Here is a 72089-nt window from a genome sequence, read left to right as displayed (position 1 = left end):
AGAATAAATCCTGATGATGGTGGTGATGAGGATCTCTTCCCTTTGTCTTCAGTACTTATACATCTTACAAAATATAGGATCACACGGTATAATGTTCATCACAGGCTTACACATAAATTTAAATCATAAACTGAATAAGAAATTTACAATAGAGAATGTTCACATGCATATCCATTACGAGTGATTATCTGATTAAACATTCATCACATGTGACATCTGTAAACACCGTCAGTATTTTATCTTTTATCCTAGAACCTATAACAAATTGTAGTTCCCTTTTTATGACTTTTGGTTAATGGTTTTATATCCTCTTGGACTGTGCTCTGTGTAGTTGAATGCCTGTTTACTATCAGAAGCAATTAACATGTGACAAAAAACACTGGCAGAATGCTCATTGCAGTTTTGACTATCAGGAAGAATTTAATATCGGTGTTATTAAAACAGCTTAGTAATTATTAAAAATTTAGGAATTCTTATAGGACAATCATTAAGGATTAAGAAACTATCTATTTGTCTATATAGCATCACTACAAGACAGTACATCTTCACTGTTCTGCAGAGAAACCTAGTGATTGTAATAAATTTAATAATAACAAGAAAAGCATATTACCAGGAATCTTTCCTAAAATAATTTTCTCCTAGGCCTTCCCTATGGAGCAAATCTATAATGTTTTTGTGTGTTTGTTTTTGTCATTATTCTTTCTTTTTTAAACCATGGAATATGATTTTAGGAAGATCACCTGAGTATTATTAGCTTGCCCTAGGTCATGTCCTGACAGAAAATAACAGAAATTTAAACAATGTGTGTTTAGCTAGGGGAAATCCTTTTTACAAATATTAGGGAAAAAAATCACAAAATAAAGCACACATACTGGCCATGTCAAGTAATTATTACATTATTTTATATGCTTTCTTTTTTAATTATTTTATTGGATATTCTCTGTATTTACATTTCAAATGTTATCCCCATCCCCCTTCCATCCTCCCTCCCCCTCAACTTCTTTCCATGAAGGTGCTCCCTCTTGCCTTGGCATTCATTTCCCTATACTGGGAAAATGTACTTTCACTGGACCAAATCCCACTGATGCCAAACAATGCTATTCTCTGCTACATATGCAACCTGAGCCATGGCTCTCCCCATGTTTCCTAAAATTCATACCTTTTATGTTTAAGGAAAACAGACTCTCTCACTACTTGAACAAAAGTAAATCTGCAGCCAATTATCTGATTAATGTTTAAATACATGGGACTTTAAATCAGCTTTTGTGGTTTTATACCAATAGATCAGCATTTCACTCAAACCCATCAGAAAAAATGCTTTTGGGGAATTGATACAGAGACAAATAATTTGACATTGTACAGAGTAAGAATACCCACTGAATAAGGTGCTGTCATCAAACACTTCCACTCAAGGCTCAAGGATGGGAATATATATATAGAAAAGAAGGAAATATTGGAAGAGCCAGAGGTGGTACATGAATCCAAGGAGACAGTGTCTTCTAAACACAGTAAGACTAATGCACACGTAAATGCATATAAACTGTGGCATCACACACAGATCTTCATAAGGCAGAAAAGGTTCTAGTCCTGAAAGGGAGAGGTGGACATAGGGTCACATTCTTAATCAAAAGCTATTTGTAATTGATACCATGGCCAAGGAAAAGAATCAGTTTATTTAAATGGAGTATCACTGCTCATATCAAATGCATTTCAGAATAGGTTCCATGTAAAGATGTGTAGTTGGCCAAAAACAACATCAAGACACCCCCATGGTGCATGTGTGTGTGTGTGTGTGTGTGTGTGTGTGTGTGTGTGTGTGTGTGTGCGTGCATGTATGCATGTGTGTGCATGTTTGTGTGCACATATGTGTGCTTGTCTGTGTGTACATTTGTGAGAATAGTTTTTGGAAAATAAGGAGGTGGAAAAGGAGAACTGGAGTGAATTAAAGACAATAGCATATGTAACATGGCATATGAATTATTTTGAATAAAATAGTAGTAAAGGGAAAAGTAAAATTAAAGAAGTCTGAATCCTTTGAATTTCAAACCAAGAGAACCAAGGCGCAATTTATTCATTCAGAGTCTCAAGGATGTGTGTTATTGGTTGGGCTCTCATGTACCTTTTAAAGTTAATTCATAGGTAAATGGAAGCCTGATGTGTATAATGGTTTAGCCATGATCTGAGCTTTACCTTAAGCCACTAAATGATAACTCTATTAGTCAGGGTTCTCTAGAGTCACAGAACTTTATGGGTAGTCTCTATCTAGTAAGAGAATTTGTAGGTGATTTACACTCAGTAGTCTAACTCCCCAACAATGTTCGGCAGCAGATGTGAGTAGAAGTCTAATGATCCAGCTGATACTCAGTCCTACAAAGCAAAGGAGGCAGTGAGAACCTTCCTCGTTCTAATGTCCTTATGTTGGTCTCCAACAGAAGGTGTGTCCCCGATTAAGAGTTCACCACCACACCTGGATCTGGAACTTGCTTTATGCCAGATGACCTTGAGCTCAGAGATCTCCTTGCCTTAGTGTCCTGGGATTCATAGCCTCCATGCCTCAAGATCAGGATCAAAGGAGAGGCTCCCAATTCTGAATTGAGGTTCATTCCAGACATAGTCAAGTTGCCAACCAGGAATAAGCATTGCAGTAGCTGACTCCCAATAAGAAAACAACAGATCAAAGAAACTACAGTACCCAATCTTTGGTGAACTAATCATCATCACTAATGCTGCATGCCCAATTTTCAGAAAATCACATGACTGAATAAAGACATTTTAAAGTATATTTAAGTAAGTACATGGTCTCCTGAGACTCTCTTCAAATAAGTAAATTAGAATTTAGAGGCCTAATTCTGTGAAATCTAATAGTAAGAATCATGAAAATGAAGAGATCAACAGGCAGTGGTCTTTCTATGCCAGAAGCAGCATTCTACAGTGCCCAGATCAAAGAACATATAAAGAGTGATATATAAAGTATTTGTTTCTGTTAATCACTCTCATGAAAAACAAATTTTATCTAAACAAATAAATCACATAAATCAGCAATGTCTATTCATGTTGTAATAAAGAAATTAAAATCATATACTCAACAGGTATAAATGTAAACTAGTGTCTAGCTACTTCATAAATATTTGTAGTGTGTCCTTTCAAATTGAATCAAATTTTGTTAGTGTCTGAACATAAATTTTCTGGTTATATAGCAGAGAATCAGCCATCTTGGCATACAGATATCTTCATGCACTTGTTAATATTGTCATTAGTAAAATAGTAAAATTAAGTGTAGTATAAGCCAATTACATATGTGTTTATCAAAAGATGAATGATGAAAACAAATATAATATATGTGTGTGTGTGTGTGTGTGTGTGTGTGTGTGTGTGTGTGTGTGTGTGTGTAATGGTGCTTGGATCATAAGTAAAGAAGTACAAAATTATGCTATGTACCAGAAAAATTAATAGTATAGCAGAATTTTAATCCATCAATATAACTGCTTTGGCAATGGATTATATCTAAACACCTTCTAAGTCAATAAGATCTGTCTGGAGTGCATAAACCTTCTGGATTATAGTACAATCTATTTGGAATATACTCATGCCCTTATTACACACCTTTAATCCTTTACAATGAAAGTAATGTTAGTTTGTAGAAGGAAGTATCCATGATTGAGAATGACACCTATTTGAGAAACTGAAAACGTAATGAATCAGAGAAACATTCGATAGAATTAGTGAAAGGTAGGATATACCCAACCCCCACTGAACAACATTCCCAATAGAGGGGCTTAAGAGAGCAACACCATACACATGAAGGGGGCGGTTACAGAAATAGGCTTCAGGTGAAGACAGAACAATGCAGAGAATGATAAGTACCAGGGGATTAGAACAAATTGCCAGAGTTAGGTTGAGGTCTAGCAGAGCAGTTCAGTCAGAAGCCAAGGAGAAGCCAATTTGAATGATGTGGATTGGAGAGGGGTTTCAGGCAGAACAGCTGAATTGAATCAAGCTGCCCAAGCTCCTAAAGAACCAGGAAATGTGAGTTTACTCATAAGTAACCCTCTCTGACAATTATATCTGGTGAAAACATTTTACTTTTGCAAGATAAAACTACACACTTATTTGCTTTGCTGTGCATTCACACTTCTTTAATATTTAATAACTACGTCATGGAAAAGCAAAATGAATCTCTGTTGGTGTCTCCTTTTAAATCAAATAATTAGACTTTTATGTACACTGTACAGAGTCACATGGCACTGTATCCATGGGTTATGGTCTCTTATTTTGTTTATTTGGATAACTAAATTTTAATAGATATAATCATCTGGGCTTATGGTACTAATTTTTCATGATCCTCTTCTTTGAGCACCTTTTTTTTTTCTTTCTGGATGATGTAAACTATTTGTTTTTACTTACTTATGTTGAGTTTGTGTACAACCACAGACATGTGTGTGCATGTGCATGTCGGTATGTGTCTTGTGGAATAAATCCAGTCATATACAGTCTAGTTTTGCTTAGATTTTCTACAGCAAATATTATTTAAAGGGCCATAGCCTGAGAGCTAATTGGGCGCATGGCCAAATGTGTTCACTACTTCAAAGAATGCAGGTATTTACATGTTCAGCTAATTTCTCTGTATAATCTGGAAAAAAGAATAAACAATAAAGAGTCTAAGTATTTTCTTAGGATAATCACAATGAACCCAGATGTCCTTCAATAGATGAATAAATACTGAAAGTGTGGTTCTTTAACACAGTGGTGTATGACTCAGGTATTAGAAACAATGACTTCATGTAGTTCCTAGGCAAATAGAGGGAACAAGAAAATATCATCCTGAATAAGATAACTCAGAAACAAAAGAACACACATGGTATGCACTCACTGATAATCGGATACTAGCCCCCAATAGTTATGAATACCCAAGAAACAATTCACAGATCTTATGAAGCTCAAAAGGAAGGAAAGCCACAATATTGATGCCTCAGTTATTCTTAGAAGGGCAACTAAACAGTCATAGGAGGAAATACAAGGTCAAATAGAAGTGCAGGTATTGAAGAAAAGATCAATCAGAGACAGCCTCACCCTGGGATCCATCATATATGCAGCCATCAAACTCAATGACTATTTCTGATGCCAAGAAGTGCTAATTGGCAGGAACCAGATTTGAAAGCCTCCTCAGAGGCTCTGCCATAGTCATACATATACAGCTGAGGATGCTTGCAGCTAAACAACACAAGTACCACAAAGAAGAAACCAGAGAAAGAACCAAAAGAGCTGAAAGTGTTTGCAACCCCATGGGAACAACAACATTATCAACTAACCAAGCCCTCCAGAACTCGTAGGGATGAAAACACCAACCAGTGAGTTCATATGAAGAGACTTTTGTCTCCAGTTGCATATGTAGCAGAGGATAGCATTGTCTGGCATCAATAGGAGAAGAGGCCTTTGGTCCAGTGAATGTGTGTTTTCCCAAGTGCCAAAGCACTGAGGTCTAAGGGATGATTGGGAGAGAGAGTACCTTTATGGAAGCAAATGGAGGGGCATATTGGAGTGGGGGAAAAGTGTGTGACATTTGAAATGTAAATACAGAGAATATCCAATAAAATAACTTTTGAAAAGTTTTTACTACCTTTTTTTTCAGATTCAATACTTATCAAGTTGTGTCTTAAGTAATTTTTTTCCTTATTCCATTATACATTAGCCATTTACAACTATGAATTATTTCAGAACTTTTATATACTATTCTCTGTGCAAACCATTATTGCCATAGATTTGGATCTTTACTCTCTGGAAAGTGAAGCCTAATGCAGACTGCTAGATACTTATGAAACTTTGACACAATATACACAGTTGGCAGAGAAAAATGAAAAAGACAGAGTATGAATAGCTTGAATCATAAGAGGTTTTAAGATATGATTCCTTGCTAGCAAAGCTATGTTCCTGGATTAAAATTCCTCTATACTTACACAGCTGTCCAGCCTAAAATTTACCCCAAATAATATATATCAACTTCATAAATTCATTATAGACTGTGGTAAATTGCTTTTTTTTGGTTAAGTATTTTTTGATAATAAACAGAGTATAGATCTAATTATAATATGGATATAATTTAAGTTGTTTTATATGTAACTACTTTGGATCATAAATATGAGGTCTGAGAATATGTTCTTGAACTACATCTAAATCAGTTGATCCAAACCTCATAGACAGGAAAAGCAGAGTAGGGTATCTACTGTGAGGAAACATGTATGTTCTACCTGGTGAGCATATAATACACCTGTCTGATAGTATGTGGATAATCATTTTCTACTGCAGAAGCTAAAAGTGCTTCCTACTCATCAAGTTGTCGCTGGGATGCTACTGTTGCCTGGTATACACAAATATTTATTGAGCACATTTGCTAAACATCATTTTAAAAATCCACAATAAAAATATTATCAGTTATTTGTGACCACTTAATTACAATAACTACTTTTGCCTGTTTTCAGATTAGACAAATTGAAACTTGATCAAATTTTATAAGGTTATTCATACCTTTCTTAGTGACATTTTATTAGTAAATGAAAATTTCCCAGTAATTAAGAAGGTCTTTTTAAAAAAAAAAAAAATGTGTATTTGCTGTTAGGGTACAAGATTATAATAAACACACCAATGCTTTCTAATATAAAAACCTAAGTCGGTGTAAATTATCTGATTTAAGAATTAATGATCACTAACATGCTTAGCATGGTTCAGCAAAACTAGGCATTGAATTTTGAAGAATTTTAAAGAGAAAGTCTTAAATTTTTGATTGGTTGAAATTGCCTATGGGCAAACACTATTAAAGCATATCCCCTGGCTCCCATTTTCTGTCAGTTGTTAAACATTTATCAATGTAACTTTTAATAAATCTTTTAAAATAAACATACAAATTTAAAGAATATGTACCCAATGTTTTCAAAGCAGTTTTATCTCCATCACAACCTTGAAATATGTATTTATATTTCCACCTGTTTTCTCTCATTATCAAAGTAGAAAGTTTGTTTATAGATTTATTAGAATGTTATTTAAATTTTAAATTAGAATAAAATATACAAATGGACTAGATCACTTAATGAGATGTTTTCATTTGAGCTGACAAGATGAGTTAATTAATAAAGTTTTTGCTTCCCAAGCACATGAATGTACATTCAGGTATCTAGTATCACATAAATGACTGTATGCTGTGAAAGGAGCATGTTTTCTAGTAAAATAATGGAGTTGTGAAGGTCCCCAATGCTACCAGAAAATCAACCTATATTAATTAATGTTCTTCAGATTTATGGAAAAACAGTTTAAAAATCTTAAAGGTAGAAACCAATTATGTTTGAGAAAATACACACAACCTTAGTTGCTTCTTCATGCACATGCACACATCCAAACATACACACACACTCACACACGCACATACATATCAACACCAACCATATACATGTGATATATATCACAATCATAAATACAAAATGTTTTTAAATAATGTTTTTATTAATTTTGGAAAATTTCTAGAGTAAAATTCTGTCCTATGCATTCTCCTTCTTAAACTTTCTATATGGTTCTCATGCCCTATTCACCCAAATTGATGCCACCAAAGCTCTGTTCAGATAGTTTTTATTGGCTTCTAACTGATAAATGTGGAGCTTTGCCTAGAATTTAATCTACCACATATCATGTCATTAAAGTAAACTGACTTCCTCTCTTGGTCAGAAATAAAATGCCAATAGATCCTCAGATAGCAAAGAGATTTGTTGTATGACTGTTGGGAGCCAGATGCCATTTTCATCCTCAGTTTTCTCCTCCAGAGTGCCCAAGTGCCAATACAAACCCAGCCAGAAGAACAAATTTTAGCCCTGAATGGGGTCTGCATGGTCACACTCCAGCTGGGAGTGAGTTCCTGGAAGAGGGGTTGTGGGGAGAATGCCTTCTCCAAGGATTGTAATAAAACAGTTCTCTTAAATGATATTGTACATATACCTTTATTTGGGGTGGGCTTGTATGCATATACTTTACTTGGAGAGGAAAAGAGCTATATTGAGACCATTGAGCATGGGAAGAAGTTTTCAGAAAGAATGAAATTATTGGCTGGAGTTTAGAATATTGTGAATGCCTCCTTTGTATGGAGAGACATTCCTGGAATCCCAGGTACTCAGTGGGTGAGCACTTATCAGGAAAGAAGAAGTTGCATCTGTAGGTTTGCAGAGGATTCTGTGACATCCCTAAAGTAGTCAGACTTCCTGACCAGGCAAAGCAAAAGACAAAAACTTAAGTTTTACAAAAACAAAGAGCAAACAAAAGAGATTTAATTTCCTCCATAAAATGGAGGAACCTTTTGTGCAACAAGCATATCTTGGCAGGCAGGTTATTTTGTAATCTGAAGGGTACACAGAGGGTGAAATTGATCACCACTTTCTGCCTCTGGGTACCACAAAGCTGTTGTTTTGTCAGCCACAATGATAAAAAAGAAACACCTTGGAGAAGAGTTTAATTTGCTTACAGTGCTGTATCATAGTCCATCATAAAAGGAAGTCAAAACAGAAATTCTAGGCAGAAACCTAAAGGTAACAACCACTATAGTGGCCATGAAGAAGCACTGCATATTCACTTGCTTCTAACTTTCTCATCCTACTTTCTTATACCATGCAGGATTACCAGTCCAGAAGTAGCACCATCACAGTGAGCTGTGCCTTTCCACGTTACTCATCAACCAAGAAAATGCACTTTAGGCTTGTCCACAGACAAATATAGTGGGAATATTTTCTCAACTGGAGTTTTATCTTCCCAAATGATTCCATCCTATATTTAAGTGATATATAAACTAGATGGCACAGCTATCCTGAATTTACATTTTCCTTATGAGAAATTATGATTTCAACTCGTATGGACTTGTATTGGAATTTTTATGTTGATATATTTTCCTCTGTGGCTTTCTTTGGATAGGATGGCCATTTTCTCAAACTCAATCTGACCAGTTTATGATCTAGAGAGGTCTTTCCATCCTTTGATGCTTGTTCTAATGTTTTCTTCAGTGTCTAAAATGTTTTGTTTTACATGTCTTTTCTTTCCTTAGATATATTTTGTGATTTGATGATACTAAGAATGGATCTGCTTCCTTGATTTCTTTCTAAGTGTTGCTGTCACTTGTGTCATTTAAAGGCTACTTTTGTATATTCATCTTATATCCTGCTGCTTTTCAGAATGTATTTACCAGTTTCTGGGCAGAGTGTTTAGAATCTTTTACACACTAAATAAAATCAATTACAAATTAAATCTATGTTCAACTCCAGGAGATTTCAAGGTAGGGGATGGGGGATTTGGCTAATAGACCATGTGGGGTTAGGAGTACTGGTTCTCTGGATACCTGACAGTTCCAGAGTGACTTCACATTTCTCTGAACCCCAATGGTCTGTGGGATGGATGACAGGCAGGTAGGCTGGTAAACTGGCTGCATTATTCCCCCAAAGACTGAAAGCAAGCAATGACCCCAGTAATACCCTAACACTATGTTCACTCACTGTTATACTCAGAATATAAGACAGTACTCCACTCCACGGTGGCTCCTATTTCCCACATCTTCTGAAGTAAGCTTGATTTCTTGTAGGATCACATGTTCATCAACATCCCCCTCTTTGGTACCTGATCATAAATAACATTTGCTTTCATTTTGCAGTTTGCTCAGATGTTAGTTACCTTAGGCTACACAGTTCCCCACACAGTGGTTGTCCGATAGCATGAGCATCATGTGAAATGCAAATCCCATATCTTGTGCCAGAAGGACTTGTTCAACAGATCTGGCAACCAGATTCCCAGGAGAGGCAGATCCATGTCCATTTTTGGCACCAATAGTTTTGACTGTGGAATTTAAAGGCAGGAACTATTTGTAGACTAAATGGGTCACTCCAGACCATGTATCAGCAGAGGTCATGGAAAACTGGGAAAGTGCTATCAGGGAAAAAAGGGGGGGGGTGGATTAATTAGTACTTTAAAAAACAATTCTTAAAATCTTTACATGCACATTCTAAACTTTATTCTGTTTATTTGAAACCTCTCCCCAAAATATTTGTATCCCACCACACCACAGATTCACTTTTTAAAGCTTTGTGTAAGGTCTGGCTTTCTCTGAAAGTGTATTATTACTTAACAAAGTGCTTTATGAGGCTGTATGAAAATACATACGGTAGACGAAAGAACACTAATATTATTTTTACACTGATTCCATTGAGAGTAAAAAAGAAATTTCAAGCTGTTTTGTTTCATCTTCTCTTTAAAATTCATAAATAGAGGTTTTGTTGTTGTTGTTGTCTTTTTTTTTTTTTTTTTTTTTGTTCTGTTTTGGTGAAATGAGACAATAGTAGAAGGAATGGGGTTTGACATTCTCGAAATGCTGATGTGAGAGTTGTGAACCTAAGAGAAGCTGTAAACTTAAAAGTCCCCAGATCAGCCTCCACATGGAGAGTCAGCATACCACAGGTGCTCACCGCATGAGCAGGTGAGGAGAATAAAGAGGCTGCCAGGCGGTGATGAATGTGTGTCCATGATGTATTCCACCCAAGGTGCCCTTCTACATCTGCCATCTATCTTCCTGTGTAATTTTTGCCTTATGCCTCTCAAGAACCCAAAGAAACCCACAGAACTAAAGGTAAGATTAGATTGTCCATAAGCTACATAGGGCCATGTCAGTAATTGTAGCTAAGGGCACATTTAGGAGATTCATATACTTAAGAAATAGATAAGCAGGTTTTTATTCATCATTACTAAATTGAAGATATAGTTGACTATAGTTATTTAATTAATATTGTTGAGACTGATATTTTTTTAATCTAAAATTTTTCAAACTTTGTGATTTACACCTGTAACCCAAGCTCTCAAGAGTCTGAGGCAGGTAGATTTTCATGAGTGCAACTCCACCCAAACATCAGAAAAGTATAAGCAATGGAAAATCGAGAAATTAATAAGTTCACACAAAACAATATTACCATAGATAAAATATGGAATGTATTAACTTATGTTGGAAATTGTGGTGAACTATGAAGTCTTATTTTCTAGAATAAAAGGAAAATCAAACCTGTCTTTCTTTATTACCTATTTCTTAAGGCCATTTAAAAATAAAAATTATATGTGGACCTCTGCTAGTATTTTAAACAGGTTAGATGAAACAAGAAATTTGACATAATAAATTATATATAAAAAGTGCAAATCACATGAGAAAAATGTTTTTTGTTGGAGAAATGAGATTCATAACATCAAGAAACAATAAAAAAATTTCACATGAGATTATAAAAAATCATAAAAATTGTGACACTTCTAGAAGAAATTGCTTGGGTTCAAAACTTTTACAGCAACAGATTTTATCCAAATACATCAGTATTCCAGTCCTATCCTGGAGATATCATATGGGTGGGTCTTACTCTCTAAGTTGGAATCCACAGTTCATCTTCTAGGTCTGAATTCCAGCATGAGCCTTCCCACCTCCTGAAAATGAGGTTCACCTGCTCCTTCCCATCACGTGGGAGATTTTGACCCTTTCTGTTTTCTGCTGGTGTCAAAGTATCAATGCAGCATTTCAATCAACAGAAGACCCCTCTACATATTCTCCCAGCCTTAAGTCTCGTTCTACCTGAACCTTCATCTGACAGCCACTCTCTGAAACCCACTGTTTTTGAGAGCCAACTTCAATCCAATGGGAAGAAATGGCACCCCCTGGTAAGCGCTGGCATCTAAGGACTTTAAATGCAGACTCATCCTTCTCTGGCTATTTCCTCTTCACCTGAGCCTTCATCAAATCAATGTATGTCCACATCTTTCTGTCTCCACCATTTACTTTCTTTGCAAATCAAGTCCGCTTTTGTGTGCAAACATGCAAAACATTCTATTTACATTCCCCTGAAATAAGTAAGCGGTTTGTTGGTCTCATGTCTGAGGGGTTTCCCCTCAAAGCACTGGGAACCTATTAGCCTGACTCCTGTGAAAAGTGACTTCTCAGGGAACCTACTGTTAGCCTGACCTCTGTGAAAAGTGACTCCCCATCCTGTACTAACATTAACTGCCAGGAACTCCTGAGGGACATGGGAGTCCTTTCCTATTCGATGTGAAATTTTAACTGTCTTGGATAAGTGCAGGTAACCATGTTTTCTATGAGTTAATGTGTGAAACAGCTGCACCATGCCTGAGAAGACTATCTTGAAGCTCCCCTTTCCATCCTCTGGCTCTTACATTCTTTCTGCCTTGTTGTTTGAGATGCTCTCTCAGCCATGAGATGGGGAGGGGCTGGTATAAATATTTCAGATGCAGCTGCCACTCATAACTCCTTACTCTTTGAACTGTGATCGCCTCTGCACTATTCAATAATCACTGCAGCAAGAAGCTTCTCTTTTCAAAGGGATAGTGACAAAAATATGAATGAAGTCTTAGAAAACTAAAGACTGATAGCACAGCAACCTAGCAAAACAACATCAATAAACTCTTCTATTAAGACAATGATTTCATTAGCTATGATTTTTTTACCATGTTTATAGTACCAGTATGAACTCCTTCCTATATAGAGTAGGCCTCATTGCCAATCAAAATAGCACTCATATAGGCCTGTACAGTCTATTAATCACTATTATGTCAATGGGGCCATCTTGCTTGAAGATTTATTATTTTACTATGCAGGATCTTGTGCTGGGTAAGATTGCTGACTTATTTTTTCCTAACTAACCTGAATAGCTATTTCCAGCAGAGGGAATGATTCTTTGTGAGTCAAGGTTGAATTTTCAATATTCTCTATCCAAAGTCAATGATGTCTTCAGAAATAGGTTCTGTCTATCTAGTTATGGTAGACAACCAAGAGTGCTAGCAATAGACCATGTATATTTGAGTATCTCTGAGGCCTCCTTGATTAATACCTCACAAGGACGTAACCTATACTTACAGACTAATGGAGGTTAATCATACATCCTCATATAACCTTGGTTTTGACTATTCTCCCATACTTCCTTTCCCTCTCTCTACTTGGCTCATTCCCTGCTTAAATTGTTAGCTTGCATTTTTCTTCATCATTTTGTTCTTACACAGCACATGGATTCACTCTAACTCATTATAGTTTTTATTTGGATAGCAGTCAGTTCCTAAATAGTTTCTTCATGCATATATCATTTGGGTTATTTCCCTACTTTCTTCTTTCCCAATCCCCATCACTACACTACCTGCTTGAACTGTCTGTCATCAGCATTTTTCATTTCTCTTCTACTACTCTTCCTCATTTATATTCCCCTTTATGGTTTGTTTCTGATTTGCTAGCACATACACATACTTCAAAATTAGGACATAAAACAAAAGGATTGGGAGCTACATATAAGAGAAAACATTCAGCATTTGCCTTTCTGGGCTTGTATATTCTCACTTGGTACAATTTCTTTCCAGTCCCACCCATCATGTAAATAGATGGGTCTTTTATAATTTCCCACTTTTTAGTAGTTGAGCAATATCCCATTGCACATATGTACAGCATATTTCAATCTATTTGCTGGTTGATAAGCACTTAGTTCGGTTCAGTTTCTTAGCTATTTTTAATAGAATAGCAATGAACATGGGTACACAGATGTCTCTGCAGCAGGATTTAAAATCCCGTCTGTAGATGCCTTTGTCATTTTGTAAATCAATTTATATGTTTCTGTAAAACCTCCTGACTGATTCCAGGTTAAACTGGAATACTAGTTTAAACACAACAAGATGTGTTTATGGGTAGTCCTGTTACTGCATTTGTACTAAAATTGTTGCTATTTGTATTCTTGATAATCGTTCTGACTACAGTGAAATAGAATCGTTATATAGTTTTATTTTGCATTTCCTTGGTAACAAAGAATATGAGGACTTCACTGCCCATTTCATACCTTCATGTAAATGAAATTATAGGTATTAGTGAGGAGACTTGGATATAAATACAGGGTAATAAGATAGGTCTATGGGTCAGAATAATCACCAGAACTTTAAGATCTACTTCTAACTGTAATTTTGGTCTGTCATGAGATTATGAAAAAACTGTAGGGCTGTAGCCAAGAAAACAAAAATGTACTCAAAGGTTGTATATATTTAGGCCTTTAACATAGGTTATTGCCATTTCAACACTATTATTTGAAATAGCTTTGTAAAAAGGTATATTGTTTCTAGGAAGTGAACTTTCATTATGCCAATTGTTCTGGATGAGTATTCAACCAGACTTGAGTGGTGGAATCTTTTACTTCTCCATGACTCGGTTTCCTGTCTTATTATCTTCTTGCAATGCCATCAATAAAATTATTGTTAGCAAATGGTCATATATCTTCTATAACTAGCTATGACTCATATCAACTATTATTTGAAATATTTTGTTCTAATGTATTTTTTTGTCTTTATGAATCTCTGCCATGTTTTATATTTCTCATAGAGAGAAACAATGTCATCAAATTACTGGCTCCACCATAGCACTCAACATTGTAGCTTTTCCAAAATCTGTTTATATAATTTGAGTAATACTGTAGAGTCACAAAGGATACCTCGTTATTTATTTCAGAATAGTTTCGTCATTTGGGGTTCTTGATCAGATTTATTTTCTCTGACAATTAAAAAAATTAAAGCAGAAAATACCTCACATAGTAGGCAATAACAGATAACAGACAATTATAGAAATGAAGATGCATACATAGCAAGTCGAACACATGATCATAAGCTCGCATGAATAGACACACACACAAACACACACAAATACATACACACAGAGAGAGAGAGAGAGAGAGAGAGAGAGAGAGAGAGGGAGGGAGGGAGAGGGAGAGGGAGAGGGAGGGAGGGAGGGAGAGAGAGAGAGAGAGAGAGAGAGAGAGAGAGAGAGAGAGGGAGGGAGGGAGAGGGAGAGGGAGAGGGAGAGGGAGAGGGAGAGGGAGAGGGAGAGGGAGGGAGGGAGGGAGGGAGGAGAGAGAGAGAGAGAGAGAGAGAGAGAGAGAGAGAGAGAGAGAGAGAGAGAGAGAGAGAGAATAGAAGTCCCTGAGGAGCAGAGATGGAAATCTTTAACTTTTTTTCCATGAAGGACTTTGGTGGGACTTTTTTCTGGCATTTTGGTCTGATTCATTTAGACAAAGAAAAGAGAAATTTTATGTCAAGTAAATATATCTTAATATATGAATGGTTCATTCAAATGAAGGGTCCTATATGCAGGATAGAATCCCCATAAGGCATTTCTTTCAGAGATAGGGAAATGAAGAATCAGGGAGTTTGTCATCTTTACTACCTATCTAGTCTCTTTCCCTACCAACTATCTGTCAGAAGCCTGTTCAGATCTAACTCTCTCATAGCTATTGTCTATTAATTGATAGCTACATTTCTGTAAAGCCTGCTTAATATTTTGTAGCTCTTAAAAAGTAATCTTAAAAATAGTTTTAAGATGATAAGATATTGCCCTAAAGACAAATAGATATATTAACCTAGGAGCATTATTTCTATATTTCCTTGCTGATTAAATTGTAGAAGGCACTAAATTATTAATATACATTACTTAGCATCCCCTATACCCCAACAAAGGATCAAACCAGACCAATTGTCACAGATCTGACCCTACCTATGAGAGACAAATAAGAAAAACAAAACAAACAAAAAATCCAGAATGCTTACTGAAATGTCTTTAGGGAATATTGAACAGATAAAGGGAGGAGTTGTCAGGTTTGTAATAAAGCACACTAAGAACAGCAGTACTTTCCTGTAACCCTAGTGTTTGAGAAATGAAGCATTAGTGTTATAAATTTAAGGCAGCCTAGACTTCACAGCTAGAACGTACTTCAAACAATAAGGCAGAGTTTTCTGTCACAGCCTTTCCAAAATTAAATAAGTCCAAAGGATTTTGTAAAATTGGTTCTTCATGATACAGGAGAGTGTTTTACTCTATGCTAACCATATGTCTGCTTAAGCTATTTTGTTCAGATATAGGTATGTTTCACATGAAGATTAAGATACTAAGAAAAGATTAGGAAAGTATAGAAACATCTGTGCTTACCTCTTTAGATTTCACATGATTGATTTCCAAGAAATGAGAGTTTTCATAGGAATGTCCTGTTGGGAAAAAGGAGCTTAAGCCACTGGGCATCCAGAAAAATTTGTGTCCTGGAAAAAGATATATAACCTGGCAGGTGACCTTGCAAGAGAGACTTGGACTTTGACAATGGTGAGAGGAGACCATCATACCTTCCTGGATTGTTAGATGTGTTTTCTATTTAAATGCCACTTTGATGATTAGAACCCTGAAAAAAAACTAGGTGGGTGTTCACTGGATTTCTTTGCCCTTCATCCCGTTGTAGCCATGTTGAATACATTCTCATTTATTTTCTGTTTCAATATATACAAAAATCGATATATATATATATATATATATATATATATATATATATATATATATATATATATATATATATATATAATCAGTTTCAATATATAGATAGATAGGTAGAAATATATAGATAGGTAGATACACATACGTAATATAGATAGATATTTAAAAACAGAATTGGACCATTTCTTATCTCTTAACCTCAAAATTTTACTTTTTAAATTTATTTCCTGTATAGAGTGAAATGGTGTCTGTATTTCTAAACAAATTTTGTACAGAACGGAAAACAGCATGGATAAGTTGATACAGTGGCACCAAGATAATGAAATAAAGCACTTCCAAATGGGACCTATTGTTTGCACAATATATGTAGAGTTATTTAATTCCTAACTCAAAACACTGTTATAGGGAACTAGGAGACTCAGACAACTGCAGAGACACTGGCTGGGCCCAATTATAAGTGATTAGTTCTTAATGAAATATCGAATGTCTGTAATTAAGCAAGGTTATTTGCAAATGTTTTTATTAACTACTCCAAACAGAATAACAACAAAAACAACAAAACCTTTTCCTTTTTATACCCCTGTTCTTCATTCTCTAGAGTCTGTAAATAGAAAATGTTCCCACTGCTTTTTCCAGAAAAGAAGCAAAGAAAAAGAACCATATAGGTCAAATATTTGATAACATAATATATCATATTAAACTGCTTGCTTTCTTTTTTTTAAACAACTTTATTTTGCAAAACAAAGATAAATGTAAAGATTTTAAACATTTTTTGCTTAAAATTATACATTTTTGTCAGTACTGTTTTTTCAGACATTAAAATAAATTTTACATAAAACCATGTGAATATGTTTTTTAGTCAGTACTTGATTTTTTTCAAGGGCTTGACAGTATGCATTGAAAACGTACTAGTTGCAATAAGCGTAAAGTACATGCAAAACAAAACGCAACATGGAAATAGTCAAAGTCTTCTTGTTTTGTGAATATATGTATATTTTTTGTTTTCTTTATTTCTTGGACTTCATACAGTCTGTGAGTTGTTTCTGGGGGAGTGCAAGCCTCTGGGGTTAGCATCCCACTATCAGTGACTGCATATTATGTCTGTTCTTTTGTGACTGGGTTATCTCACTCAGGATGATGACTGCTTGCTTTCTTATGTAGTACACTAGAGAAACTCTAAGCCAGTATAGACACTTTTCATGATCTCAGTCTTGTACAAAACAACTCCGGCTAAGGCAGGTGAAGGAAAATTACTTTCTCAAGTTTTCTTTTCTGCAGCTTTTGTGTCTTCTGCACATTCTGCATTTGTGTGTTGACAAAACTGGAACATTCGTGGCATCCGATTATGAGACTGTCAGAGCGTGTGCTGCAGATGCAGCATTACTGCATCGTAGGTTTATAAGGCTGAGATTGGCCACACCTAAACTGAGCAAAATGTCAGAGCTTCAATTTTGTGTAAACTTTATATTCTGTAATAGTTATGAAACAATATGCCTCTCTCCAGTGATGCAGATTAAAATGGAAGATGAACTAATTTGCTTTCCAGAATATTAATAATTCTTTTATTACCTCATATGGCCATCTCTGTACCTTAAAATCTGTGAAGCATCCTGTGATCACAAAGCTCTGAGTCACAGTATCCACATAAATAGGTTCTTTGCCATGGTTCAGTGTTTTATACTCACTTTAAGCCCAACTTGTGTCCGAGGACTACAGAAAATTAACCCACTTTTGTCTGCACTGTTAGAAAAATTTCTTTACTGAATGTGAAGGACATTATCAACAGGTAATTTTTTAGCTATGGTATTTATTATAGGGTAGAAATTTCAACTATTTTTAATACATATATTTGTATATATTTAAAGTTTCTACAGTTTCCATATGGCTTTTCCAAAAGGCCTTAAAGTTAGCTATCCCTCCCCATACCCTTTCTTCAGCCTGCCCTCTCATCTGCCCCAAATTTATTCCTTCCTGTTCCTTTACTCCTCTTTAACCATGTATACCTGTGTTTTTTCCAGTACTTTGACAGCCCAAGCATGAAGACCAGCAACTAAAAAATCGGACCCTATGAAACTATAAGGCTCCTGGTACAAGAAAGGACACCATCTTTCAAGTGAATATGAGGCCTACAAAAATCTGGCAAATGGTAATTACTAGAATATATAAGAAAAAAAGGCAAAAACAAATGAAACCTAAGCATTAAGAAAACCCAATTTTAAAAATGAGACATCGAACTAAACAGAAAATTCTTAAAACATGAAAACGTCTAAGAAACATTTTCTTTTCATATTCAATATCCTAATCATACATACATTTGTTGAGTAGATACATTAATTCACATGTAGACCTTTTATCTTCTCATTAGCACATTCAAGAGTCTTGTGGAAAATATTTTTTTTTTGCTTGATATAATTATGACCCTTTCATCCTAGCCATCACTTAAATCTTTAGTTTAAATGTCATTGATAGTATTTCCCCCTCCAAATTATTTGAGGAATGGGGGTTATCATGAAATAGATGAGATCCCTTTCAACTTACATAATCATTTAAATAGCATTGTTCAAAGTAAGGTAATGTGAGCCTCATCTATGATATTATTTAACCATTAGAAAAAAAATGGAAACTAAAATATTTTACTTAAATCACCATAGCAAAAAAAAAGGTTAATTTCCGATTCCCCTTCTCAGTAAGACTCAAGTGTCTCCCATAGGTCCTCCATGCTACTTAGTTTTTTTGGGTCTGTGGTTTCTAGCAGGGCTATCCTGTACTTTATGACAGAAGTCCACTTACAACTGAGTACTGACCATGTTTGTCTTTCTGGGTTTGGGTTACATCACTCAGGATGATCTTTTTTAGTTCTATTTGGTGGCAAATTCCATGATGTCATTGTTTTTAATAGCTGAGTACTATTCCATTGTGTAAATGAACCATAACAGGTAATTTTTTAACAGTGGTTCAATACCATGTAGAAAATCTTGGCTCCAAATGATAGGAACAAAGAAAATGAAGAAATCCATACTGCCTCAGACTAATGTGTTTGTATCCTAGACTCAAAAAGCAATGAATATTAGTAGTTCAAATGCAGTTTACTCATATGGGTGCTTGGGCTTAAATTACAGAGTTCATGGGACCAAAAATCAATGACAGCAAAAGGGTGACTTTTGGTTTCTGAACTTCCACAGTTAAATAATGTAAGAATGTCACCTTAGTGGTAGCATTTTATGGCATTACTGGAGTATTAAACTACTCTGTGCTTTTTTAATTTAGGTTTGGTTTTTAAATTATTTTATTTATTTACATTCCAGTTATTGGCTCCTCTCTAGGTACCACTTCCTACAGTTTTTAATTCCACTCCTCTTCCCTGCTTTCCTCCAAGATGGTGGCCCCCAAGTCCTTCTCTTTTCCTGGGACCTCAATTCTCTGAGGGATTAGGCAGAGGGACAGGAGAAAAAAATGAAAGCATGCAGTCTACTAAGTGAATTTTGAATTAATAATTCAAACTGCTTGAGTTAAGAGATGTTGTGTGAGGATCTGTTCAGTCATCTAGGTACTACCTTGCATGCACAGTTCACTCTTCTATATTTTTTGTATAAAGATGAAAAACTTAGAATTACTTACAGCAAACAATTTGATTTAAATACTGTTCATTATTTAAACAGTGAGATATTTCTTAAAGCATGGAACTCCTTTAAAAATTCATACTTTGCCTCTTCCCTTCTATCCCATCTTGATTCCATTATGTAAGCCTCCAATCCATAGAAACTTTCTTCTATAGAGCCCCAGGGACTACCCTGGGCTGGGACTCAGGTAAGCAATTTCATTATATATCTCTCCTCCATAGATCTGTCAAGTGTCACTCTCAGTCATGTGGGAGCTTGTTTAAAGGAGCCTTCCTTTAACCCTAACTCCGTTCCATGGGAGATGTCCATCTTGGTGTTTATCCAGCTTATCGCTCTCTTGGCAACCCTCTCAGCCTTCTCATGGAGCTAATTTTTATTGTTCTGTGCTGTCAATCATGATCCTCAAAATCGCATTTTATCCCAGAGGCTGGATGCAGATATGAGTTTCTCACTATCCCCTCAGCTTCCATCATGTGCTGTCCAGACTTACATCTAGTTGTGTAGCAGACAGCATTCAGTAATCCATCCACCACTTCGCTTCCATTCCCTGAGGATACTACCTGTAGATATAAACCCATATTCCCCCTGACCCTCCCATTCCTGTCTCTGCAGGTGCATTCTTTGCCCTACTGCAAGCTGCTTCCAGAATCCCCTGCTCCTATAATTTCTTAACTACCTAGGAACTCTCATGGTGTCAATAGGATTATTTTTCTAGCTCCTTTTTACAAAACTCCTCAACCTTTCCTCCTAGCCAATCCTTATTTCATTCTATCATCAGGTCACTGCAGAGCTTTCTGTAACAAGAACTCAACAGTCACCATACTTTCCTAAGAGGCAAGAATACAAAAGTAAATGAATGAATGAATGAATGAATGAATGAATAAACAATTCAACAACAGCCATTCCAAGTATTCACACTAAGAAATACCTCAGATATCAGATTAAGATCCCCATTTGTGACAAGGAACCCATACCTGGAATTGCTTGGATGACCAAAAATCTGAGCCTACCATGACCAGGTGCTTGGGGAAAACCAAATACTAGTGTTAAGAAAAAACACTAAAATAATTTCTAATGATACTCTGATATATTCATCAGTGAGTGCCGATTGAACCTTCATCACAGAAGTTCCCTGCAGCAGCAGATAGAAACAAATACAGATATCTACAGCCAGACAATATCCATAGAGATGTCTTAGAACATTCAGCCTTAGCTATAGGTCTCCATCAACCACTCTCCCCCTAAGGGTCAGGAAATTATTCAAAAAAGGAACATGGAGGAGTGTAAGAGTCAGAGGGGATGGGGAAACTAAGAAAACAAAACTTTCAAAGCTCAACAGAGCCAAAGCATGAATAAACTCACAGAGACAGAGGTTACAGGCATAGGGCATGCATGGTTCAGTACCAGAAGGATCTCTAGAACTGAAAGAAATCACAATCTCCCAACCTTTCAAATTATCCTCAAATAATATAAAAACATCTACTGTCATAAAAAGGATAAAAACTAGCATTCAAAAATCAGTGTATTGAATAAAAATGAATAAGAGAGAAATGAAGGTAACACTACTTTTCACAATTCCCTACATGCAGAAATTTTGGAATATCTCTAACCAAACAAGTGAAAACACTTCTGTAATAAAATCTTTAAGACATTAACGGAAGGAGTTGAAGGGGATACCAGATGATGGAAAGATCTCCTATGCACATACAATGGTAGGAAAAATACAGTGAAAGTGGCTATCCTAACAAATGCAATCTACTGAATCAATGCAAGATCCATCAAAATTGTAGTAGAGTTCTTCATTGAAATAAGAAACATGTAATAATTTTCTACCTATAATGAAACACAACACCCCCTAGGATAGCTAAAGCAATCCTGAATAACAAAAGTGTTGATGAAGGTTCCTGTTTTTATGTTTTACTACAGAGTTATAGAAAGAAAAAAAGAGTACTGTATCGGCATTAAAAACTAGCATGATGACCAATGGAGGCCAATACCCCCAATCTGATAGAAAATATATTGGAGAATAGTATTATAACCAATGGTGTAGAAAACAAACATTCTGAATAGGATACCAATTATTACAGAGACACTAAGAACAACAATTCATAACTGAAACGTCATGAAACTATAATATTCTTGTAGGAAAAGACAACATAACTCTGGAAAAGTAGCAGGCAGCAGTATGGGAAAATCCTCTTACTATTTGCAGGTTTGATATAGGACTAATATCTAAAATATAAATTTTAAATGGTCATCAATAAATCAAATAAACTGACTTAAAATGACATACAGAACAAAGTAGAATTATCAAAAGAGGAAACAAATTTGCTTAACAAAATATCCAATACACTTAGTCATCAAAGAAATGTAAATCAAAACTACTCTGATATTTTATCTTATACCAGTTATAATTGATAAGATCCATAAAACAATAAGTGCTCATGCTGGTGAGGATATAGGGAAATAGGAAAGATTATTCACTGCTGGAGGGAGTGCAGAGTTTTCAGTCACTATGGAAATTAGTCTGGCAGTTCCTTGGGAAGATGGGAATTGATCTCTCAAGATCAACTGATATAGTAGTGAACTACTGATGAGGACAAAACTTACAAATGTTATGTAACATAGAGAAAATGATCTAGTATTTAACAGAGGCTTCATCCCTACTGAGTAATATTTACAGTACTGGAAGGCACTCCACATGCTAACAGAGGAGAAAGGTAACCATAATCACAATTAGAATCCCTCTTATCTTCAATGTCTACCTGCCTGCAAGACATGCTAATGCAGTGGTGGCACAAAATGTTTTTGGAGTAACTACTCTCTGATAAGATGGAACCCATATCTGACATTGCTAGTATAACCAAGATATAGATTACAGTAGTCATATGCCAAAAAAAAAAAAAAAAAAAAAAAAAAAAAAAAAAAAAAAAAAAAACATAAAACCATTGCTCTGCTAAAGGAACATAGCAAAATATTGACTCCCAATGACACCATACCTATGAATGAATGCTTTACTCAGACATCATCTGAGGGGCTGTTTTTTATAGCAGACAAGAACTAGCAAGAGAGCCACAGTGGACAATGTACCAAGACTGAGACACTCTAAATTGCTCAGTCGTAAGTGGTATGTCTCTATTAAATATTTACTTTCAGGGCCCAGAGATTTATGTGAGAGAAAGGGGAGAGTGATGGTAAGAGTCAGTGGTGATAGATGACTCCAAGAAAGCAGAGTATTCCAGACGGGACAGAACCAAGTCACATGAAATTCAGAGACTATGGCAGCATGTAGAAGGCCTGCATAAGTTCAAGTCAGATGGGAGTTAGTACACATTTAGATGAAAAGTGGACATTTACTCCCACTCATAATCAAGACGATGTCTAAAATTAGTACCCACTTGCAAATGAATGAATGAATGAATGAATGAATGAATAAATAAATAAATAATTTTCTCCAGTATAGTTTCACATGATTCATTAACCACACCTAAATATAGGCTTGGACATTGGAGTCGTTGGGCCAAAACCAAACAAACTCAATGGTATGTTTGTAAATATTTCGTCTCATTTTTCTTTATTTGCATATGGTGTGTCTTAACAGTCATTTGTTTTATATATTTTGTGTTCTACTCTGTGTGTTATGTGGTTTCTAAGTTTTGTCATTGTGGTTTTTTTTTCTATTTGTGTTTTTAATGAGGATGGGAAGAAAGAGAGAGACAGAGAGACAGAGTTGAATGGATGAGGATGTAGAGATGATATACAGAAGGATTTGACAGAGGTGAAAGCATGATTAGAATATAACCTACTCAAAATTTTGACCCCAAATTTGTCATGTCTAAAGTAAATTAGGGGACAAATATGGATCAGAGACTAAAGAAATGGACAAACACTAACTAGTGCAACTTGAAACTCATCTCATAAGTGGGGCACCGAACCCTGACTTTATTAATGATACTCTATTGTGCTTGCAGACAGGAGCCTAACATAACTGTGCTCTGAGAAGCTTCACCCAGCAGCAGACTGAAACAGAAGCAGAAACCTAAAGCAAAACATTGGACAGAGTTTGGGGACTCTTACAAAGAGTTGGGGGAAGGCTTGAAAATCGTGAAGAGGTTGGGAACCCCACAGGAGGACCAACAGGGTCAACTAACCTGGAGTCTGGGAGCTCTAAGACACTGAGCAACCAACCAAAGAGCATGGAGAGAATGGACCGAGGCCCAGGCATAGATGCAGGGGAGGCTGCCTCTTCGGGCCTGAGTGGGAGAGCATGTGCCTACCCTGACACAGACAAGATGTCAGGGTAGGAAGATACAAGTGGGTGCTCACCCTCTCAGAGGAAAGGGGGAGGGGAGGAGGGGCAGCGATAGAATATAACATATAAAAATATTGTTCAGGGGGTAAAAATTACTGAAAAAGAATTGGAGATTTTATCAGCAGGTTATCTTAAGCAGCTATACAGTCAGTTTTATTATGTCTGGAAATTACATTCAGTTTTACATTAATAACACATCAATGCTGACTCTCAGGTACTAATCCTAAAGGTGACAATCATGTTATAAAATTAATTTTCTAAGTTATGAACCAGTAGAAGATCACTGAAGTCCAGATGATACCTGCATCCATTTGAGGCTCTACTGTTTAAGACCTATTCATAGTATGTTAGGATGGTTTTCACTTTTACAACATTTCTTTCCTAAATTACTACTGAAGTGCATTGTGGGAACCATAATCTACTTGTAAAACCTATCCATGATTTTTGAAATATGTTAACTGTCAGAGTTAATGGTACTGTGATAAAACACCACGACCAAACAACTGTTAGAAGAGTTTCTTTGGAGATTTGCTGTTTAAAATAATTAGGGTCCATGAACATCAAGGCAAGGAGCATAGGCATGCTGCTAAAGCAGTAGCTGAGAGATGACCTTGTAATGTAGGAAAAGGAGGAACACACACACACACACACACACACACACACACACACACACACACGGGGGGCGGAGGTGAGGAGGCAATGTTGACACCAATCTTCTCAAACATCAAATACTATTCCCCAGTAACCTAACTCCCCAACATGTCCAGACCTCTTAATATTTTCTAAACAATTTCACCAACTTCTGACCACATATTCAAACATATCAGCATATGAGGTCATTTCTTATTCATACTGCCACAATAAATCAATTTTATAAACTAAATTCTCAAATAAGAAAAAATAGTGTATATAATTACGGTACATATATGTGTGCATCTAGCTTATATACATATATGTATAAACAGGATGTACATCTTTTAAACTCTTTAAACCAATATGTTATCCTAATCTCATTCATTCAATAAAAGAATTTAATTAATATTACAACCCTAATATATGAAGCAATTACTATGGGCTTTGGTATATTCTAACATTATCCATTTTAAACACATACTTGCAGGAGAGGAAATATTGCCATTTCATGTGAAAAAAAAAGTCAAAGCTTAAAGATTTTCAATTAGATCCAGCTGTTTGAAATGGGATTGGAATATAAATTTAATTATAAACGTGGTAGCGTGTGTCTGCTCCTGTTGCAGCTCCAGTGCTCGTCACATGATATGGCTAGGGTTCAGTCATGCATGCTAAATTAAGTACATTTTCTCTTGTCCTGACAAGGGAAATAGAAAGAGGAGAGATTTATTTAAGTTCATCGTTCAAACATATTGTAGGGAAAGTCTTGGAGCCTGAGCTGTCTGGTCCTCTGTGTCCTTGGTCAAGAGGCTGAGAGTGACCGTGCTCATGACCAGGCTACTGTCTCTTAATGGACCTCAAGCTCACAGGATGTTGCTGCTCATATTTAGGGTTGGTGTTCCAGTGTAATGAACTAGACAAGAATTCCTCACAGGCAGGCAAAGAAAATGGTTTCCTTGGTGATCCTTGCTTCTTCCCATTTGACAATCAGTGTTAACCATGACATCTGCTCCACAGCCATGATCGGACAAGTTCATGAGGATAGCTTTCATTCCTCCAGCTCCTCCTCATCCAGAGCTACAGTGAGCTTATAAATGAACTGTGCATCTCTCATGACTGTATTTTGATTACTGCCTTTAAAAGCAATGTATAAATCAATCCCATTTGTATTTATTGATTACAGTTCACAAAAGTTACCAATTTTAAAAACTACAAAAAAATATGAATATTCATCAATGAAAACCGGTTGGAGATAAACTTAAAATGTGGGTAAAAAAGTGGAGTGGGAGAAGCTGGGAAGGGGAAGAAAATAATTAAATTATATATATTGTGTGAAAACCAAATTTTAAAATCTTCAAATATGTGTGTGTGTGTGTGTGTATACATAAACACATTAAAACATTAAGTCACACAAAACAATAGTTAGACCTTAATCATAACTAGGATAATCTGGAGATAAAAACCTTAGACAACTCTTTTTCAAATAATCAGAGAATGTTAATAGTACTTATGATGATCTGTGATGATCTGGACCTGGGATTTTTTTCGTTGAGAGGATTTTTATGACTTCTTCTATTTCTTTAGGTGTTATGGGATTATTTAGATGGTTTACCTGGTGCTGGTTTAACTTTAGTATCTGGTAACTGTCTAGGAATCCATCCATTTCCTCCAGATTTTCCAGCCTTGTTGAGTATAGGCTTTTATAGTAGGATCTGATGATTTCTTAAATTTCCTCAGTTTCAGTTGTTATGTCTCCACTTTCATTTCTGATTTTATTAAATTGGATACTCTCTCTTTGCCCTCTAGTTAGTCTGACTAAGGGTTTATCAGTCTTGTTAATTTTCTCAAAGAACCAGCTCTTGGTTTTGTTGATTCTTTGAATTGTTCTTTTTGTTTCTATTTTGTCAATTTCTGCTCTGAGTTTAATTACTTCTTGCCTTCTACTCATCTTGGGTGTATCTACTTTTGTTCTAGAGCTTTCAACTGTACTGTCAAGTTGCTAGTGTATGCTCTCTCCAGTTTCTGTTTGGAAGCACTCAGAGTTATGAGTTTTCCTCTCACTACTGCATTCATTGCATCCCATAGGTTTGGGTATGTTGTGTTTTTGTTTTCATTAAATTTTAGAAAATCCTTAATTTCTTTCTTTATTTCTTCTTTGACCCTGATATCATTTAATAGAGCATTGTTTAGTTTCCATGTGTATATGGGCTTTTTGTTGTCTTTGTTGTTATTAAAGACCAGCCTTAGACCATGGTGACCTGTTTTACAATATCCCAATCTCTCTCTCACACACACACACACACACACACACAAGGTCAGGACTTAGAGTGGAATGTAGCTAAAGGAAGCACAGATGCAGGTGTGCTGGGTTCAAAGGATGCCATTATGAGTACCAGATCTCATTCCCAGTGATAAAATAAGATTGTGAACATAAATATTTCTGGAATGCTTAGTTGAACCTTGAGCTTTATGCCACAGTGTAGGGAAATGCCAGGGTAGGAGGCAAGAGTGGGCTGGTGGGTTGGGGGAGCACCCTCATAGAAGCAGGGATAGGAAGGATGTGATAGTGGGTTTCTGGAGGGTAAAACTCGGGAAAGGGGATAACCTTTGAAATGTAAATAAATAAAATATCCAGTAAAATAAGTGAATAAATAAATGCAAAAAAGAGAATGCTATTATGTTCCTTACCATGTAAGCTACCCAGAATGCTTTCTAGTGTCTTCAGTTGGGTACAACTCAGCAAAGCCTTGAAACGTGTCTGCTAGGAAATCTATGCTCAGAAGAACAGAGGGGTTGCCTCACAGTTTTTCTCTATTTCAAATTCATTTGTTATCACATTTGAAAAAACGGCTCCCTTTGTTGTTGTCTCCAGTATCCATTCTCATCTATTTCCTCCAATGTATCCTCCCCTCCTCCTGTCTCTTTGATAGTCTGCCATTGTGCTGTACATGGACCACACCATCAAAACTGATAATTCCCAAATCATTCTAGTCATAGCCCGTAAGTTTACTCCATGGATGAAGGCCACACATATCTATGTTTCTGGCAGCACTGTCTAGGTTTCTGTTCTTCATGGATTCCAAGTGTCGTGAGTCAGAAACTTCATACTTGTGCTTCTTCTGCTTGGAACAGTCTCAATGGATTCTCTCTGCTGTGTAGTTTTCCATCATTTCTGTCTTTTCCACATGTTTGTTGCTGTGTTATTTAGACAGAAACTCTTCACTGCCATCTCCATCTCCCTGCTATTCTTTGTCTGTCTCTTAGGCAAATTCATGTTTGTGCATTTGCTTCTCTGTTTCTCCTGCCATTCCCAGTTGGGAGGTGAGCACCACCACATCAGGGAGGTACCTCTCTACCAGATACCTTGTCTCCAGCACACAGAGCAGTAGGGAGATTTTAATGACTTCTTCCCAAATAAATGAGTCAAAAAGTGAATGTGAAATGGTAATTTTTTTGTAGTTCAAGTAAGACAACTATGTAATTAATTCCCATAACAAAACACATCAACTTTATCCTAGTCAGTAATGTAAAAGTCATTAAATATTCATTTTAGATGTTAACTTTATAACTGCAACTTACAGTGGAAAGAAGGACAATATATCTGAGATGATTTACAAGTCATTTTGATGGTGTTTCTGTGGCCAAGAAAGTGGAATATGAAATAAGATGTGTGACATTTAGACCCCAGGTGGTTAAAAGAACTTAACAATGTATCTTTAATCGTTTTTAAAATTACAGTCATTATCGCCATCCTGGTCCACCCTGTGATAGTTCCTCACACCATTCTTTCTGCCCCACCCCTAGTCTCCAAGAGGATGACCCTACCCAACCCCCATACCCACCCATCCCCATCAGGCTTCTCCACTGCCTGGAATGAGGACATCCTGAGTTTTCAAGCAAATGAATGAGACTAGAAAATATTATCCCGAGTGAGATAACTCAGACACAAAAGGACATGCATGGTATGCATTGTGTAATAAGTGTATATTAGCTAAAAAAGAACTTTTAAAATTTACCATAACACAGAAGGAAGGAAAAAAATGGACTGATGGAGCAAAGGCATCCTGGAGGCAAAAGGAAATAAATTTGATGCTAATCTCTCTTGGTAGCCACAAAGGTTGAGTATAAACTGACCTCTGAACCTGAGAAATTAAAAATGGATTCCTGGCATTGTGTGTCTGCCACCTTTCCTACAGTTGGCAAATGTTGTGTTTGTCAGTGTGTACTACTGATCATAAAATGTGATTTCTTCCTTAGCGTGCACAGGTTGCTCTTTGTTGTGCTGAAACCAGCTATACTGGGTTTCCACTTTCATATACAGTGCTCCTTGCAACATGACAACTACGTGAAACAGCATGTACTGTATCAGTACCTATCAAAGTCTTTTTCTAATACTTTTTGTCTTTTTTCCATAACTATTTGATTTATTTTCATTTCTGATCTAACTTTAGAAATGACTCAGAAGATACACCAAAATGACAGAAACCATACCTAATATAATTAAATCTAAGACAAGATTTATTGAATACTATTTATCAATGTTAGCAATAATGATTTATTTGTGTGTTATTTTTTATGTTACCTATCTAATTCCTAAACACTTCTAACCTCACTCTCATAGGTACAAAATTTATTACGAGTGCTCCTTGATACAGTGCTTACAATAGTGATTTTTTATATGTATATATGTTAAGATCCAGATATTAGTGTTCTGGAAATGGTTGTGAGCCACCATGTGGTTGCCAGGAATTGAACTCAGGACCTCTGGAAAAAGCAGTCAGTGCTCTTAACCAGTTAATACTCCAGTTCCTCCCCCATTTATTTTTAAAGTATACAAATGGGCACTAGCAATAAAATTAGGGTTTTCTCAGTTACAAATAAAATAACAATTATTTGATCCAAGATAAAACATTTCTTATGACAAATTTTAAATCATTAACTTATTTTTATATTTTTTGGATATTTTATGTATTTACATTTTAAGTGTTTTCCCCTTTCCCCCAACCCACAAGCCCCTCCACTCTCCCCTTGCTTCCATGAAGATGCTCCCACTCCCACCTACCCACTTTCACCTCATCACCTATTCCCCTACACTGGGGAAACAAGCCTTGACAGAACCAAAAGCATCTGCTCCTATTGATGTCAAACAAGGCCTTCCTCTGTTACACATGCTGCTGGAGCCACTGATCCCTCCATGTGTACTCATTCCTTGGTGGTTTAGTCCCTGGAGGTTCAGGGCAGTGGGATTGGTTGGTTGATAATGATGTTCTTCTTATGAGGTTGAAAACCTTTTCAGCTCCTTCAGTTTTTTCTCTAGCTCCTCTGTTGGAGTTCCCATGCTTAGTCCAATGGTTAGCTGCAAACATCCTCATCTGTATCACTATGGTTCTGGAAGAGCCTCTCAGAAGACATCCATTTCAGGCTTCTTTCAGCAAGCAGGTTTTGGCATCAGCTTAGTGACTGATTTTGGTGACTGCATATGAAGGACCCAGCTATATCTCTCCTAGGCATATAACCAAAAGATGTCACAACATGTAACAAGGACATATGCTCCATTATATTCATAACAGTCTTAGTTATTATAATAGCCAGAAGCTAAAAAGAACACAGATGTCTTTCAACATAAAAATGGATATAGAAAATGTGGTACATTTACACAATAAAGTACTACTCAGCTATTAAAAACAGTGACTACATGAAAATTTTAGGCAAATGGATGGAACTAGAGAATATCATCCTGAGTGAGGTAACCCAGTCACAAAAGAACATACATGGCATGCACTCACTGATAAGTGGATACTATCCCAAAAGCTTGGAATACCCAAGAAACAATTCACAGATAATATGAAACTCAAAAGAAAGGAAGACCAAAATGTGGATGCTTCAATCCTTAGAAGAAACTACAAAATACTCACAGGAGGAAATGCAGGAACAAAGAGCAGAGCAGGAACTGGAGAAAAGGTCATCCAGAGACCACCTCAGATCCATCCCATTAACGTTTAAAGACATGAGTGAGCGCATAGGTTTCATCCCTCACACTTCAGTACACGCGCTGGACAACTGTGAGTTTGTAATCCTTCCACACAAGAGAACAATACAGAAGGGTCTCTAAGGCTCACTGGCCAGCTAGACAAGCCAGTCCATTGAGTTCCAGGAACAGTGAGACACCTGTTTCAGGTTATACAATGAGGAGTAACTGATGACAGTGCCCACCCTGTGGGTCCTCCGGATGAATCCACACGTGTGCACATACAGTGGCACGCACATACATGCATGATTATGCACATAAATTTTAAATCAAAATATACATAGCTGTCATTGCAATTTGATGGACTTTGTTTTAACAGTTGACAAAGTTGAGATGTTTTTTTATGTATCTGTTTGGCCATTTTATGCCATCCTTGGAAAATTATCTATTGATATATTTTGCCCATATTTTTTAAAATTAGTTTTTCTGACGTTTATACACGTACCAAGTTTGCCATTCTCTCTTACCTCCCTCTTCATCTATCTACCCACTTGCTTTACTGCAAATCTCTTTCTCCCATTTGCTTTTATTTGCCACTTACTATCGACCATCTTTAAGACAATAGGTTGAAAACTATTCCTGGTGGTCTCATCGGTGAGAGCATAAAAGATGATGTTCCTTTTACCACTAGAATTGTAATATACGCTAGAATTGTAGAATGCACTGTTATTTCATATCCAATTTTTACTATATTACTTCAAGTAGGAGTAAGGGCTAGGACTCCATGAGTCCTTGCTCTATCCTTGACTGACAGATGACAGGGCCTGTCTTGGTTAGGCTCATTCAAGTACTCACAGTGGCTAGGCTTTCATGATTTTTCAATAATGGCTATATCAAACCTGGAAGACAGCATTTTAAAGTCATTCAGATTATCTTGCCATTCTTCCATTGTCCCCATCCATCTTTCACAGTATATCCTGAGCCTTAGAGAGGATGGCATAAATGTACTGGGTAGTGAAACATCCTCAACTGTCACTGACACTCCTTGTTTTGTAGCCAAAATTCTACGTGAATCCACTATTCTGTGCAAAGAGAAACTTCTCTGATTAAGGCCGAGAGGTGCTGCTATCTATGAGTGTAAACAAAGATGTTTATAAGGCACCAGGTAACATGTTGTTCTAGTTAAACAACAGGAGTAAGTGTCCCCTTGGGCATATTATTCCCAAAGCCGAGATGTTGACAGTTTTCCACCTTTAATTTGAGTTGACTCCTTGTCTTGTTATTCTGACTTTATCCTCTAACTAGTGACCTGTAGAGGTTTTCATACATATTTCACCTTTTCATTAATATGTTCTCTAAATGGTTCTCTTGGTTTCACAGCTGCCTGCTGTTGTTGACTGGTTTGTTTCCTGAGTGTAAAACATTCCAATGTAACCCGACTGCATTTTTTTATTATGTTGCCAAAGCTCTTGTTATGACTAACTAATTCTTAACAACATGTATGAAACAGCTTTTCTGTCTTGTTTTGATCTTAGGAATTAGAGTTTTAGCTCTTTAGTTGAAGATGTTAATCCATTGTGATGATTGTTGCAATAACACAGCTAATGTTAATGAATAAATTAATACAATACGACTAGTGATCATGTGGAGGAGCTCAGATCTTTATGTGCTGGTGGAATGGAAGATAGTGAGTGTAGACATTATGTATATTGTATGTAGATGCTGAAAATAATTAGACAGAGATCTCATGTATCTACTTGTTTTCTACTAAGAAAAAAATGCAACAACTTGGTAGTTAATTAAGGAAATCAGTTTGTTTCTCACATTTTTAGGAATTGTGAAGTCTATTTTCAAAGTTCTGGCACCTGGTAAGGATGACTTGCTGTCTCATAGTATTGTCATGTCATACCCACAGAAAGGAAGAAGTATATCAGCTAGGATCCTTCTTTTTGTCCTTATATAAAATTGCTATGAAGGCCAGACTATAATCACCTTATAAAAAATAATCAATTTATAACGTTCCATCTCTGTATATTAGTAACATGAATTTGGAGACTACATTTTCAAAGCATGTACTCTGGAACACACAGACTATCTATCTAAAATAAATCTCAATCTCTGGGTCTCTAGGAGTGATTTTGTTTTCATTTTTATGTCACTTTTTACATTAATCTATATACAGAAATACATAGAAAGCATATAGCTAAAGGTATACATGAAAATGTATATGTACATATCTAGTAAACTGTAAATTCAGCTTAGAATAAAAATTAAAAAGTTTCCACATCTGATTGGCTGTGGGTGCTGGGGATTTGAACATGGTCCACATACTGAATAATAAATGCTTTAAACTCAGAGGAGTTTCTACACCACTGATTGCCATCCATTCCTCCTTCTTTAGCATACTTTTGGATCTCCACCCCCTAAAGTTTACACTTCAGTTAACACAGTCTTTCTTTCATTGTTAGTTATTAAATCATGAGCTTTATAGAGTCTTACGCAGTTCTAGGTTTTAAATAGGTCTCGGAACATGAATATAACATTTATAGAGGTTTCTCTCTCCCCTTCTGCTTAGATCCATTTTGCCTTCAATGACGCTGTTCTGAAAGGTTTAGATTAGTACTCTCTGGACTTAACTCCTGTGACAGTAATCCATAATCTTAGAGCTTCTCCATGGTTGCCATCCTAGGCAGGAATTTTCTCAGAATATTCTACCAATACTCCTTCACTAAGATTCCATTCTCAGCACTCAGCTGTTCCTATTCTACCCTAGATGATCAATTTATGTATTTCAATTAAGAGAAGTTAGAAATATTTCAATAGAATTTCAGCTATAGTGACACTTCTCAAATTTTATTTCCTGGCCCCAAGTGAGTTAAGTGAATGGCCTTCAGGGCACTCATTTTAATCCTAATTTTACCTTAGTGCAGAAGGATAGGCTGCCCAGTAATTAGTACAGTGGCTCTGCATAAAATCAGATGTCAACACCAGCACCTAAGTTCCCATGACAAGGCCATAGCTGAAGAACAGGCTGACACTCTGCTTATGGGTTTTATTTTTTAACTTTGTCTTCACACAGTTATGATGAACCATTCCTCCTGCGCCCTCTTCTAGGCTGGAGAAGGATGGCATATTTTAAACTTTCTTAAAGCTACAGCTAATAAAATCCCTCAGGTGCTCACTTCTACTTTTTCTTCTGTCTCAACTTTCTGGAACTGTGTGTCAAGATTCAGAGTGGTGTTACTTACTTCTAAAATGTCATTTGACATTCCACAGACTGACAGATATGGGTGGTGGAAAAATGGGAAATGCTTGGAATCCATAGCTAGACATCAATTCTATCATAACTTTAACATTTTTTTTAAAGAAGCAGCTGTGAGTTTGGGTTCAACTCATTCCTTCTTCCAAGATGTGTGATGGGCCCCTGACGCTCTTTAGAAATTTTTGTGGAGTTTTGGTTATTGCCTACTCCTTTCTCATTTGCACCAACACTTTTTGGGAACATTCTCCAAAAATTTTAACAGAAAAGAAAGGGTATTAATTTAAAAAGTATTATGATTACATATTAGTTCTCATGAGAAACCCATTCTACTTGAAGTTAACCGCAACAAAGTATCAACTAATGAAAATGTGGAGTCACTTCTTTTTCTCATATGTCACATGAATTTTGAGTAGATGCTTACTATGAAGTGAAATAGATAAAGTGAGAATAATCTGGATTTTTGATGGAGAAAGTGATGAATCTGCAGATTGCTTTTGGTAAGATGGCTGCATTCCTATGTTAATCCTACCAATTCCTGAGCATGAGAGATATTTCAATTTTCTGATACCTTCTTCAGTTTCTTCCTTCAAAGACTCGAGTTTCTGACACACAGGTCTGTCACTTGCTTGGTTGCAGTTATACCAGAATAGTTTATATTGTTTGTGGTTGTATACATGATTTTATTCTCAGCCCATTTATCATTTGTGTAAAGAAAAGGTATTGAATTTTTTGTAAGTTAATTTTGTATCCAGTTACTTTGCCGAAGGTGTCTATCAACTATAGGAGTTCTCTAGTAGAATTTTTGGCATCATTTATGTTTCTTGTCATATCATCTTTTAATAGAGATATTTTGACTTGTTCCTTTCCAATTTGTACCTCCATGATGTTTTTTAGTTGTCTTCTTGCTCTAGCTAAAATGTCAAGTACTGTAATGAATAGTTACAGAAAGAAAAAAGCTTTGCCTTGTTTGTCCCTGATTTAGGAAAAAAAATGGTTTAAGTTTGTTTCCATTTAATTTGATGTTGGCTATTTATTGGTTTGTTATATATTGTTTCTATAATGCTTAAGTATGCTCTTTGTATTCCAGATCTCTTCAAGACTTTTATTATGAAAGTGTGTTAGATTTCGTCAATTTTTTTTTCAGGATCTAATAAGGTGATCTTCTGGTTGGGGTATAGATCTAAACAGAGAAATTTCTAATGTGTGAGAGGTACTTAAAGTAATGTTCAACATTCTTAGCCCTCCAGGAAACATCTTGGAGATTCCATCTTACCCCTATCTGAATGACTATGATCAAAAACCCAAGCCAGAGCTCAAGCTGGCATAGCAAGGGTAAAACTACTTCATTGCTGGTGGAAGTAAAAACTTGCACAACCACTTTCTCAGAAAATTGATAATAGTTCTACCTCAAGATCTAACTATACCACTCCTAGGCAAATTACCAAAAGATGCTCCACTATAGCACAAGGATACTTGCTCAGCTATGTTCATTATACCTTCATTTGCAATAACCAAAAACTGGAAAACAACCCAGATGTACCCCAACTGAAGAAAATAGTTATGCAGTCTGATGTTACTCAATTATTAAAAGCAATGACGTCATAAAATCTGCAGGCAAATCATAACTAGAATAAAATCATCTTGAGCAAGTTAACCCAGACCCACAATGACAAACATAGTTTTAGACTTCTAAGTGGATATTAGCTATAATGTATAGGATAACCATGCTACAATCTACAGACTCAAAGATGCTAAGTAACAAGGATGGCCAAATGAAGAAAACTTGAATCTCATTGAGAAGGGTTAATAAAAAAGACAAAGGGAGTAGATGGAGAGAGGGAAGTAGGTGAGAGAGGAGCTAAGGAGAACAGTAGAGGTTAAGTGTGAGAAAGACATGGGGATAGAGAACTGAAATTGGTGAGGGCCATTTCTTGAACAAGCTAGAAACCCAGTACCAAATAAACTTCCAGAAATTTATGAGAGTGACACTAGCAAAGACTCCCAGCAATGGCATATATAGAACCCGAAACAGCCACCTCCTGTAACCAGACAGGACTTGCAGTGGAGGGATGAGGACATTAAACCAGCTTTAAAGCCTTTGATCCACAATTAGTTTGGCCTACAAGATATTCAGAGATAAAGATAGACCAGTAATTGATGGGATGGCCAACCAGTAACTGAACCAACTTGAGACTCTTGGCATGAAAGTGATCCCTCCATTGACACAATTGATTATTTTCTGCTATACTTGCTTAACTGTCCTCTGAGAGATGTCAACCAATAACTTATGGAAACAGATGCAGAGACCCATCACCAAACATTAGGTGGAGCTGAGAGAATGCTGTGGAAGAATGGAGAAGGATTGAATTAGCCAGAGATGTCAAGGACACCACAAGAAAACCTACAGAATTAACTATTGTAAAACCCACAGGAGCTCACAAAGACTGAACCACTAACCACAGAGCATGCATAGAAAGGACCTAGGTCTTTTGCACATATATAACAGATGTGAAGCTTGGTCTTTAAGTAGAACCCCTAACAGCTGGTATAGGGACTGTCTCTGAGTCTTTTACATGCCTTCGGATCCTTTTCCCTAACTGGGCTGCTTTGTCTAGCCTAAGTAGAAGAAGAGGCACCTAATGTTACTGCAACTTAATATACCCAAGCAGGTTGATATCAGTGGGAGTCCTCCTATCTCTGAGGAACACGGGAGGGGGGTGGGCACTGTAAGAGTCATGAACTGGGAACAGAGGACAGAGGGGAAGTTGAAATAGGAATGTAAAGAAAATATATTAATTAATTAATAATAAAATGAAAAAAAATCTGATAATAAGTGTTTGGTGTTGTTTAGCAATAGCAATAATAACTAGTTATATCACAACACAGAATAATTACCAGTGCTATAATTGTGGCAGCTGGTGTGAATTATCTGTTGAGATGAATGTTCCTATAGTGCAAGGTTACCTGAGATATAAAACTATGGCCTACTACTGTGTGTTCCTCATTATTTGAGGGAAATGGGGATGGTGTGAAAGCCTAAATTCTCTGATTATAGCCTCAAACCCAACACCAACTAGTCTGTGAGTTCATCTTCAATATGTTAGTTAGTTGGAGGTTTCTTATCAGCGCACAGGCTTACTGAGAGCAGTGAGCCAGTTTCTCATAGGAACCATGGTAGACTCACATCTATCCCACTGCAGAGTGTTTCCCATAGTCCTTGTTCCTCTGTGTCTGAATATGAAGTTGATGTAGTGTCCCCCACACAAAACTCTAATTAATGTCTGTAATAAACTAATATCAGTCAAACCTATAGAGCAGCAGAGGCCATAAATTTAACCCCTTCCACAGATAAAAGGAGAGAGGGGAAGAAAGGAGAAATATAAAACTTTATTTATGCTTGTCACAAGTATTTATTATTATTCTTTGATTTTATTCACTGTACACGCTGCTTCCTCGTGGCCCCAGTCTGTGTCTCTTACTAGTCCATTTTCTTTCCCTAAAATGATTAATCTACACTTTTATTCCTTTAGCCTAAAACCAAAAATGATATTATGCTATTAAGAAATATCAATTTATAGGATTACGGACTTTACATCAGTTCTTAGAAAAAATGTCCAGCTGCATTATATGTCCAGGTCCAGTCGTCCAGTGTAAAGAGCCTCAGATTATGCTCTACAAACGAGCTTTCCAAGACATTCTAAACCAAAAGCAACATAGAGCTTTAAAAAGTTTAGTTGTGTGAATGAAAGATATGTTTCTCAGACCAGATGGCAAGTCATGGGCTGCCAAATATATAAATATATACATCATTCACAATTCTACAGTAAATGAAACTCACAGTGTTTGGCACTTTACATTGTCAACTGCTAATTTGTAAGACATTCTCAACATCCCTTATGCTTTCCATGTTATTGTAGCTACATTTATAGACATGAATTTAAGACTGTGTTAGCATACATTTCTTTAAGATCACAATAATTTTTCATAAGTATTCCGGTGCCTATTTGAAAATATGCACAAACTAAACTAGAAGAGAGAAGACATTAGAACCAAGAGTCTGATGACTGCAACACCATCAATCACCTAGAAAACTTTCTAAGACTCTGAACTTCAGCTCATTATCACATTGAGGACATGAGGCTTCCTAAACATTCTCTTCAATTTCTTTGTTCTGAAATTTTGGTACACCTAGACCTTAAATCATTAATAATCCAAGAGCTAGGAATATAGCCTTGTGGCAATTTTTGGTATCTAAAGATCATTACGTTTAATCTATACACACCAAGAAAACTCTGACTATTTCCATGTTACATTCTGTTCTACATGTACATTTTATGCTTATGGTAACTAGTGGGATTTCAATGCATGTTATCAAACATCTAAAAGAATTGCCAAAATGCTTTTAAAAATCTGTGTGTGTATATATATATATATCTTCTTTAAATAAAGTTGTAAGAAAAAAAAAGAGATTTTATTCTAAAGTTAACCTTGGCTTAAAAAGTTTTGACAGTCTTTCTGGTACAGGTTTCTTTTTCCTTTCTCAATAGTGTCATATGGACTAAGTTGCCCTCAAACATTTCCAGGAAACAAGGATTGTCTTGAGCAGCTGTTCTGCTGCAACCAATTCTCAGGTGTTGAGTCCACAAGGCTTGTACTCCCACACCTAATGTTAGCACCTATTTATAAGATATTCTCTATATTTAATATATCAATGCCTGCTAACCAGAATACTTTCAGATTGGGCAAAGATATTAAAGCTGAAACTAAGAATTCAATAGAAAAAATAAACAAATGAAGATGCTTTTCTGAAAAGTTTATGTACATATAAAGTGTTAAATAGTGGAAAATTTATATTCCATTAATTAAATTTATTAAATAAATTAATAAAGACAATATTAAAACACTGGACTCAAAATATTTTGTATATTATTTTAGGGATACTCTATACTTAGAGCCTTACAGATTCATAAAGATACAAAAAATACCTCGTCTTAATTTATTACACATTATGGAAATAACCTTTATAACATTTATATGGATAACACTTTAGAAAAAGTTTTATAAGATATATAAATAAAAAAATAAATTATATAAATTTATATGTGGAATATATATATTTACATATAGACAACATGTATGATGTCATATACATGAACATACTTAGATTCATTACCCTGGAAAACACTGGTCTATTTCTTACTTGGAAATTTCCTTTAAACTATTATAATAATTACAAACAGAGAAGATGATATGTCTAACATCTTCAATGTTTGTCACTTTCAGAGTTTTACAAAAATGGCCTCCAAACCTGTAATTCTTGGCTCACTGAGCATTGTTTCCCTAGCACATGTAGAAAACACAGGCTGGGGGATGTCCACTATTTTTCCTGTCTAAAGTTACAATGTTGTGAGAGTTGGGTCATGATCTGGGCTTATTCTGACCAGGTGACAACTCTTCAACATACTGTGAATTCTCATGGAAAGAAATAACTTAAATGGAGCTCTTTTAGTATGACAGCTATTGGCAAGCATCTAGAAAGTAAACTTGGGGCCAGTAGTGACATCTGTGTGCTTTTCAGTCTAGACATTTTTTGTCCCATAAGCACAGCATGAAAATGAGTGCAGACTGTTTAGGAATCTAAGAACACAAAATAACAAAAGGTCAATGATAAACAGGTTACCTACATCCAAGGCTGGAAGTTCATGTGTCATAGTTTGGAAAATCATCCTGGCCAATCACAATTTTACTGATTTCTTTATTTCATTACCCATACATAAGAATCACTTAGGAGTGAGAGTGAGTGTGAGTGTGTGTGTGTGTGTGTGTGTGTGTGTGCACATAGAAGTTTCATATTTCATCGTTCTCAGTCTCTGTAGTTCCCTTTGACTGTTGGAGTTATAAATATTTATATGTAGAAAATGATCATTTATTAACATTCAATTTAACTTGAAATTCATGGAAGTATCAGAGTGGCAGCAATTCAGGTCTCAGAACAAACTACTGAAGAGAGTATAGTATGCGTTTCCTTTTGTCACATGTTCATATGTCATATGATGGTTAAAATAAAGCATGATAATTGGTTTCCTTTTGCACATAAGTGAATTATGAATCTAACATGTCCAGCTGGCTGTCTGGCATAAGAATAAGTCATTAAATACTAATCAATTTTTTTCTCCTTTTGTTACTCTATTTTTCTGCCTTTTGTTAAGCAGAAGAGTAATTTCAGGATGAATCATTAGGCAATAGCTGATTTCCTGTTGGTTCTTTTTCACTTCCCAGGAAATAGGATATCTTCATTTTCTTTAAATAAAATCCCAAGGGACAACAGGAAGATATGTTTCAGATACTTTCAGATAGAGCATTTCTATCTACTAAATTTGACCCCTTTGTCTACATGTTACACACATCCTACAGACAAATCTGTGCAACTTAACTTCTCTGTCGGGTTCTGGATTTTAGATGAGAAGGAACAAGATTTGAAGGGGTTCAGTGAAGTATTTTCTTATCCAGTATGCAGTGTTTTACAATTATTAGTTTAACAAGAGATTAAGAAAAGAGAACTAATATTGTGGGGGTATTTTTGAACATCCTATGTGTTTGTTTCACTTCTGAGAAAAAAAGAAAACTAAAGACACAGAAATTAACCCACACACCTTTGGTCAATTGATCTGACAAAGGAGCTAAAATCATTCAATGAAAAAAGGTCAGCATCTTCAACAAACAGCACTGGATCAACTGGCAGTCAGCATGCAGAAGAATGAAATTTGATCCTTTCTTATCTCCTGTACAAAGCTCAAGTTCAAGTGAATCAAATACCTCTACATAAAACCAGGTACACTGAAACTAATAGAACAGAAAGTGGGGAAGGCACAGGGGAAATTTTTCTGAACAAAAACACCAATCAATGGCTTATTCTATAAGAACAGGAATTGACAAATAAGTCTTTATGAAATTGCAAACTTCTGTAAGGCTAAGAACACTGTCAAAAGGACAAAACAGCAACCAGCAGATTGGGAAAGGATCTTTACCAATTCTACATCTGATAGAGGGCTTTTATCCAATATATATAAAGAACACACGAAGATAAACTCCAGAAAATCTAACAATTCTATGAAAAATGTGATACAGAGCTAAATATAAAATTCCCATCTGAGAAATACCAAATGACCAAAAAAAGCTGAAGAAATGCTCAACATCCCTAGTCATCAGGGAAATGCAAATCAAAACAACCCTGAGATTCCACCTTACACTAGTCAGAATACTTAAGATAAAAAACTCAGATGACAGCTGATGCTTGCGAGGATGTGGAGAAAAAGGAACACTCCTTCACTGTTGGTGGGGTTGTAAGCTGGTACAACCACTCTGGGAATCAGTCTGGTGGTTCTTGAGTAAATTTAACATAGTACTACCTAAAGAGCAAGCTATACCACTACTGGGCATATAACCAAAAGAAGCTCCAACATATAGCAAGAACAAGCTCCACAATGTTCACAGCAGCCTTATTTATAATAGCCAGAAGCTGAGAAGAACCCTGATGTGCTTCATCAGAGGAATGGATAAAAAATTGTGGTACATTTACACAATTGAATACTACACAGCTATTAGAAACAATGAGTATATGAAATTCTTATGCAAATAGATGGAACTAAAAGCTATCATTCTGATTGGGGTAATCTAGTCACAAAAGAACACACAGAATATTCACCTCTGATAAGCAGATATTAACTGCAAAAAGCTCTGAATACCCAAGAAACAATTTTCAGATCTTATGAAGCTCAAGACAAAAAAAAAAGACAGAATTTAAATCCCTCAGTCATTCTTAGGAGGGAGAACAAAACACTCATGGTACAGGGACAAATAGAGAAACAGGGATTGAAGACAAGTTCAATCAGAGACTACCTTACCTGGGGATTCTTACTATATGTAATCAAACCCCAGCCCTATGGCTGATGCCAAAAAGTGCTTACTGGCAGGAACCAGATATGGATGCTTCCTCAGAAGCTCTGCCAGAGTCATACAGATACAGCTGAGAATGCTTGCAAGTAACCACTGAACTAAACAGGGGGACCCCAGTGAAAAATCCAGAGAAAGGACTGAAGGAGCTGAAAGAGTCTGCAACCCCATGGGAAGAACAACATTATCAACTAACCAAACCCTCCAGAGCTCCCAGGGACTAAAACACCATCTAATAAGTTCACATGGAGAGACCCATGGCTCCAGTTGCATATGCAGCAGAGGATAGCATTGTCTGACATCAATGAGAGAAGATGCATTTGGTCTAATGAAGGTGTATTTTTCCGGTGTAGGGGAGTGCCAAAGCCTTGAGGTGAAGAGGGTGGTTGGGAGAGGGAGCAAGCACATTTGTGAAAGTAAGATTTGAGGAAGGGGCCATGGGAGTGGGAGAAAAGAAGATAGAAGAAGTTTCAATAAAAATTAATCTAAGAAAGAGAGAGACAGAGAGAGAGAGAGAGAGAGAGAGAGAGAGAGAGAGAGAGAGAGAGAGAGAGAGAGAGAGAGAGAGAGAGAGATGCACTGAATATCAAACTAGTTTTGTTCCAGGTGAAGGCATTAACTTTAGAAAACAGAGTAGCTCAACATATAGATATCCTCAGCAAGGTGACATGAGCCTTTAAACAGTATTAAATATAGCATCACTGTCCCCTGACCCCCACAGCCAGATGTGACGAGGTGATTTTGTGCTGACTGACAATATTAGTTATTTTTGCCTTCAGACATTTGACCAAAGCACCTGTCATAAAGAACTTAATGGAGGAAGGGTTAATTTGGGCTTGTGTTTTTTTAAGTTTCACTCCGTCCTGGCAGAGAAGGCATGGAAGAGTTTGTAGAGACAGGAACTCAGTATAGACTTCTTACCCAAGGTTGGACCGGAAGGCAGAGTGGCTATGATGTTCCCCTGGAGACTAGGCCAGTTAGGCCCTGCCTCATAAAAGTTTTTGTTTCTTAAAGTATTTGCTGCCCTTTAGGATATTACACAAGCCTATGGGAGACATTTTAAATCTAAGTAATACTAATGGTATTAGACTTGCAAGAAACTGGACAATTGCTTTAAGAGGATTATTTTTACCTAGAAGTAACAACACTGCTGCTGCCCTGACCCCTTCTCTGCAATTCTTCACTGACCTCATCTTCGACTCTGTAGATGACACTTGTGATGCTGATATTGCTGAATGAGAAAAATGTTGATTGTCAATAAAAAAAAAGAAAGTAATGCATAGGTTAGTCATTATAAAACATATAATGATATATCTGTGTTGGACCAGTAACATCAAATATTTATAGTTTATAAAATACTAAAGCTTTGAAAATTGTATATCAAAGGAGAAAACTTCTCATTTTTAGCTAAGAATTATACAGTGCTTCTTAGACTTATGGCAATGTTTAAAAATAATTCACCCGTTCTACTCCTTATTAATGCCCGAGGAAGTCTTCCTTTTAATGCCCACTTGTCAGAAGGTAAGAAACTGAGTACTATTGACTTGGTAGTCATACACACCTCTAATGTGGCCACACTGGGATTCAACTAAAACAGTCTGAACTGAAGACAAACCAATCACATTTCAGGGAGCTAAGGTAGTCTGAATGAAGAATCATAGATGCAAACTTTCTCTATCTTCTGTAGTTTGTATTCTCCTTTGATTATGCTATTTCTGAAACATAACAAAGTTGAACATTCAAAATTAAGCTAAAGTTATTAACCCTGTGATCTGAGTGAGTAGATGGGGACTTCTCTTTTCTGTTGGTTGGTCCAGGGTCACATCAAAAGAGAGGAAGAGGAAGCTATGAAAAAAATTGTAGATGTCACCCTTGTGTAGAACCAATAGACAGTAAAATCAGTTTTTCAGAATTAGAAATATCAAAGAAATAATTCTCCTGTGACAAGTCCTAAAGTATCAGGGACCACATTTCTCATGTTAGATTTATAATATTGAGAAATTTAAAATTACATATTTATGTGATTAAAACTACTGTCATGTGTTTTTGCTTCAGTGATAAGTAAAAGACTGGTTGGTTTATTGATTAATGTTTGATCTTACTGTGCTGAAAATGCCAAAGCTTTATGAATTCCAACCAACCTTTCTTCCTCTAAGCTACACTTAAAGAAAAAATGTTTCTGAGTAAAACTTTCCTCTGGAGTAGATTAAAATAAGGCATATATACTTTTTTATTAAATAGTTAAGGTAGCACATGGGAAATAATGAGCCAATACTCAAATAACAAATTTATACTCAACAGTAATTTCATTAGAGAGCAAAATGTCAAGTGGAAAAGATGTGTGCTAGGTTGCTGTGTTTGGAAATTTTAATTTTGTTCTTTAAATCTGCCTACCATACCCTACCTATAGGATATGAGGCAACCTTCTTCCTATGATAGCTATCTACAAATTCTTTTGATTCTAGGGTAATTGAAGTTCTAGTTAAATAGAACACTTGGAGAACTCTTTATTCTGATTTACATATTATTCATTATTATTTAGTATTTCAGATGCCAGTTAACCACATGTTTTTTAACTTGTTTTTATTGGCTATTATATGTATTTACATTTTATTTCAGATGTTATCCCCTTCCCCCCATCGTATCCTCCCCCATTGGTGCCATGAAGGTAGGTGTTCTCAGTCCCAATCACCTTCTCCCACCTCAGAAACTTGGCATTCCCTACAGTGGGAGAAAGAGCCTTCACTAGACCAAAGGCCTCTCCTCCCTGCATATGTACTGCCTGTGGCCATGGGTCTCTCCATGTGAACTCATTGGTTAGTATTTTAGTGCTTGGGAGCTGCAGTAGATTTGATTAGTTGTTCATTTTGTTCTCCCCGTGGAGTAGCATACCCTTTCAGCTCTATAAAAGATTCAACTTCTATCCTTAATGTCATGTGAATATTTTAGATTCTTTCACTGCGGCCACAATCTAGTATGGCTTTAACGTGCACCATGTATTCTTAGGAATATTCAATATCTAGTAACACTCAAAATCAAAATAATTTACAGTGTTCCTGCCAAAATAAAATCATCTAATACTCCATCGATAGCTTGAAAATAGCAATAAGATTATATTGTGTTTTGAGGCTGCAAGAATGAGTGCCATCCATTGTAGGTCCACTGCCTTTAACTCACCTCATTAATACAGCCAGCAAGTATTGATTTATGTCAAGTATTTACATGACAAGATGACAGGTGCATAATTGACTCTGTGGGGACAGTAAAAGGAAACTAGAAATGAACTTCTCATTAACTCCCACGACTCTTTCTGATCAGTCCTGTATCCATGTATCCAAGGTCACCATGGAATGGTTATCCATGATAGAAAGAAAAGGAAGATTTTAGAAAAACAAAGGAACTATTCTGTCCACATAGTATTTATTTTCCTAATATTTTAACAATCTGTTTAAATAAAAGGTAAATTTAAATTATTATCATAATTATAATGTTTGAAAATGTCTCAGTTCTTAGGTTTGATTTAGTGCTGATAGATCCACTGAAACAACCTCACCAGTTGCAATGGTGCCCCTGTTCAGAGTATTTAGTTATAAAACAGTTGTGCTACCTAATGAGCATGTTACCAAGGTCTTATGTGTTTTTATCTTGTTAGAATGTATGTTCATGTAATTGTTGTCATTTCATGAAATTAATTAAAATATCCATAATGCATAAGTATTATATATGTCTCTGCACAATAAAATCATAAAAGAAGTCAGTTGCTTGTAAATGAATATCTGCCCTTTGTTTTAAAACCTTCCATTTGCTACTCAGTTATGGCAAATCATAGATTTTTAAATGAGCTCATAATGATGAATATTTAATGTGTATAAACATGAAGTACATTGTGCCCTATTAGCTTGAGAAAGCACCTCCTTCCAGCAGACAAGGTGAACTTGGGGCTTGCATGTGTAGAGGGTCAGAATGGATGTTAAATGCACACATATAAACAACATTAACACTGCAACTCTGCACTCCAGTCCTTCAAAAGCAAATTTCAGGTAATGTTCAAGCCCTTTAATTTTCCTGGGAACTTGAGGTCTACAGAAAGTTTTTATTTCATATGGCTAAAACCTACAGTCAATGTGCACTTGATGGAACATGAGAGCCGATTGATGAACACTCACATTAGTTACAGAAATACTGTGGCGAAAGAGGATGCTTTCAGTTTTGAGAACAGACTCACGTAGCCCCCGTTGTCCTTCAATTACTGTGTAGCTGTTGAAAGCTTTGAACTTTTGATCCAGGTGCTAGGTTTACAGCTATACATCAAAATAACTGGTATTTATGTGGCGCCTGTATGGAACTTGGACTTTTGTGCATGTTAGGTCAGCACTCTTTTCACCACAATACAATTCCTGCAAAGGAAAATGGCATTTGAATAGTTTTAAAGTGTCTTATCATTTGGTGGCATTTTATACATGTGTGCATAGACTTTTGTATTTCTCTGTTGAGAAAATAAAGCTTTCCCCACTTCTTGCTTTTTTTTTAAGATGATGCTGGACCTAGAGACAAGTTTTAAAGGCTGAAAGAGGAATCATTCACAGTACAGAATCTTAGCAGTCAACAGTCTTAACAAGTGGTCATTTACAATAATAATTCTTGGTGGTATGCTACAACTGGCAATGGTAAGATAGGCCAGAAGAACAGATACATTCCCCACAACAAATCACATCCTGTGTATAATCACTGTACAGTCAAAGCAAATGAAAACACCTTCAAAATCTCAGGAGCAGGGCTTGGAGAAAAAGAGCATCCAGAGACTGTCTCACCTGAGGATCCATCCCATATACAACCACTAAACCCAAGCACTATCGCTGATGCGAACTAGTGCTTACTGGCAGAAACCTATTATGGAACCTCCTCAGAGGCAGAGGAGGATACTTGCAGCTAACTATCAGACTGAACATGAAGACTCCAATGAAGGAGCTAGAGAAAGTACTAAAGGAGCTTACAGGGTCTGCAACCCCATGGGAAGAACAAAATGATCAACTAACCAAACCCACCACAACTCCCAAGGACTAAAACACCAACCAATGAGTTCACACAGAGAGACCCATTTTCTGACATCAATGGGAGGAGAGGCCATTGGGCCATCGAAGGTACATTTTCCCAATATAGGAGAATGCCAAGGCACTGGGGTGGGAGAGAGTGGTTGGGAGAGAGAGCACCTTCATGGAGGCAATGGGAGGGGGAGGGGATATGACTGGGTGAAGGGGATAACATCTGAAATATAAATGCAGAGAATATCCAATAAAAAAATTCGCAGGACAATTAAAATATACAAAACAATTAACAGACCAAGAAACTAACAAATGCAGAAAAGCAACTATTGTCTGTTGTTCATCTTATAAACCACAACTAGCATCTCATAAATATCATTCAGAGTGTAGATAGTGGCACTCAGATTTGGTGGAGGAGAATTAAGAGCTCTTCATAACTGACTTAAGTCCTACTCAGTAGAAGGAGACTCCTACCTGGTAATGTAACCTCGCCAACTATGTGGCTGGTGAGGTTAGTAGTGCTAGAAATAAGCAAACAATACCTAGCTTTATTAGGTGTTTCCTTCATGATAAAATGAGTACCAAGAGGATTATTCAGTATATTTGTATAAGATTTAGTCCATAGCTATTAAAGATTGGTGTTGGTGTTGTTAAGCTCCCATAATGAATTAAAATTATCTTAAGCAACCCATCAAACTCCCTCTAGTTTTCACCTAAATATATATTGGAAGATAGTAGTTATTGTTAAATAAATTAAATTTCTCTTTGGATATATGTTATATATAAATACCATACATATACAATATATATCATCATCATCATTTTAAAGAAGGAAATAGTTTAAACACGGTGCTAACTTTTGGTTACAAAATTCATGATGAAGCATGGTCTATTAGTTTGAAGAAGCCAAATCTGCTTAAAATTGACAACTTATCTTGCCGACTGAAGTGACCATACAAACTTGTGAAGGTACCATGAGGATAGAGTAAGAATAATGTTATTGCTGTCCACTGCTATAACAAAGCAATTGCCAGAAATTATTTACTGTTTAAACACTTGAAATAGGATTAAACCAGAGGAAGTTCTTGAGACTGAAACTCTGGAAATTATGTATTTGTAAAGTGAAAGGAAAGGAAGAAGGAAAGAGGGAAGGAAGGAGGGAGCAAGGGAGAAAGGAAGGAAGGGAGGGAGGGAGGAAGGAAGGAAGCAAGCAAGGAAGGGAGGGAGGGAAGGAGGAAGGAAGGGAGGGAGGAAGAAAGGAAGGAAGGGAGGGAGGAAGGAAGGAGAGGGAAATGGAAGAGGAAAGAAAGGGAGGCACAGAAAGAAGCACAAAGAGAATGAGGTATACTTAACACAATTGCTAAACTTGAATTGTTGGAAACTATAGACAATTATTTTCATATAGGCCATACAATATTTCACAAAATATGTCATATGAGTTAATGTCTGTTCTCTTCTTTTTCTTTTTATTTTTTGCAATTAGCAATTATTTTTTCTTTCTTTGAAAAGGTGCATTTGTGCCTGTCATAGGAGTTACATTATGCTCCAAATAAATCTTACTACCTCACACATGGGTTACTTAAGCCAGACTTACACTAGTTACACTAAATTAAATCAGAATCTAAGAGAGGCACACCCATACAGTAGGTCCACTTTGGAGTCCTGTGAGCCTGATGTCACAGGTTTGTCATTATAATATTAGGTTTGGGCCAGCATGGGGAATGGAGTAGAGCTTGAAAACCCAGAGCAAGGGATTTGGAACCAGGAGACATGGGGACATCTGTTTGGAAGTGAACTTAACTCATCCCAAGCCTAAATACAGATGCAAGAGTGAGACCACAAGTCCATCCATTGGCCACTTCCTGCAACATAGGTTGATAACAAGGTTATAAACAGGGAGAAAGTTCAGCTTCCAGAACTGAAATGGTATATTCAGGGAGCATGGTATGTAAACACGTAAGACCATTGGTACAGTATGCATCGATTTCTCAGAGAGCCAAATTTATCTTCCCTGGCATTATTCACCAGGAAAAATGAGTAAAATTTTTCAATCATTATGAAAATCTACATAGAATATTCAAAAGACAGAGTGAATTATGTGAATGATTTCTATCTAAACTTTCCAAGCCCTAGTAATGATGTCAGAAAGCATAAGGAGTTTAGATAGACTCAAGATAACCAAGGAGGAACCATAGGGTGGCTATTCTTGAAGGAAGGTATTTGTAATACAGCTGGTGTTAAACTGAGTGCTTTACAGTCTCCATTGTGAGAGCATTTACATTTGTGGCTGAGGTTCCTTTCCTATATCGAATACTATTATTTTCTATTTTTAAGATGTCATTCATGCTATACAAATGGTTCTTGTCCACTGTCAAAAATCACAGAAAGGTAAAAAGTAGAAAGAATTATCTTAAAATCTCCTACTCAGAATATTTAGTGTAGAATATGCAGGTTACCTCATGATTGTAAAAATGTAACAGGAAAGATTCACTGAGGCATCAGTGGAGAGATAGCTGTATATAATGATGACAACTCTCATTCAATACACAGAGAAAGTGACTTGTGCTGTCTCAGGTCAAAGGAGTAGATCTAAGTAAATATAAATTTTATTTACATTATGCAATTTGAGAAGCCATTTAGTAAAATTGCATAAACATGTCATTGAAAGGATTTCCAAATTTCACCCATATTCTCTGTATCTATCATATTTATTGAGTAAAATGATTTCTCTGAAATTAAATAAAATTAAATTAAATTAAAATGCCGTTATGTCCACAGAAACATTATTCTGGCCTCTCACTAAGGAGACTTACCTTCCCATTAAATGGGGACCATCATTGGGAACTACAACAAATCAAAGTACAGAGTAGCTGAACCAGTCACAAGTGATAGATCTACAATAGAACTCCTCTACCTAAGGCTAAAGGATCACTGTGGAAGAGAAGGCAGAGAGACACTAAGAACCAGAGGATCAGGGAATCAGCGATGAGATTATGTTTCCTAGAAATGTCTGTTCTTTAGGCTTAGAGTCACTCTCAGTTAAAGAAACAACTCAGCATCTTTACAAAATGATTGTGACAAACTAAATTATTACTTGCATATTTTTATAATTAAAAAACAAATTAGAGTGATTTTCATGTTGAATTAGAATGGTGTTTAAATGTGTATCAGTAAAAATGTATAATAAAATAAAATTTAAAATATAACGAGTGGAGACTGCATAGTTTGAAAGGAGCAGTCTAAAAAGATGATGAGGAACTCCGAATGGCCGAAAAACATCTGAGGAAGTGCTCGACATCCTTAGCCATCAGGGAAATGCAAATCAAAACAACCCTAAGATTCCACCTCACTCCAGTCAGATTGGCCAAGATCCAAAACTCAGATGACAGCAGATGCTGGCGAGGCTGCAGAGAAATAGGAACACTTCTCCACTGTTGGTGGGGTTGCAAGCTAATACAACCACTCTGGAAATCGGTCTGGCGATACCTCAGAAAATTGGATATAGTACTACCTGAAGACCCAGCTATTCCACTTCTGGGCATATACCCCAGAGACACTTTAATACACAACAAAGATATATGCACCACAATGTTCATAGCGGCTCTATTTATAATAGCCAGAAGCTGGAAGGAACCCAGATGTCCTTCAGAAGACGAATGGATACAAAAATTGTGGTACATATACACAATGGAATACTACTCAGCCACCAGAAACAATGACTTAACCAAATTCTTAAGAAAATGGCTGCATCTAGAGAAGATCATCCTGAGTGAGATAACCCAGTCACAAAAGAACAGACATAATATGCAGTCACTGATAGTGGGATGCTAACCCCAGAGGCTTGCACTCCCCCAGAAACAACTCACAGACTGTATGAAGTCCAAGAAATAAAGAAAACAAAAACTATACATATATTCACAAAACAAGAAGACTTTGACTATTTCCATGTTGTGTTTTGTTTTGCATGTACTTTACGCTTATTGCAACTAGTACGTTTTCAATGCATACTGTCAAGCCCTTGAAAAAAATCAAGTACCGACTAAAAAACATATTCACATGGTTTTATGTAAAATTTATTTTAATGTCTGAAAAAACAGTACTGACAAAAATGTATAATTTTAAGCAAAAAATGTTTAAAATCTTTACATCTATCTTTGTTTTGAAAAATAAAATCGTTTAAAAAAAAAAGCTGGACATAAAAAAAAAAAAGATGATGAGAAATTTAGTTTCAAATGTATGTTTCAAATATGAATATGCTCACTATCAAACAATACCAAAGAAATTATTATAGGATTCTCAAGTTGTGCTAAGCCATATGCATCTTTGGAGTACTGTCAAGTTGATAGCGATTTATAAGTACTATAGAAGAGTTTATTAGATTTCATAAATGGCTCCCACAGGAGTTATATACTCTTCTAAAAGAACAATATGCATTGTCTTTTGTAATAAATGCAAAATGTACTTTTGGCAAAAAGTTTACAAGCTGATAACAGGATTTCGATTGGGACTGTGTGTTCCCTATATTTTATCTCTGAGTATTATGAATTTTAACTTAAGTTCTAGATAGCGCTAGATGTTTTTTAGCATTTAATATTATATGGTAAGCTAATTACTTGGTAATAAAAACTGACATTATTCCTCAGGGAGAAATCTAATTACATTGGGTTTGACTGCCAAAGAAATTACTCTAAAAGTGGAGTCATCTTTTTGTCAATGCTGTGCAAATTGCTATGAAGACAGTAGCGGTTGAAGGGCTAATTTCTTCAGTGTAGCAACATGTGTGAACAAAGAACTATAAAACCATCCTGCAGGATAAACGTGAAATGGAGCCAGTGATGACTTTGTGAGGGCAACACTTGACAGGGACAAAAAGAGAGTAAAGTCCACATGAAAACAATCATCTCAGTCATTTCAAAGTAAGGAAAATAAAGCATACTGAAGTTGCTCTTGAAATAAATTGGCCCTCAGCTGCTTGTATTTTATCTGTTTCTAAATCAAAAAGAAAAGACTGAAGACTTTGTCCTCACTCTTATGACTCCATTTCTTTAGCTGCTGAATGTAACCACCAGTAGAAGGGCTCACTATCCCCTAAAACTGCTTCAGGATTCTCTTAGGAAATCCAAGGCTGAAGAAGCAAATGGCAGCTGGTGGATGCTGGAAAGGTTGTGGGAAAGGCAAACACTCATTCACTGCTGATGAAGTACAAACTATAGCACCTCATGAGGGAAATCAATGTGAGGCACTGCAAACAAGCACATGGGTGACCCACATTATCTGCGGTGACATTGTTAGACATATACTCAGATTTTTATTATTATTTTTTTAGTACAGAAAAGAGTTTATTCAGGACATGGGGAGGAAGGTTAAGAGGGTAGTAGGAACAGAGAGAGAGGAGAGGAGCAGAGATGCAGAGGTTGTCCATGAGCACATGGAGAGAGAGGGGGGAAGGGAATGAGGAGACGAGGGGCAAGGAGGGAGCAAGAGTGGGAGAGGACAAGAGACCCAGAGGCCAAGAGAGCATGAGGAGACTTTTTTTGAATCTACAGAAATACTGCTTAATTTACAATAACCAGGAAATGAAAACAGACTAGATGCCCACCAACTGAATGGATAGTGAAAATCTGATATATTTATATGAAGGAATATGACTTAGCTTTTAAGAAAAACAAAATTGTGAAATTTGCAGTTAAACAAATGGAGTTGGAAACAATCATCCTTCTAAAGTAACACAGATGCCTGGGAAAAATCGATATATTTTCTCAGTTTTGGATGTTAGCTTTGAACCTTCAGATGAATTTGTTCCATATGGAATAGCAACAGATGTCAACAATTTAGTAAGCGTTAGGTAAGACAATAGCTTGTGAAGGAAGGGAGCTAAGACAAGGTAATATAAATGGCTTAGGGGGGAATAGTACAGAAAGAGGTATACTGGGCTGAGATATGGAAGAGGATGGCTAGGAAGAGAACAACAAATACTAAAGACCTTTTGAAAAGATAGGTAAAAATATACACTTGAAACACACACACACACACACACACACACACATGCACACATGTAAACAAGCAATGTTTCTAAGAAGGGAAAACAGTACTTGTACTATAAATCTCATAACTTCTTTGACCTAACTGGTAGATACGCATCATACATCTCCACCATGACTGAAGAACTTTTACACATGTGGATATAAGAGCCAGAGGTTCTCTCTAAAGTGAAGAAAATGTTTTACATTTGAAATGAGCCATTTGCACATACAAAATCACACCAAAAGTGACAGAGTCCACAGAAGTCCCCATCAGGGAGAGAGAGACAGAGACAGAGAGAGAGACAGACAGAGAGACAGAGAGAGAGACAGAGAGAGACAGAGAGAGAGACAGAGAGAGAGACATAGAAGAGAGAGAGAGAGAGAGAGAGAGAGAGAGAGAGAGAGAGAGAGAGAGAGAGAGGAAGATCAAGTTTTCTTATTGTTGTAATCTCTGGTAGATAAGCATTCCAGTGCAGGCTGTACTTCCAAGACAAAAAGGGCAACACAAACTAGACTATGACGTAACGGAGAAAGGCAGTCTCAATTTTGGGAGGGAAAGAAAGGGGAGTGGAGAAGGGTACTGTAGGAGTTGATACAGTGCTGAATACTGTCAAAATACATTATATAAAATTCTCAAATAACTAATAAAATATTAGTTTACAGAAGAACTATACCTCTGTGTGATGTAGGTCTCATATTAATTAAGATCTAAAAATACGTATTTTAAGAGTTGCCATAATAGCTAAAAGTTGATAAAGAACATACTTGTGTTTCGCCATATTAATGCTATGTAGAAGCTTTTCATTTATTTAATGATTCTTTGTTTGCAGGCCATAGCCTTTAACTCAGATAGTGCCTAAGAGGCAGAGACAAGCATATCTCTCTGAGTTTGACCTGCTCCTAATCTACATAGTGTGTTTCAAGAAAAGCAAGGGTACATAAAACCCTCTTTTTAAAGAAAGAGAGAAAAATATAATTTTATAAATGTGTATGTGACTCCCTGCACATATATATTTTACATCATCTGAATGCTTGGTGCCTATAGAAGGCAGAGGATGTTGTGGAACTGGATTAGTCGTTTATGAGCTGCCTTGGGGCACTGAAAACAGAATCAAAGTCCTCTGTGGGTCCCTTTAACTGCTGAATCATTGATCAAGTACTGAGGAAAAACTCTAAACCCTGTAGGTACATGTAAAATTACATTTATGACTTTAAACCTAAACTCCGGTTTACTACATGATATATATCAAAGAAAGCAGAGCTTCCTGGTTGGTGAAACAAGCATGTCTCCTATAGTAATCATTATAATATGCCATCTCTGATGTTACTATATTATTTTTCTTAATTATGTGTACATCTGTATGTCAGCACAGAAATATTGTGGTCATGAAAGTAGGTGAGCATGAATTCCAAAAGGGGGTGTTGGTCCCAGAAATTGCAGTTACAGTTCACTCAACATGGGTACTGGGGACTACATTTGGATGCTCTGTAAGAGCATTATGAAATTTTTAGCCCCAGGCCATCTCTTCAGCCTTGTAATTTGCTGATTTTCTTATTTAAATCCGGATAACAGGCTTCCATGTGTGAACAAAATCTCTACTTTGAGACACCTCCGTTGTCACAGGTTAGTATAAAGACTACATTACCATCATATGTGGGCCATGTAAGTTGAGAGAAACTATTGGAAGCCTTCATAATTCCAGTGGACTGTTCATGCCTTCAGTGGGGCATCAGGAAATCTTGGGGCAGAAATAAAACCCTGGATTCAAAATATCCAAGTATACCTCAGTTTGTATTACTAGCAAGATCCCAATTTAGAAATAACAGAGTGTATATGAGTTCCTATCTCAGCTACTCTAGCTAGTGACTGTGCCAAATTAGACATGAGTATTATACAGTGGACACAACTAAATCTACACTGTCTTCTACTTGACTCCCACAAATTTAAATATTGTCATTGATTGAACCATTGATACAAGAATCATAGAGAACATAAGAAGCCAGTTTGCAGAACCAACAAGTCTTCCCAGCAGATATAACGAGGCCAAATATGACACACTGTAAGATTCTGACCTCCATGAACATCTGGGGCTCATCTGGGAAGAGTAGGGCGTTCACAAAAGGCCTTCTGTTCTTTGATCTTCTTTAATGAAGATTTTGTCTCTATATTTTGATGTAGCAAATATTTTCTGGAAAAAAAAAGATATAAAACTATTGTATTCGTAGCAGTTTTGTTCTGGAAATATTGAGAATACATAGTTTAAATGGAGTAAAAGTCTCTCATAATAAAAAATATAGATAAGTAGAAAGGAAAATAGATGATAGAAAGATTATAGATACAAACATACATACAAACTACATACAAACATACTTACAAACATACATACATACATACATACATATATACATACATGACAGATGAATGGATAAATAGAAAAGTAGAAAGATGATGGATAGATAAATTCATAGATACACAAACAGATGGAAAGATATCGATAAACAGACAAAAGCTGTGATTCTAGCCTGATTGGAACACCCAAGCATTAAAGATAATGCTCACTTTTGGACCTTTGAATTGACAATTAAGAGAAATTTTGTTGTTCTTTACTTAAATCATCCTCACTTTCAGGTCCTTCAACAAGTACTATTCATTTTAGTTCTTAGTAGACTTGAAAATATTTTACATCGTTCAGCAACACCTTCATTTTTACCTACAACTGAGCAAACCTCCTGGCTTGACATTCTTTTTTTTTTTTTTTCAGTTTGGATCATTTATGTTGTCCAAAGATTTCACACAACAACATCTCACACTTCTATTTAGTCCTTCAGTGAAAGTTAAAATTGTAGCACCTGTTACAAATCTCAAAAAGCGGCCATGTTTCTACTCCAAACTCCCATAAACTTTCATTTATTCTGTAAATCCAGACATTTTTCAGATCCATTCTTTAAGTGTCCTCTGCCCAGTCCTAACATGTTTCTTGGACTCTGTTCTTGTTGCCTGGAGACAGGCAGCATCTCAGGTACCCTGTTTTACTTCCTACTGCTTCTCACTGTTTAGTACTTCTACCCTACTGCCAATGACTTATATTCTTAACATATAGTGACAGCTTGCCTGTAATTGTCCACTTAAATTGTCAATAAAACAATTGGTGTTTAATGAACTGATACTGAACTTTTCCTGCTTTTCTGAACTGATCCCAAAGTTTATTGTCATAAAAATCTCTAAAAATATTTGCATAACGTTTTGTACAGTTGAATTTTCACACTGATATGCAGTTTGTCTTTCTTTTATAAATAACAGCAATGTGGTTATTAAAAATTTTTAAATTGAAATGGACTTTTCTCACATCATGGTGAAAATAACAACAACCTGTTACCTACATGTTACTGTTTCCCACATGGCCCCACATTTTTATAGTGCACATTCTACAAAAGCACCAGTTTTTCTGTGAATGTAGAAAGGTTTTAAAGTGTTAGGCTTTTATGGGATTTATTTGGGCCATTGTTGAAAATGTGTTTCTTTTAGATAAACAAGCTCATTAGCAGAGATTCATGAACACATGCGTGTAAATGTTCTTTCTAGTAAATGGAGTAAAAGCTACGCTGTTTCTTACTACTACTGTTGTGCATGCCTTCTTGTTTATTACTTACTATCCTGATTTCTTTCAAATTGTCCACTATAATCATATTCTCCATAATAGGATTTTAATTTTAATTTTTAATTGGAGTTACAACTTGTGCCATGTTCCTTCTCTTTTAATTAAACTGTGTTTTATGTATCCCATTCTTATGTTTTCTAAGTAATAAAATAGTAGAAATAATGTTTTACTTGCATTATGTAGAACATTCTCATCTCAGAAACTAGTAAGCTTTTTAACAAGATTTTCTTTAAATTTAAAAATATTAGGAAGTTGTAGTTGTTCCTGGTGTTGTTAATATGTAATTTTATTTCACCGTGGTTTCAGAATATAGGTTTTAAAATCACTACTTTGGGGAAATTTTATGATAGCTAAGTTCATTTTGCATGTACATTTATGCTCTGATCATTGGAAACACTAATTCAATTTATTAGAATTTTTTCTGAGAAAAGAACAGATCTGTGTGCAACCAAATTTATTACTACAATATAAAAGTTTCCACCCCAACTGTGGTCAGATTCATAAAAGTGATAATTCTGAACAAAAACGAGAGACTTGATTCGAAACAAAAATCAAATATCTGAAAATCTTGAAGGCTCTTAGGTCCATATGGAGAAAAAGAGAAATTCAAATAACTCAGAATAATATTATCTGCATGAAAAATGATGATGAGCGCACATATGGCAAAATAAAAATGAACTATTGTTTTTGGCCTGAGTTAGGCCTCCCATGTCTGTGCTGGATTACAGGTTAATATTCACTTACATAGTATAATATTCACATGAGAAGCCAAAGACTCCACACAGCAAACTCTCCCACTTACTGGCATGGTTTCTCACCCAATCATAAGACTTTACCATTAACGAGAATCTTTCAAAACATTATGGAAATACTCAGCTAGCAACTTTTAAATCCAATATCATCTTATCAGGGAAAGAGGACTTTGACTGATAGTGTATTTACTATCCCTCTAGACTGTCATTCTGAAAGCCCCTGGTGGTTGTTGGGCCTCTTTTATTTCTTTTCCTGTCCTCCTTTTCTTTATTCCTACTACACTGAGAGTGGCAGATGAAGAGGAAGTTGTGCAGTAGGGCCCCTTCTCTGCATGGTGTTCTCAAAGGCAGTTTAGCTTCCAGCTATGAGCTGTGGTTTTTAATGTACCTGTGTTAGGAAATGGTCAGGCACAAAGAACTCATGCCCGAATTTTATTAGAGGACTACTACTGTGGGATTTTAGGCATGAGAACAAAAGAGGAGTCTGTGTATGATCTCTACATTTCCCAGAACATTATGTCCATGTCCTTGAGGATAAAACTGAGGACATTTCAGATAGCTTAGATAGTTTAAGTCTTTAAAAAATATTGAAGTGAAAATTAATCAAAACATGAACATTTTCAGGACATATTCAGTTTGCTTCAAGCACCCTAGAGATTTGTTTTTACAAATTCAAACTATACCAGTAACTTATTTCCAGTACTTTTTATTTGTAATCTAATTCTCTTAATAGTTTTTAAACACATATCCATACATGTTTTGCCTATAAACATTAGACCAAACATTATGAGACTTTAAATAACTATAAGATAAATAAAAGAAAGTCGCATATTGCTAATGTAATAAATGAAAGAAGCCATATCTTGTAAATCCTGATTCCTCGCCTGCCTGTTGAGAAGAAATGCCTTGTTAAGAGGCTCCTAAAAATTAACTAAAGGTTGCATCTTTCAGTCAGCAGCCGTGACATGAGAAGGTCTTATATTTCACACCACAACCATGGCCTCCTTTACAGTAGAATGCTGAGCTATGCCAACAATACTCTTAGCCTAGTGCTGCATTTATTCCCTGAAGTAATTCCAGCCACAGAAGACTGTGGGGGTGTGTGCTTTAGTTTCATCATCGGCTGCCTCACCAATGAGGGGACAACGCCTCTCTTCTCACACAGTCTAAAGTCCTCTTAGTCCAGCTGTTGGCTTTCTCCTTTTTAAATCTTATATCTCTATGATACCCTGAATGTGTGAGTGACTAGGTATCCAGGATGTAAGTTCATGTTCTATGTAGGTTGATGTCAAAAAGTGGCATATGACTGGACAGTTGAGAGGAGGTAAAGATAGAGTTTTGGTAAGGAGAGAAGAGGTGGAGCAAGTGGGAGATTCACAGAAGAAGCAAGATGGAAGCAGATGTGGATGTTTCTCTCCTCACATCACTAGATTTCTTAGGTTGTTATGATTATTTCAAAGGGTCTCTATGGGTCTATTTATTGTATCTAGATAAGCAGTTTATATCTTTGACCACTGATTGTAAGCTTGTTGTGTAGAGGGTTTGTGGATTGAGAATTTAACATATAAGCCTGTTTGATAAATTAATAATTGTGGAGTCATGTTTATATTCAGTGGTGAAGGAAAGGGAGTGAACCACACTTGATTTTTTTAGAGGCAGCATGGAGCTGCTAAGTTAGAGATATCCCACAGTGCCCTGTGGCTCCACAGGTGCCAGCCCTAGTTTGGAAAAAAAAGATCTCCACACTTTAATATTTACTGCAACAGTTCTAAGTCTCAATTCTAATTATTCATTTGGACTCTGCCCTTGTTTATAAATGTAAACATGACATCTTCACTGGTTTTTTTCCTCTATTTAATACCTAAATATTTTAATATTTAGGTACTTAATACTTAAATATTTAATACCTAAAATATTCAAGATGTAAAATGATGATGGGGTTTAAGGAATATTGATGTTGACACAAATATATTGTGTGTTTCCTCTTTGAATGGAAGATGCCTGTAATATGTTTGGATGAAGATAATTGTAGAAAGACAAAAAAAGAGATACCAGAAGGAACATGAGCACCATTTGGACATTTGAGAAGGATATGAACATAAAAACTAGCAAGAATAATGCGTGTGGTCAAGATATAGATGAACCGAATCAGATTGTTATTATTTAGCCACACAGTAAACAGATCACCACCAAAAAGCAAGACGCACAAGAGACTTCAGATGGGAAAACCATAAAGGGAGAAAAGAAGCTTGGGTTCCATTGTCCGTGGCTGTGTTCTAGGTATAGCTTACCTCAAAACTAGGTTACCACAAGGCATCAGAGTGAAGCTGAATTTATTCTACCAAGGGTGCCTACTCCACCAATTTTGCTCCAATGTTGAAAAGACACAGAGGATGCAGAAAGGAAGACAGCACTGCAAAAGAGGTTTCAGGCTTCCAAGAAATCTTCCCACATAAAGCACTATTCATAGAAAGCATTTAATTCTCAAGTCTTCTGGAAATATATATCTCGTTTTTGTGTACAAAAATAAATGGAAAAGTCATGGACCCACTCCCCCAGAGACCTATCAACTGAGGATAGTGTTTCTGTTTCTACGGCCCTTTTTCTCCATATCTATCTTCTTCAGAAGAGTAGAAAGAAATAAGACTACCACGTGTTCTCTGATATTGCAGGGAAGAAAACTAGACGTGAAAACTGTCCTGATACCATTACTCCACAGTAAGAGAATGTAAGGACAAAGGGCATCATACAGCAAGTAACATTACTCTGAAATAAAAAAATGGAAATCATTCTATTCTTATATGTTGGTTATTTTTACTTATTTTATATATTTTATGTTAAGTGGTTATTTTATTTATTTACATTTCAAATGTTATCCCTCTTCCCAGATAAACCCCCTATCCCCACTCTTTTTTCCTTGCTTCTAGGAGGTTGCTCACCCACCTACCCTCCCTTCTGCCTCAGGGCCTTAGCATTCCCCTATGGTGGGTCCCCAAGCTTACATAGGACTTAGGGCCTCCCTTCCCATTGATACAAGAAAAGGCCATCCTCTGCTACATATGCAGCTGGAACAATGGGTACTGCATGTATACTCTTTGGTTGGTGTTTTAGTCCCTGGGAGCTTTTGGGGGGGGGTTGTCTGGTTGGTTGGAATACTTTTATATTTACTGTGAATCTCAAAAAAATCAAAAAAAAAATTCTGTTTTTATTTTTCAACATTAGAATTTTTTTTCTTAATTAAAAATTTGTGTTTATAGTAGTAACACTTTATTGCTTTTAAAATTTTATCTGAGTGTTAATGAAGGATAGTGACTAGTCTTTTTGAGACAGTTCTGTGGCATTAATAGACTTTATTTAGTTCCTAACTCATTGTTCAGTGCTAGTGACTCAATCTTGGCTTTATAATACATCTACAGAGTTTGCAAGCATCCCACAAGCCAAGCTTGGCACCCAAATATGATTAGTACTCTTCTACAGTACTTATACAGGATTCTGGTCTTTCAGTAAATATTTATGTAAATTAGACACTACCATGTTTTTAATTTATTTTGAAACTGTAGAGAAAGATATCCACACTAATTCAAATGAGCTCCCCCAAAACAATCTATAAGGAGGCACTGACATGAATGACACATAATGTTTGCTATAGAAAAGATATCCTTACTATCTTGTCTTCAATGGAAAAAATACCTTTGGTGCAACATGATAAATGTAAGTGCTAATCAATCTTCCAGCTTTATAATGTTCCAGGATCAGTCATCTTTTAAAATATAATATTATAAAGCATTGTTCTATAGATAATAGACCAAGTCAGTGAGTTTCAAGAATCTTGTTTACATATCAGTACAATGGGCGAAAAAAACTTCTCTGTGAAAATATATCCAGTGAAACTTGAAGACTGAAAAAAATCACAGAGACTATAGCTCCGCTTCTCATTTGGCCACTTTGAACTTTACATGTTGGTGCATAAGTGATTACTGGGCAAAGTGTTATGAAATTATCTCCTGGTACCCGACCTTTTTCCCCTGGGTGCTGTTGACAACCTGAGGCCTAGGAAAAAATAGGGAGCAGAAGTTAGTGTGGAGGTAACTGAATGAGGGGCTTAGGAGTAGGTGGTATGAATACCAACAGATTGAATTCTAGGATCAGCTTTAGCAAGACAAGTCAACTTTATTCAGGGTGATCAAGGGTTATATAGATTTTGTGGAGTGGATAAATATTTCCAGGGTGAATATAAGATAAGGTAGGTTAGGAGTGCTTCATTTAGATAAAGAAGAAGTCCAAGAACCTACCCAACCTCTGGGCATGTTCTTATTAGAATACAGGAAGCTGAATCTGTATTCTGGTCAAAATTTGTGACTTCCTCAGAGTTATTTGGGGGTTACAGGTAGGAAGAGCTCACTGTCAAAACAGAATACCTAATTATCATATGTCGAGAAGAACTGAGAGGGATTTATGTTCTTTATCATAAAGCACTAATAGAAGCTTTGTGCAGAGTCATCCTCAAGATAAAGTCAGGCATTTGTGCTTAGCGACAATTGCGAGATATGGTCAGGAAGAGAAAGGGAGTCCTTCATTTTCCACATAGACTGTAGACCTCATTCAAATAAGGTGGACAATCAACATAATAGTAAGGTTTTCTAACAATTTACACTTAATACTTTCGCAGAATTGTAATGAATTCAAATGACCAAATTATCAGTTTAAGAAAGAACAGTGATGCATTTAGATATTAGTAGATATTTCTTCTTGTGAATAAATGACAAGAATTAGAGGAACTGTAGAGGCCAATGCTCCTTCGCTGGGGTGCATGGCATGGACATTTAGACTAAACCATCAAGGGCATTGGAAATTTGGACATTCTCCACTTTGTCAGGAACAAATCTACCTCACATGGAATGTGACACAGTATCGCCTCCCTCAGGATGTCTTTCAAGCAGCAAATTGACAAGAACATCTATTTCTAATAGAACAGAGCCCTGGAGACACAGGGCCCTAGCAATATCACCTAATATTATTGTCATATAATCTACAGATGCTAGCTTATAGACACGTTCATTTCTCATTAACCAAGCAATGTCTTCAAAAAGCCCAATGACTTCTTTTGTAAAAACTATATTTCCTTTTGAAGTAAAAACAAGGGCAGGTAAAGATGCTTTCTTTACAAATCTGATGGCTAGAGCTCCATGGATTCCACACCAAAAAAGGAAAACTCACTCCCTAAAGTTGTTTTGCAACCTCTACTCATATTCAATATGGATGCCCAAAGACACACACACACACACACACACACACACACACACACACACACGTACACACGATAATACTTAAAAATAAAAAATTAACAAGAACACTGAAGAGGTAGCTTACTAATGTAGTGTCTGGTAATTGCAACTCTTTAGGTTGTAAAATAATAAGGAAAATTAATTACACAATTATAGTGACTAATTATATAATTAGCTGTGACATAACTTAAATGATTGAACTTAAACTAGTTTTGTCTGAACTGAAATATCAGCATATCCACTATCCGTGTACTTTTGCTTAGATGAATTATCTAAGTAGCCTGAATAGGAAGTCTGATACTACCACAATATTTCAAATTCTAGCTATTAATTTGTCAAGAATATCAGTCGATTAGTAAGAGCACTTATTTCCTTGTGTCATGAAGATTAAATGAGGCACTTCACACTGAAGCAGGAGAGCACAGTCTGCATACATTAAACTATGAATAAATGATCATTTTTATAATCCTCACATTCTTGAGTAATGAATGAGGCAACATATTATGCTTTGTTAGCTTCATAACTAACACTGCCTTGCAGTGTAATCAGCTATCCAACATGTACTTTTCTTAAGCATAATCTTAGGAAAACAAATAACTCAATTGACAATGCAGGTATATTGGGAATATTATTTTACAGAACACAGTTTCTTCTGGGAATCAAGAACTAAGCCACAAATTTTTTATGTAAAAAGAAAGAAATGGTTTATCTCATAAATTGAGACTGGAGTGAAGGTGCTATTCAAAGCAGCATGATGTCAGAGATTTGCCGATGCATCACTATACAAGTTCTGAACCTGGCTCAGGCTTCATACTTGCTTCAAGAATGTTCCATGCATGATATCCAAATATGTAAGCATCCAGAGGCAAGGAAAGACCTTATACCAGCCACCATGTCTTGAGAGCCATAATCCTCTCCGAAGCATTGTTTGACATATCATTTCTCAATTTGGATGAACTATTCACTGCTAAAAAAGAAGATGCCAAGCTGATGTCCACTAGAATAATAATCAAGCAACTATCATGTCAGCAGTGGACATATCATCCCCTTATATTGCCATTCACTAAGATAAAGAGCTCCTCATATTCCTATTTGTATGTAATCTCATCTATTTTCATCACCAACACCAGAGGCTTGCATTTGATAAATTGATAAAATTTCATTGACATCTTGATATCACTTAAGTGAGTCCATGTTTGGTGTGTGATGTACAAAGCTGGTAAAAGGCATAGAGATAAACATACACTAGCCTTCTTGATGGTTACATGAAGAGCATTCCATCACCCTTTTCACCCTTTCACTTTACACTTTGCCTTTCCTCCCTGTGATGCTGAAAAAACACAGATGGCTTTATTTGTGAAGTTGTTTGTCCCTGCAGAATGTTATATAGTTAGAACCTACAGTCTGCAGCCTCCACCAATTAGCTTCACAATGTGCAGTTAGGCTTCCAACATGGATTTTCATGATTGGAAGATAACTGAAGAATAATGATTCTCTTTTGTTTTGCTTTGGTTTGCATATTCATTCACTTATTGAACAATGCCTTGATTGTCATAGCAGTTTCATTATTAGGAATAATTACTCATGAACTGAGATTATACAGATGTATATTTATGTTACTTTTGAAGTGTAATATGATATATACATATTTTATGTGTGGGAAGGTTTGTGGGTATGTTTGTGTACATGTTCCAGGGTAGGTACTTTTTTGTAGGCATATACATGCTGGATGTCACAGGAAATTCTCAGGCATCATTTGCAGAAATGCTCTCACATCTTTTAGGACAGGTTCTCCCATGGGCCTGGAGCTCACTGTTATGCAGAGCAGGCTACCCATTGATCCCTACAGATCCTCTTATCCCTATCTCTGCAAATTTGATACATTTAACAGATCTAACCAACCATCTCATGCCCCTGTGCTGCTTTGTGTCCTAGCAGATGTTACTGCTGCCTCCTTTCTTTCTTAGCAAAAATTGGTATTGTCAAAATACTGGGCTCTTGTTCTAAAGATACAGTGGTGTTTAATTATTTTGGGATTTTTTTGTGTTGTGCTAATTTTGCTAAAATAAAGAAACCAATCTAAAATAGGCTTTCGTTTTAAACACATCTCATAAATAGCATTAGCAACTTCAGTGTTCATTCCACACAAGAAATGTTTGATCACATAAAAGGATTTAGTTGTTTTAAAACCTAAAATATTTATCCTGTGCTTATTAACATAACTTAATATGCAATGGTTTTTTTAATTGTTATTAAATTAGGATCTGAGATGGTTCATAAAGTAATTTGATTATGATATACAGGCTTATACAATCCAAAAGTATTTTTTTATCAGATTGAGTTCTAATTTTTGAAAGAAACTTTTGAAATGTTTTTCAAATACATTCTTAAGATTGATGATTTGTTTTGAGAAACCTGCTAATCATATACTTGGAATACTTGCTGAGCACCAAACAAGTACCAGGACCTCATACAAACTACTGTTCACTCTTATAACAGAATGAAGAGGAGTTAATTGTATTTCATAGGAATGTAAATAGAAACACAACCCAAACAAAAACACCTGGACTTTACCCTAATGCCCAACATAGGGTATTAACTAAATCCTGTTTCTTCTGGACCCTTCATCAAGTGGCCAACTATTCATACTCTTTCATTTCTAGGCAGCTTTGAATGGCTCTGCTGGGGTGTAGCGTTTTGCTTCATTATAAAATAAAATTTAAAAGTTAGTCTTGACTTATTAAACCATGTTGATCTTCTGCTTCTGAAAGCTGATGAAAAATGTACTAAACTTGTAATTAGTAAGAGAAAAAAACAACTTGAAGTCCTTTGGGATCTGAAGTTAGTCATCCACATGGAATACTTTTCTATTTGATGGGTAATTATGATATATTTAGTAGAGGTCTGGCATCTTTTTTTATAACATATAATTAATACCCTGGTGTTTTGTCAGTTCATAAACCAGTTTCCTTATATTTTAGTATGAAACCCTTATGTTTGACCCATAAGTGCTTCAGGAATCAAAGATATAGACTAGAGAGAAACAGGCATTCAGTTTTATTCATTAGGTATGGAAAGAACAACAACTTGTATTTTGACAAGAAGCTGGGTTTTTGACAAGGCACTAAACAATTATGTGCCTCACTGCCTAACTGCAAGATGGGTGTTGTTGGCTACATTCCTGAATAGAGACCCCTAGCTCCCTATTCCCCAGAATATTTCTTGAGAGAGATCCTTAAAAATGTAATGAGGTGTAAACGAGCTAATATAGCAAGGGAGGCAGTGCAGGAAGTAGCTCCGGGAGGGACTGAGGGAAGGGCAAGCATATTTTAAGGAATTTGCTTTAACAAATCTACAGTCTTTAGGGCAGGGAAGTGTACTTTGATTTTGGTACAGTCGTTGTTTGTTGAAACATTGTGTGATGTAGCAATGAAAGGCCTAAAACTCATTATGTAGCTGAGAATGACATTGAACTACTGACCTTCCTACCTTTATCTCACAACTGCAGAGATTGTAACTGTGCCACCATACAGAGTTTTTACAGTACTAAGAATAAAACCGAGGTCTTTCTGTATCGTAGATGAGCACTCTATCAAAGAACCACATTCACAACTCACTTTTAAATGCTGAGACCAGGGTCTTCCCTTATACCAGAGTTCATATAAACACTAAATATGTAGGCCAAGTGTGTCTCAAACTTGCCATGCTCTGACTTGAACCTCATGAATGCTAAGATTATACCCAATTCTGGGCTGCGGTGTTGGAGGGGTGTGCTGAACTGATGTCAAGTCAGGACAACTTCGAGCCAGATATTCCCTAAAAACAATAGAATGTTTGCAAAGTTACTACTGTCTCTGCACTCCAATAAGTATTTCCTTGTCCAAACGTCATGGTCTTTACTTTTATCTTCTAGGAAAATGTTCAATTAGTAACATACAAAAAGCTGCATTTTGTACAGTAAGAAAAAAAAGCAAGCATTTCAGACTGGTGTACCATGTAAAGGTACTGCAGAGTGCTCACCTCTGGGCCACAATATGGCACAGACCACACCCAGCACCAGTTTCCAAGGCAAAAAGACAGGTGGCTGAATCTGAACCAGGCAGAAACAGCAGCAAACAGCCTTGCAAGCATGTTAGGAGAGAAAGGAGAAGTCTATATTAGAATGCTAGGACATGTTGGTAAGTTCTGATAAAGTATTTTAATTAAGTCAGTCAAATTGGGAAATTTGATTCCTAGACCTTTATGTTTTGATAGTTGGACCTTTGTGATTAGTTTCAGGAATAAGTCAGTGGCTAAATAAGGAAATAGACCTTGTTGGGGGGCTTTTGGCATGTGATCTGAGAGTTTAACAAGAGGAAGAAGGCGAAAAGGCAAAACCTGAGGCAGCTGTATTTGCCACAGTCAGGCGTGCAAGATTTCCTCACTCTCACCTTTTTCTTTCATTGTTGGGTCTTTAGGTGTAGGACAACTTTGTTTAATCTATTAAAACTGAAAGTGGGTCCTGCAGAGAATATAGGAAGAATAGGAGGCTCAGTAAAAAATTACAAATTCAATTTGCAGTGATTGGAGGAGCTAGATGATTCCCTGAAGCTGTAGATTGGTGATGCCTCATGCAAGGCTCTGGCTCATGAAAGGGCTTTTGCAAAACCTGAAACTTTCAAAGCAGTAGCAAGATGCTGTTTCCAGACCCAGATGAGATACTTATGGGCTGGAGAAGGAAACAACGCCATCTTTGATGACAAGATGTTGGTAATGTTTAAGGATAAGCTGATTAAAAGTTTAGTTATTGATTTGTCTAAATTTGGTTAAGAAAGAAAAAATGCAGTTGAGGAACAGACAGGATAAAATAATGGAATAGCAATGATGATAAAGTGAGCCACGAAGAACACCAGATATAATTCACTAGGGGAATAAGAAACCAGCTTACAGAGCAGAAATCAAAGAGGAACCTTCATTTTAGTTGGTCCGCAGAAAGGTGGGTTAGCCTATAGACATTTTCCTCTACCACCCAGGATTCATTGATGTAGGAGTTACATTCTCTGAGAAAGAGAACATGTTCTCCTTTTTCACTGCTGTGAAGAGATCTAAGACCTGACAATTTTGGAGAGACTCAGGCCAGAAAAACAAGCTGTTGTTGGACAGAGGCCAGAGATTAGACTGTGGAGACTCTAGAGAGCTGCAATTTGGTTACAAAATCTTGAGTTATGAGCACAGAATTTGCAAAGCACTGCTGGCCGTGCCTTTACCAGTTAAGTCAGTAGCCAGACATATGCCTATCTTTATAGGTAGCAATGCAGCCTTGGGGGAGGGAATGAGCTTTTTAGAAGAGCCAGTAGAATTGACTGGATATATATTGTGAGTTGGGGACTATTGCCACTGAAAATCAAGATCCAGTTGCATGTTTGAGCAGGGCCTGTGTAATGAATTGGAGGGATTGAAAGGGATTTTCAGATTTGTTTCGAACTACTTCTAAATATTTTTGAAAGTTAATTGGTTTAAGGGCCTCTTTTCTCATTACCAGAAGTAATAAAATGCTCTCCAACCTGAAAATTACATCTGTTATTGTAATGGCAGTTATCATTCATCTGAGGGACTATCGCGGCTCTGGTGAGATAGGTTTGGTTTGTTTGATGTATCTGGTCTGAGGCTCCACTTTGCTTTATCCTAGCCATGTCTGCATTTCTCTTGAAGGAGGTTATTAGAAACAATAATTCAGGGGTCAAAAATGTGGTCCTATTTTTTGATTGGTTAGGTATTGGAATTGTTTGATGAAGGTAGTTGAGACTGAGGTAAAGAAACCTAGACCTTTTTCAACCTGAGTTTGTTCACTAAGAGAGAAGGGGGCAGGGATACAAGTAGGGTCATATTTCACAGTGTGGAGTGTCACCTTTCACAAGGTGTAGAGTCTGACACTTGAGCAGTCACTATTGCTGCTATACACGCTGAACTGCTTGCTAATAATGAGAAGTCCTTTTGCTATTGAGACCTTCCACAGAAAGAATAACGTCTATCAGTGTTACAAAAAATAATCTGCTTTATTTAAAGAACAAAAAACACACAAAATACTTAAAACCACATGAGAAGGGCCTTCAAGATGGCTCGGTAATTATAAACAATTGCAGGCCATGTAGCCTGTAGATGCATCACATCAGAAGCAGGAAAGATGTCCTCAACATGATGGAAGGTGAGAATATACTTCCAAAAGTCTCACTTTGATTTCCACATGGTCTTCATTCACATGCCTACACTCACACATGCATCACAACTCATGCAGCTGCTTTCACCGCCATCACCAATAACAGTGAATGATTTTTAAAAACTAACCGTAAACATAAATGACAATTGTATGCAAGCTCATTCACTACAGTCTCTAAGTTAATGTTAGATCAGAGTCTCCATTGATACATGCACTTCAGAACATGTCTGCTGTTGCCGCTTATTTCACAATAATTGTGGTGACAGTTTACAGAATGCCAGTGCCTTATCTTAATGACAGGGAATTCTCAGGGGTTTTAGGGTGCAGCATTTGATTTGCTCATAAAGTTGGAGCCATTCCTCAGACTGATGGGTTTGAGAAAATTCTTCTAGACTCAATTTTCCATTATCTCAACTTAAAGTACATATTGTGATTCCAGTAGTGCCTACACTGTGAGGTTATTTAATGAAAAATGACACTGTGTGAAAGGTAAAAGTTGGAAATACAAGAGGTTGATGTCAGTTGAAGCCCTGTGATTGTTATGCAAATAGTTATCAACTCGTAGGTGCATTCTGAACTCCAGATTGTAAATCCAGTTTGCCTGGACACACCACAATGGGTCAGATGTACAAGGCTCTAGGCAAGCCCCAAACCCCACCTCCACAGGAGAGAGTGACATATACTCCAGCCAGATCAGCCACTCCTTAAGTCCCTTCCCTGTACACACAGGTAGCATTAGAAAAGAACTATGGTCAATCTCAGAGGCAAAGGAATGGGAATCTGGTGGTTGGATCCTGGGCTGTTTAAAAAGAACAGTACAAAAGGGAGAGGCGAGCGAAAATAAAGACACACGTTGAAACCTTCTCCTTGGTCCTGGCTCCTTTGTGGTCCTGACTCCTTCGTCCTCCTATTCCAGAGCCTTATAACTGGCTCTGCACTTTTCTAACAGTCAGACAGGGTTCAGAGCCTGGCAGGCAGGGCTACAATCTCAGCACCCTTCTGGAATTTGTTCCCATGCCTCCCAGCCTGCACTACAGCAGGCCATGCAGAGCACACTTCCCTTGGGACCTGAAATGAAGAGCTACCTTCCCCCAGACGAGCAGAATGCAGGGTCCCGCCACCATAAAGTACAACAACTGTGCCTTGAAAGTTTCTTTGTCATATTCAGGTATTCCATGGGAGTTTCCTCTGATACTCATATAATCACAATGTCAGTAACTATTTCTTGTGTGAAGCAAAGTGTCCAGAATATAGCAATGTCTTCATGGTATAACAGAAAATAAGATCACAGGCAGATTCATGGTCCTTGGGACGTGGTGGGTAGAGGCAAGACTAACCACATACGGATATGAGTCTGAGGAAGGCATCTGCCTTATGAGGTTTATTTGCTTGGACTCTGCAATGAGACATAGAAACAGGGACAATAACATTAGCCAGGGAGTGGTATAATCCTGGCCTTTGGTTTTCTATTAGCGATTACTGTAAAACAATGCAAGGATTACATGCAAACACACATAGAAAACACACACACACAAAAGTTTAGAAGGTCATTCTGTGAAAAAGTTAAACTCAAAGATTTTCAGTTTTCTTTAATTACATGTTTACAACTTTTTGTTTACTCATGAAGGTGTTTGTTTTTCATTTTCAGTGTGTTGGGTTGAGTTGAAGTTTCTTCTGTACACAAAGTTCCTCAAGGGGTCAGATATACAATTTGGTGAGTTCTGGAATCTGCTAATTAGTGATAAATATATACATTCATTTTTTAAAGAAAATGTAAACTGTGCTTTCATTTTAATCATTTAAAGAAATCATAAGGTACTAATTATGCACTGTTTTGAAACAAGAAAGTGCAATTTAAAAGGACTTATTCTGTCTTTTTATAAATTAAACCTTGTAATCTGATTGGCAGTTGCCCTTTCTTCTTCAAAATTCTCATATGTAAAAAAAAAAAAGTTACTTTAAAACAAAACACATAAACCTTCTGAACTCTAAAGTATCTATGGTTACTTCATACTACCTTCATCAGCTTTGAGCTAGGCATAGGGATTAGACATGTTTGTTCACATACCATAATTATCAATTATGTCAATGATCATTGGAACTAAACGCTTCTTTAAAGCACTGAAAAACTGGTGATGGCACAAATAGCACAGTCAATAGTCATATAAGTCAGTTACTTGAGTTTGACCATCAGAGTCCAGGCCCAGAGCCAGGTTCTCGGGCTCCCAGGACACCCTCTTTTCATCCCAGAGCTGGGGTAGTGAAGACAAGGTAATCAATGTCCTTCATCTGTCAGCCTAGCCAACTAGCTGAGTCCTAGATCATTAAAGAAATACTGCTCCCAATCCCACCATGGACAGAACCTAAAGAATGACAGTGGAGATCATACTCCGACCTCTACCAGCATATATACACATGGTCGTTCATATATGCACATGCATGTATGTTTAGCTGCACACTCATGAACAAATATGCACACAGACGGAAAATAATTACTGAGAGAAAACTGAAGAAGGTAGCCAGGGGTAGTGGCTGACATGAAATGACATGTGCAGAATACAGACTTTCTGGGAAAAAACAGAAAAGATGTTTTCATTTTAGCAAAAATGATAACCTCCAGAGCCCATGCCTTGTGCATTGAGAAACTTTCTCCTGAAGTCACTGAAGGAAGGTAATATGTATTATTATATATATTTATTATATATATATATATAACATATAATATATATATATATATATATATATATATATATATAATTATGTCAATCCACAGATGATATAGAAAGTCTCTGTGCTTTCCATAATTGTTCTAGACCCTTCTACGTACATCACCCACTTAAATGATGTATTAAACACTTATCCATTCACCATAAGTACAAATTTACCAAAATTGCTCTGCCAAAGTTAAGCAGTTAATTCATCAATTTCAACTCAGCACATAAAGAATTTCAGAAATTTTATTCTAAAGGCAACAAAGGAGGAAGACCAATGGGATCAGACAGGTAAATTCTGGCAAATGTTCAAAGTGTTATCTCTCCTGCGCAATATGTC

Source organism: Micromys minutus, assembly GCF_963924665.1.
Source record: "Micromys minutus genome assembly, chromosome: 8".
NCBI lineage: Eukaryota > Metazoa > Chordata > Mammalia > Rodentia > Muridae > Micromys > Micromys minutus.
This window is presented reverse-complemented; position numbering follows the sequence as displayed.